Source organism: Rutidosis leptorrhynchoides, chromosome 10, assembly GCF_046630445.1.
Source record: "Rutidosis leptorrhynchoides isolate AG116_Rl617_1_P2 chromosome 10, CSIRO_AGI_Rlap_v1, whole genome shotgun sequence".
Lineage (NCBI taxonomy): Eukaryota > Viridiplantae > Streptophyta > Magnoliopsida > Asterales > Asteraceae > Rutidosis > Rutidosis leptorrhynchoides.
The window spans coordinates 14664802-14736890 of NC_092342.1; the positions used below are offsets into that span (position 1 = coordinate 14664802).

Genomic DNA, 72089 nt, shown 5'->3' on the forward strand with positions numbered 1-72089 from the left:
ACACAGAGGTTACAAACTATAGATATTAATATGAATAGCAATATAAAGACACGGTAGGATTAAGAATAGTACCACCCCAAGGTACTAGTAGAAGTAAACAGATTTTTCTGGTGGAAGATTGAAAAGAAGGATGACAGAAATGATAATTAGAAAAATATCAAGGATTAGAACGGGATTAAGCGTTTTCACAATCTTTTGGATGTACGAACTAAGAAAGAAAGTATAGGAATTGTGAGAATAATAAAATGGAAGAGTTTAATTTATAATGGAAATATCAAACAGAGTAATCAAGACAGATCACCGCATTTAATTATAGAGATCTTAATTTCCTTATTCGCCGAAGAAGCAAATCTTTTAGATTTCGAGGATTTTCATTAAATCCCTTGAATTCCGGAATTCAACCTTGATCGTGTCAAAAGCTAAGACGAATCTCTATTTCTTCATTCCAATCTTTTGTGATAGCTTCACTCGTACTCTTCGAATAATCGAATCATTTTATCCATATTACTCAATGATGATAAAACTCTATTTATCAACTCAATTTTCGTCATGAAAACATTTTTATTGTTAACCATGACCACCTCACTCAAATTTCGGGACGAAATTTCTTTAACGGGTAGGTACTGTGATGACCCGGGAATTTTCGACCAAATTTAAACTTTAATCTTTATATGTTTTCGACACGATAAGTAAAATCTGTAATATTGAGTCTCGAAAGTTTTGAAATTTATAATCATGTAATCAATTACCCTTTGACTATGCTCAACGATTCACGAACCTTTAATTGTAAACAGAAATATATGTATAAATAATCATATATGTACACAATTATATATAATAATACTAAACATATTAATGTACTAGTATGTGATTTAGTTATTATGAACGATAAATTAAAATGACTAAAACTTATTATTTTGAATAAAGAGAGTAGATTGAATATACATAATTTATCAATATCAACAAAGTAATTAAATGTTATACTCAGATATTATTTGTTTCAATATATATAATTAATATAATTATCTACCTAATACTTAAAAACCTAATTGTATATATAGTAGTATACATATAAATGAATTTTGTTCATAATTGGTAATTGTATGAATATAATAATATATTAAAATGTATAAATAATAAATACTCAAAATATGTTATTTCAAGTTTAAAGTATAGTTGTACTAGTAATATTATTATTACATTAAATAATAATATCAATATTAGTATTAGTAATAAATATATATCATATACATATGAAATTAGTATATAAATTGTTATATTATTATTATTGTATTATTGCTATACATTTATGGTTGATATCATTAGTAATATTATAATTCCTATTATATCATTATAAATTTGTATTATTATTATCATTATTAAGAGTATTATTATTATAGATATATTTATTATTAATAATAGTAATTATAATCTATAAAAGAAAAATAAATAATAATAATAATAAATAAAAATATAAATATAATAGATATACATATATATAGATATATATATATATATATATATATATATATATATATATATATATATATATATATATATATATCATACATGTACGCAGCTATACAGATATAATTATAAGAAATCAGTAATAATTTTATTTAGATTATTATTATTAATTTAATTATAATTACTAATTATTAATAATTATATAAAAATTCATACGTACGATTTTTGGAATCCAATTCAGTTTCATATCGCAATCATACTATTTTAATTCTTGTTTCTTGTTTACAAAACGAATCTCAATAACTAATAACATCCAAAATTTGTTAGCGGTCCCAATCTCCTTTTTAATTGTTTTTATTATTTTCGGTACCTGCTAAAATTTCTATCGAACCATAAGACTCGATTACATTCAGTGATATGTAATTGAGTCGGCCTTATTTTATCTAATATCAAGTACAATTAACCTTATCAACCTCTAAATAAACGAATTGAAATAGAAAAGAATGAAGAACAGGCACACTACCCTGTTCTTGTACCAATTTCCAAAAACTTTGAATTTTTGTTTTATTTTAAAATCTATAAATGCAAAGATGTTTGAAACCTTTCACTTGAACTTTCTGTAAAGTTTCAAACGCTAATTTTTCATATCATAAATGAATTTTGAGGTCAAAGTTATATTTTCAGAAAGTCAACCCTGTGTTCATCACAAAATTCGAGTTCGTTTTGAAATTTCAAATCAAATTGATTGTTCAGAAAGTTTCTAGGAGATAAATGCAACCTTTTTCATTTTGTGATCGTAGTCTAAAACACCTTAGAATTTGAATTTGGATGTTGAGTTCATACGTGTTCATCAGGATCTGATTCAATTCTTTTTCTTTAATTTTTTTTGTTTTAATTAATTTATTCACTTACTAGTCAAATTCTGTATAAATTATAAATCCTAAATTAACGTTTTGATTAACTATTAAACTGGATTCGATCCTTAGTTGATTTAGAGGGTGAAGTAGAAGGGAAAAAGGGAAATAAATCAAAACGGGTTAAATAAATATTGTTGTTGTAATAATTCGAGAAATGGGCAACAGCCCAGCTGGTTCGAGGTTGTGTCGGGTGTTCAAGAGGTCTTGGGTTCGAGTCCCATATGGTGCAATTCTTTTTAGAGAAGGGTATATACTCTTTTATCTTTCTTATTTATTTCTATCATTATTATTATTACTATTATTATTATTATTGTTATAATTATTATCAATTGTATTATCATAAAATTTGATCATTATTATTATTAGAAGTATCATATTTATTAATATCATTAATTAACACTTATTATTATCAGTATGATTATTACTACTAAATATAATTATATTTGTCACCAGCACTGTTAATATTAGATATTATTATTATTACAAGTAATATAATTACTATTAGTAATGATAAAATAAGTAGTTAGTATCATTCAATATTATTATTATAAGTATTATTAGTATTATTATTATTATTATTATTATTATTATTATTATTATTCAAACAAGCATTGTCTTAACAATATCATTATTATTATTATTATTATTATTATTAGTATTATGATAAAATTTAATGTAAGGATTATATATATATATATATATATATATATATATATATATATATATATATATATATATATATATATATATATATGAATACAAATATGAAAATGAGTAAAACTATAAGTAAGTTATAATCTAAATAAGATATTATTACTATTATTATTATTAGAAGCATTATTATTAGTAAATCATTAATAACTATCATAAACAGTAAAATTAATATTTTTACAAGTATTATTATCAGTATCATTGTTATTATCACTAATAAGGTTATTATTAACATATGTATATTATTAATGTTATTATCATTATTTTTACTAATATTAACTTAGTGTAATAGAACTACTGTTTTGATAAACAAATGAAATACAAACATAAATATATATATATTTTTTACTAATATTAACTTAGTGTAATATTTTTATATACAAAATGAACATATAAAACATATATATATTATTAACATAATAATGATATAATTAATACAGTTATATATATATATATATGTGTTCAATTATAACCATGAATATTAATAAATATACAAATGATATAGGTTCGTGAATCCGAGGCCAACTCTACATTGTTCAGTTGTTCAATGACGTCATATGTATTTTTACTACAAAATACAATATAGTGAGTTTCATTACTCCCTTTTTAAATGCTTTTGCAATATATATTTTTGGGACTGAGAATACATGCGCTGTTTTTATAACTGTTTTACGAAATAGACACAAGTAATTGAAACTACATTATATGGTTGAATGATCGAAGCCGAATATGCCCCTTTTGCTTGGTAACCTAAGAATTAGTAAACCGATCTACTAATTGACGCGAATCCTAAAGATAGATCTATGGGCCCGACGAGCCCCATCCAAAGTACCGGATGCTTTAGTACTTCGATGTTGTTTTATATCATGTCCGAAGGATTTCCCGTAATGATAGGGGATATTCTTATATGCATCTTGTTAATGTCGTTTACTAGGTGTTCAATCCATATGAATGATTATTTTTGTCTCTATGCATGGGACGTATATTTATAAGAAATGAAAATCTTGTGGTCTATTAAAATGATAGAAATAATTATTTATGTTAAACTAATGAACTCACCAACCTTTTGGTTGACACTTTAAAGCATGTTTATTCTCAGGTATGAAAGAAATCTTCCGCTGTGCATTTGCTCATTTTAGAGACATTACTTGGAATCATTCATGGCATATTTTAAAAGACGTTGCATTCGAGTCGTCGAGTTCATCAAGATTTTTATCAAGTCGTTTATAGTTTAAATATATTATGAAATGATATGCATGCCTGTCAACTGTCGATGTAATGAAAGTTTGTCTTTTAAAAATGAATGCAATGTTTGTAAAATGTATCATATAGAGGTCAAGTACCTCATGATGTAATCAATTATTGTGAATCGTTTATAATGTATATGAACGGGTCCTTTCAGATAAGGGGTACCCTAAGAAGTATGACTATACCGTCGAGCCCTTATTCTTTTTTGTTTACAAACCTTAGACTCCGGCCAGGGTCGTCCTAATAATTTAGAAGGTCATGTTAAATATATAATAAGTGGATCCTTGTAAACGTTAATTTATTCCGTACATATAAACCCATGATTTATAAACGAATGAATTACAATTTGAAACCTTTGTCTCAATGATATTGAACCAAAATATATATTTGTATAAATTGGTCTTTCAATGGTTAGAAAAAACTGTTGACAATTAATTAATTAAATTTTTAAAAAATAGTTGGTTTAAAATAACACGGTAAACCGTTGTTAGTTAAGCATTTAAAAAGTAAAGGAATGAAAGAAGAATGTGGGAAAAAAAAGTAGGAAACTTTTCCGATGTTGCCCATATACTCACATTCTTCTTTTAACAAATTTTTCTTAGATCGGAACAAAAACGAAAAGTATATAGTCTACATCGTAACACAACTGAAAGTATATGACCTATTATTAGCCATATAAAATGAAAAATAAGTTAAATAATTAACTTTACTGGTTCAGCATGTAACCGGCAACGAAATGTTGACATTGCTACACTTTTTCAAAGTATATAGCTGACATGAGACGAAAATAAGTATATGAACGACATCGGGACATTTGAGATAGTATATAGTCTATTTATATCTTTAACTCATTCTTTTTTGTCAAATTACCCTCAAAGTTTGAAGGTAATTATTATAATGCCATAATGAACGGTATTCAAAACTCACCCCTTTAGTATATATACATATATATATATATATATATATATTTTATTTTTTTTTGAACGGGAAGCTTGCATCAGTCTGGACCGAAGCCTAGTCATCATTTGCACACACACACACGCGTTCGGGCAGGAAACCCGAACCACACTCAGGGGATCCGACCCTTAAACCATCCCATACGGGGCAGGCGGGCCGGACCTTAGTCCCGGAGCGGGTCGGTAAAACCTTTAGTATATATTGATAATTGATAATGATAATGATAATGATAATGATAATGATAACGATAATGTGTTGTTAACTACTCGTAATAGATTTGGAAAATTTTCCGTGGGATACGTACCTTATTGCAGTTTTTTTGCCCCCATCATTAAAATTCCGGGATCTGGACTGGTATTACCCGTTTAGACAACTTTAAGCAGAACCCTATATAATATTATACATTTTACACTTTCCCAATGACAAAACACATTAGCTAAAAAACGTTACCCATAATTTGTTTTCTTAGCATATGTAAACTAGAAAATGATTTTATCTTTTTAGAATCACTTTGCACCTTTTGCATGCAATGAAACTAGCAGCATTAGTTCCCCAACGAATCAATACCCTATGTCCCATATATTTTTCCTATTTAATCTCCCATTCCTGAAATAATACAATAGTTTCAACTGTACAAACAATTAAACAATAATGGCTACAACGACCAAACCGGTGATCATCATTGGAGTCGACGAGAGTGAGCTGAGTTTTTACGCACTCGAATGGACACTTGATCACTTCATAGCGCCATATGTACCAAACTCTCCTTTCGATGTATTCATCATTCACTCAAAGCCTACTCCTGTTTCTACTATCGGGTTCACAGCTCCGGCTAGTAAGTAAAGCTAATTTTTATGACCTCTTTTTGTTTTTTTTCATTTATATTAGATTTGTTGTTTAACTTGACAAAATTTTCAGGTGTTGACAGTCTGTCACATGTGGATGTGGATTTGAAGAACATAGCTAATCGTGTTGTGGAAAGAGCAAAGGAGCTTTGCATTTCAAAATCGGTTCGTAATTCCAACTTCTAAGATATTAGGGGTGTTATTATGGAGTATGCTTACTGTTTATTAAGATAGACGGATATAAGCAGGCTGTATAACCATCACAAGATGACCTAGTGGTAGGCCCTGATATTCCTCACAAAAGGTCTCAGGTTCAGACCTCGCTGTCATCATATGTTGTGGTGACCAGCAGAAACGGTTATGGGATAACATGGTTAGACCGTGTACATCAGAATAAAAATACTCTCCTACCAAACAATCATCCGTTTTAGATAAGCAAATACCAATTATCATCAAAGCTGGTTCTAAAATGTATCAAAATGCAAAATGGATTCGATAATGATTTTGAATGATGTTTGTTTTAATCTAATGGTATTGAGGTTTATATATTGATATATGCAGGTGAAGGATGCAACAATAGAGGTTGTGGAAGGTGATGCTAGAAATGCTTTATGTGAAGCAGTGGAGAGGCACCATGCTGCCATACTTGCTGTTGGTAGCCATGGCCATGGAGCTATTAAAAGGTAGTAATACAACTTTGTCTAAAATAAGTAGATATCAACCTGGTGTCTGGAATTGTTTAATTTAAAGTACTTGGCTGCTAAAATGGTATACATCAATCACAAATACATGGGTCTAATACTAAGCAACTAAAGGGCAATATATTTGCTCGAATGTACCCATTCCATCCAGACATCCCGTGATCATTTCGAACCAATTTCCCTACCACCTTAGGATAACCTCTAATAAGGTATGAACTCGAGACCTAGACCTTGAGGCATTTTAGGACCCCCTAACTTATTTCCATTAAAGTTCTTTATGGCTCGCCCTCCTGAAGTACCAAAGGTGCTCTCAGCCCAGTGACTAAGAAATGGGCATGTGTTGAACTTCAAACCAATCAATTAAACATGGATTAATATGCTCGCCGAATCTGAAAGGACCCCAACCCCGTAAGCTATCTTTGGATGGTTAGGTTAAGCGAGTAGAAAGTTTCTTGTAAATCGACCATCACATGATAAGTTATTGGTTGGGGTCATGATAACCTCAAAAGAGGGTTCGGGTTCAAACATTACTAATAGCATCACAGCTTGTGGGATAACCCAATTATGCCATGTAAATTTGAGTAAAAAAGTTAGGCCGCATATATGTGAGTGAAAAAACATGCCCTACCAAGGTAATTTTATTTTTTAGAACGACAACTCACACACCCAATACAAATTAATCCACGAATTAAGCCTACTATGAGGCTCGAACCCCCAACCACTTGGTTAAAGGGCTCCCACCGCTAGGCTATAAGCCCTTTGGTCCAAGGTAATCTAAATAGGGAAAATCTTATCCGTATAAAGTTTCTTCTAAATTATTTTATTGATCATTAATAGGTTGCACGAATTCATGTATTTTTGGCGTTTACGATATTCCTAGTGGACACATCTAAGCATGGTATAAATGTTTTTGTAGGGCCGTTCTGGGAAGTGTAAGCGACTATGTTACCCATCATGCTCACTGTACTGTGATGATAGTGAAGAAGCCAAAGCCGAAACACGAAGGTGCTCATCATTAGTTTTCACCAAAGATCATTACAGTTGTTTGCAGAATCAAGACTATTGTATGCTTGTTTAATTTCTTCTGTTTGTAACTTCAGAAACTGGTTTTTCATTCTTGCAAATTGTAATGTGTGTGTTTCATTATATTAATAAACTCAACTATAATACTACAATAGTATGTATTTGCCTTCACATTTAACCATTTGTTGAACGCCACAAACTCCAAAAAAACTATGTAATTTGTAACAATGAATAAAGATCATGATTTAATTTTATTCTAGTCTTGGGACCTTCATACACAAAGATTTTTTACATTCGAAACTCAAGATTCACGATAGTTAGCAACGGACAAGTGGTGAAGTTGATTCGGATAGAGGCAGGAATCGGTAGGACCAGCTTTATACAAGAACATGATGCTAAAGACACCCTTGAATATGACACATGAACCTACATTCCATAATGACATCAAGATGATAAAGTAGAATAATAAAATGGTATACTTGATGCACAAGTTGTACCTAGTTAAAAGAACCCAACATTCTGGGCAGGCTTATTCGTGTAATTTTAGCATGATTGAAGTATCGAATAATAAGTATAGTTGGCGAAAGTAAAATCTTTACCGGATTTGGGAAAGGACGATTGTGTTATCTTTCTAGTTTGCTTAGAAACGCTTCCATTGGTGGTAGCTCCCTCACAATTTGGTCCCAACCAGGCAAGCCCTGTTGTAACAGAAGAATTTTCATCAACCTTTTGCAAAATGATATAAATAAAGATAATGAATTTTCTAATAACTATTATTAGGGTTGTCATTAAAAAATTCAGACATGCATCATATATTTGTAGATTGAAAAAAACCACCCACACTCTGAAAATAACTACCCTCCACCTACTAAATATATTTTTAATGATGGGTTGTCATTAGAAAAATCTTAAAGATAAATAAAGTCAAGAATTTGACCTCAAAAGTTTCGGCGAATAAAAATCAAGAAGCAGTTAACAATTTCACTATTTAATTTATTTTAACTATTAAAGATGAGCCGGATGGGTCGATCTACTAAATTAACACATTTTAATTAGAAGTTGACATTCTTCTTTCATTTGTGCATGGATAATGGTATGTTGGTAACGAAAAACAAAACTGTATGGTTATAAAGTTCATCCACATAAATCAGAATAATGATATGAAAAAGATATGAGAACTGACCCTTCCCGATCTCCGAACGCGACCATCTAGACGTAGTATAATATATACATCCTCACCAGGAGCAACTCCTTCCGATTTTTGTTGCTCCTTTATCCACCTTCACGGTTAAAACAAGAAAATTAGTAAAATTATATTTACAAATAGTAAGTCAACCTGTCTAACTTATTTCTTTTATAGCATAACGAAGCTTTACCTATAGACCCGCTCTTAATAAAGTATATCCTCAATTGACACATTTTTAATTAATGGGTTGAAAGTGTCATATCTAAGCATTTTAAAATATCGGTTCAAGTTTATGGCTAAAAAGCATTTAAAATGATCAAGAATATTACTAACCTTTCCCACTCCCCAGGTGCTACAACATCGGCCTTGAATCTAATCTCGGACTTCAATTTTGTTTTTGCGGTTATAGACTGAGCCCGTGTCTCGAAATCTTCCTATGGTGATGGCATCCACATAATAAAGAAAAAGTAAAACATAGAATAATCAATTGCAGTTCAAAAGTCACTATGTATTTAATCATATCTATACATCGGTATCATTTACTTAAAATATATTATATCTTATTTAAACAATACAGTTTTGTAATCATTCTCAAGACATTAAATGTTTATTGATTTTGAAAAAAAAGACTAAAACGTGGTGACCGGTCAACCCAACCTGACCCTTCTTGACCTGCATCTAAAAGTCACACACTTTGACCTGTTACTAGAGGTGGCAAATATGAACTGTTTATTTATGAATAGATCAATTTGGGTTATGTTTTACCGCTAATGGGTCAAAACAGTAACAAAAGAAAAGAGGTTAAAAGGTCATCTGACGAAATTCACTCACAATGTACTCTTAAATCATTTTATTCGAAAATAATTGATGCTATTGAAATAACACAGCTTTGAAATCATATACACAATTACAAGAACAAAAGAGTATTATGAAGTTTCGAGACAAATAGTGTTTTGTGTCAAGTGTAACCCAACCGCCCCACCCGTTTTGACACCTTTTAACAAGATGCAATATGGTGTTGTACATACCCCGACAGAGGGAAGAGATGCAGCTGCTTTTTTGGGACTACCAAACCCTCTTTTCTCAACTTGTGATTCTTTATCACCCCAAATGACCGGAACTAATATAACTCCTCGGTTAAGTAGATCCGTCCGAAACCTCTCGGCTTTTTGTACGGCCAAAGAGACCGTTTCTTTCTTCCCAGCCAATATAACCTTCACTCAAATAGTAGAAAGAATGTCGCACACCAAAAATATATTTGTGAGAAAATATTAAAAACGAAAATCTGAAAACTCGTGTTTTTATTCTCAATTTCTCATTGTCATAATCAAATCTAAAATGATTTGCTCCGTAGTAATCATGGTTAAGATACTTACGGGTCTTGCAGTGTCCCTTAGTTGCACAAGTTCAACGACTCGATTTGTTGAGAGGCGTAGAGGCAATCTTGATAGCGTTTCGTTTCTAGAAATTTGAGCAAGTTGTTCTTCCTCTTTCTTGTCATCCCAAATATACAATGCCACGAAAACTACAATACCTGCAAATAGGCCGATCGAAATGCTTGATTATGCTGAGAAAAAAGTTACAGGTAAAGGTAGAAAATCTAATAAAACCGCGTCCATTTGGGTCGAGTTTTATCTCAAAAGATCAAAAGAAAATATTTAACTAAAACTCAAATTGATTAAACAGGTCAAACGCATAGAAAGTAACCCATAACCTATTTTTAATGCACACAAGTGGCATAACCTCGGAATCCCTATCTTGTTCAAACATTTGTATTCTCATCCTAAAATGTATATTCCGCTTTGGTGATCATCTTAAAAATATTCATTCCATCTATTATTAAAATTAGAAGGAAAAGATTGAGCATTTTACCTGCAATATTAATGGCAGCATTTTGAGTAGTTGCGAAAACATCGGGAGCACCCTCACCACCTTTAATAGCAAAGAAAAGCCTTGGCAGTGTAAAGAACAATGAGATTCCGGCAGCTGCCGTAAATGCTACGTAGAAGAATTTTCTAACCCCGCGAAATGGAGCTTGAACTTCACTTATGAGTTTCAGATCTCGTCTGAAACCATAGCCTACATCTTCACCACCTAATCTGGCCTGTAAATAATTAACACATCGTTAATATACTTTAATACTTGGATAATCTTGAAAGACCCACCAAGAATTAAGATAAAAATCCCAACTTTACTGTAAATAACTAACACATCGTTAAATTACTTTAATACTTAGATAATCTTGAAAGACCCGCCAAGAATTCAAATAAAAATCCTAATTTTATGTAATGGGTGTTCGGATATGCATCTAAATCTTGATAAATTAAATCCCACTCATTGTTCAAATAAAAACTGAAACTTTTTGCACATTTGAACAACCCTTAACAATTGTTACATACGAAAAATGAATGTGAATGACCTCTTCTTGTAATTCTTTAAATTCGGGCAAAACTCTGAAGGAGGCCAAATCTGGATCGTTAAGAATTGTTCCGAATTTTAGATCATATTGTTTAAGAGCTGTGCGGAGACAATCTGCAGCTTTCTTTCCCTCCCCTCTTCCTCAAAGAGATAAAAATGAAATTTAATAAGATTGTTTCAGTACATTCATATGATAATAGATTTACAGGATACAAAACTCGTAAAAGTAGTAAGAAAGATAATAATATGTTTCACCTATAAGCATGACAACACGCTTTGTTATAAAGTGCAGCTTGAGCCTCTTCAGGGTTTGGATTCAAGGTAAGCGCTGTTTCGAACTGGACCAAAGCATCTTTCACCTGGAAAATTTATATGCATCAAATTTGTTCACTTTTCATATAAGTAGTCTATTAATTGTTTTTCATCAGTTGTAATAAAAATACAAAAGTGATTGAAAATTTGTTATAATGCTAAATAACCTTACTATAATGATATATAACTAAATTTGTGACCTTTAACCACTAAATAATTCTACTATCATGTCACCGTTAGGATTATCATATAGCGAAATTTTCAAGTTCAAGGTAAGAAATGATGCAAACTTCCCACCTTAATTCATTTCATTTCCCTATGCATATTATAAGCTTATTGATTTTTATTTTATTCTCCAATTCGATAAGCCGATAAGGTGTGCTAAATAAAATCATCATTTCAACAGCTTAATGATAGTCCATAATTCCTTTCAAATAGGCCGAAACATAGTATTACCAAAACATTTCAAAGTGTTCATTGCATTTAGTAAATTATAATTAAGCATGTTAAACATATACAATCAGATGAAATCACATACCCCAAACAATGATAATTTTTTGTAGTTGTGAAACACAATTAAAAGATAGAAGGTTTACGGAAAGTACCCGTCCTTTAGAGAAAAGGGAAAGTCCCAAGTTGACACAAGATTCCGGTGTCTGTGAACCAAATTCCGGCGACGGCGACGGTGGTGACGGTGAGGTTGAAGAAAAGCAATAAATTGGTGAAAAATGTGATCTTTTTATGGAATTGAAAGTGGGTTTTCTGTGAAGTTGTATAATTAGTGAGGATATTGAGTAATTTTGGGTGGTGGAGTAACGGCGGTTGGGATGATGATGATGGTGCCGGAAAACAGGATTGATGACATCCATATCAACCGTTGGTTCGTTTATCCACTCATTTGTTTTTGTATAACAAGTAGTACTAATAACCAAAACTCCCTTTTGCGCCTTAAAAGTAAATACGGAGTAAACCACCCAACTTTGGGTGGTTGAGTAGTACGTGAGATTCAATTTGAGAGACTACTAACCCAGGTTCGATTACTACCCCAAGCAGCGAGCTTCTAACTTTCAATAGTACTTCGATATCAACAGAGGCGAAGCCAGGATCCGGGGATAGGGGATGCTAAGCTTACACAGTATAAAAACAAACTCAACATAATCGCTCAATCAATAACATACATTCACTGTACGTAATCAACGATAACAAATCCATCCAGTTATAATGTATCATTACGAACGAATGATGAAGAGAAACATTTCTAAATAGAAGAACAAGTTTTTTCAAAAGAAATCATCAAAAAATAGATTGATATCTATCACACGTTGATCCGTTGTCTCACTGAGTAACATGTAAAATAGTTTCAACTCGAGAGAATTCATCCATAATATAATCTTCACCAACATGTGATGTGAATTTTTAACATCTTCCATAACATTACCTACTTCTTGTTGTGATCGGTGATCATCAACATTTATTTGTTTAAAAAAATCAAACACTTTTTTTTCTAGCTATGTCCGAGGTGTAGCCAAAAATTACTATTGAGCGGGCATAAATTTAATATGCTATATAAACACAAATCTCATACTTAAACAATATAAAAACCTTTTATAACGTAAAAGACAAACAAAAATTGAATATTTATTTTGAATATATCCAAAACATACACATGAAACTAATCATATCGATTAAAATCAATTTTAAAGTACTATGTAGATAAAAAGTAAATACCTTCTAATATATGTTAATCTGTTATAATTCAGTAGGCTTATAACTACCTTTAATGGTTATAAGAACAAAGAGAGAAAAAGAGAGAAGAAGGAGAGAAGAAATATTGATATTTGTTATAAAATATCTAGATTGTGTTATAAAATATCTAGATTGGATGTTAATTTTATTATTATTATATTTCTTGCATAGTAATATTTTATACTATAAATAGACATGTATGGTAACCATTTAAGGTGTACCATTTCTCTTGAAATATCAATATCAATATTTCTTCTCTCCTTCTTCTCTCTTTCTCTCTCTTTGTTCTTATAACCATTAAAGGTAGTTATAAGCCTACTGAATTATAACACGTTATCAGCACGAAAAGCTTAGTGTAATTAAAAGATATCTCAAACGATCACGAGTCACTGATCAAGGTATGAAATTATTAATAATTTTCAGACTCGAATATATCAAATTTTGGACTACTAACATTTATATTTATGTTATTTAAGTTATATATGGTCGGTTATACCACCTGAATTATATTTCTATAATCTAACTTTTACTAACTTCACTAACATTTATATTTATGTTATTTAAGTTATATATGGTCAGTTATACCACCTGAATTATATTTTATGTAATCTAACTCTTATTAACTTCACTAACATTTATATTTATGTTAATAAGACCTCATGATTGTACGCAACACGTCATTTGACAACACGGTACTTTATGTACGCAACACGTCATTTGACAACACGGTACCATGGGTCGAGATTAATTCCGATCAATACGAATACGATGGGGTCTTTATATGTTATCTAACATTTATGATTACTTATGCAATTAATCATTATTTATTTCATGCATACTAATGTTTATTTTTAAATTTATAATAATCTTAAAAGTTAAAATAAAAAAAAAAGGAATGGTAAAATGGAGTAGCTTTTTGTCAAAAATGAGGTATTGAAAATGAAGTGGTCTCCTTCTATAATTAAAAAAATATATATATACTTTCATCAAATGAATTTTTTTTTTGTGGCCGACAATTCCAAACACGAGTCAGTGTTTAGTTTATCAAGAATATCTCTTGCTTTGGTGAAAGGTCACGATCACGATATCGGGTGTTGTGAAAGAATTAAAAATTGGTCAAGTTTTTTTTATATATTTATAATTTACGGGTAACGTAAAAAAAAGGAAGTTTTTTTAAAAAAAAAACAAAGAAAGTGTTTAAATGAGTTTTACAGAAAGGGGGAAAGCAAAGTAAAAAAACTTTTTTTCAAACTTGTCAAATGTTTTGTTAAAAACGTGACCGTTGAAAAAAGGAGGTTGAATAATAAAACTTAAAAAACAAATTATTTTAAGAGTGTGCATCAAAATGGCCCGTTTAATAATGGGGAGTAAAAATATAGTCAAATTGTTTCAACGAACAAGGGTTCAATTGGATGTCTCTTAAAAAAAAATCCGCGGGTACGGGTGATGGATCCAATGGATCCGCATCCACGACCCGCGGGTGCTATCCCTAATTGTGACAAGTACAAATCAACTAAAAGTCTAAAAAATAAATGCTCTTATAGGGACCAAATGTTCACAATAATTGCCTAAGCTAGATATGAAACAAATAGTTCATAAAAAAAAAAGGTCGTTGTGCGTTTTCGGGATGATAGCCGAAATACACTTACAAAAGTAGGTCAGCCGTCAATTCTTTATGGCCATATCAACGTAGATCAATAAAATCATTTATTGTTTTGATAAAAGATTAATTAAAAATTAATTGTTTTTTGATCTTGAATTCTCGGTAACAAAAGCAAAGGTTGTTTTTGGTTGCCACAACAAACAAGACAGAGGTTGTTGACTTTTGTTGTTAAACATGGCACAAGTGAACAATAACAATAGATTATTGTTTTTGAAAAGAATAATGATGCGTTAATTTTATTGTTAAAGAAAATGGTTTTCATTGATGACTATGAACAAACGCAAACAAAGTGTTTGTGGTATTTGGTGATTAAAAAAAAAGTGCATCTAAAGCTTCTACTGAAAATAATATGCATCTGTAACATCCCGCCTTTTTCCGTTTACTTTTCCGTTTAACTATTTATGTTCCGTTATATGTTTATAACACGTCTCGTTGATACGCGTTTCAAATTATCTTGTTTAGGTAACTTAACGCACCCGATTAAAACATGAGGGACTAAACTTGTCAAAGTGTCAAAGAAACCACTAGGTCAAAGTGGTGGTCAACACCCTTTCTATCCACTCATTCACATTTTCATTTCATTTTCCTTTATTTCTCCTACTTTCACATTTTCCTTAAATTTGCTCCATCAAAGAATCATCATCTTAAATCGAGCTAGTGATTATCTTGCCAAACAAATTACGTATTTGAACTCCTCGTGATCTCCTCTTCGATTCCATACCAACCTCATTACATTTGGGTAACTTTCTAAAATCACTAATTTTATGTGTTCTTGAGATTTTTGAGTTAAAAGGTTGTTAATTAGTGTCTATGGCTCAAGTCTAGTTTGTTTATGTGATTTGTATGCTTGTTCTTGCCATTTTGGTGTAACTAGTTCATATGGAAAGTTAACATGCTTAATCTTGAGTTTTAAGTGTTCATATGTTGTTAGATGCTAAGACTTCATGTTTTAATCTTGTTCTTAGTGTTACTAGCTCCATTATGATGTAAAGATTGATCAAGAAACCCCTTAAACTTGATTATGAAATTTGGTGACTTTTGGTTAGGGTTTCACGAACTAGGAATGGATTTTTGATGCATTAAATGACATGAGATGTTAATTGTAAGTGTTAGGTTGTGTTGTATGCTTAATTACCTTCGAAACGGCATATTGTACATGTAATTTGGTTGCCAAATCATTAAATTGCAATATTGACTTGAATGCATTGATTATGGAACATTAAATGCGGTTTTGTTTATCATAAGTGCAAGCTTGATTGATGATATGTGTTTAGTTGCATTCCTTGTCAAAATACCCTTCCAACGATGTATGATAGGCGTTATAAGCGTTTGCGGGTCAAGAATTGTGTTAGAATTGGTTTTGGTTCGTGCACATTTAAAAAGCAGAAAAATAGCTGAAGCAGCAGGGTGGCGCGGCGCGCCATACCCCCCGCGCGGCGCGCCGATTGGGTCTGTCCAATTTGGTCAATTTTCGAATAATGTTTGCTATGCTACGCACCTCCGATTCACATGTAACTTGTCCTAGCATGCTCACACATGATTAAAAACCTCAGAAAAATAGTTCGGGACACGACCCGAGCGTGTTGACTTTTTCGTTGACTTTGACCGACCAAAGTTTGACTTTTTGTCAAACTTAACCAAATGATTTTTGCAACCTTCCTAACTTGTTTATATACTTGTATCTTGCATGAAACTTGACAATTTGATTTCACATGCTAAATAATCGAGTCGTAACGAGCCATAGGACTAATTGAACATCTTTGACCTATCGTGGTTACCGTTATTAATACAACCTATTTGTTTAGGTCAAGACTAGCATTGTTCTTTGCACACGTTACTTGTCGAAGTACTTTTTGGTTCGTGCATACAAGGTGAGATCATAGTCCCACTTTTACTCTTTTAAACTTACTTTTGGGATGAGAAAACATAAACGATTCTTTTGAACTAAGTGAACACAAGAACGGGAAAACAAACATTCTACATACGAGTTTAGAACGAAAATCCTCAATCCGATTATCATTAGTTACATCAGATGGTGTAAGCGAGAACTTATGTTATATGGCCATATGGGTTTGACAAACCCTCATTCAAACGGTTCGCTACCGTTTACGAATGAAATATATTTTCGGGAACAGTGTTGTTCTAGCACTAATTGATGGGGTATTCAACGGACGGAACGTTAAGCTTTGATAATTGGGTGCTCGTGAATATTAACTTTTAGAATGTACTATGGCTTTATCGATGTTGCAAATCTTGTGGTTCAACTTACTATTACTCATTTACTTATTTAAACCTATGATTTCACCAACGTTTTCGTTGACAGATTCTCTATGTTTTTCTCAGGTCCTTGAACATTAGGTGATACATGCTTCCGCACATACTATTTGATACTTGCATTGGATGTCGAGTATACTTGCTTACGTGGAACGTCTTTTTGACTACTTTTAATCGTGTCGCACGTGTTTCATACAAACTTTAAACATTGTTATGTACTTGTTATGGAAACTACTTTTGTAAACTTTGAAACACCCTTATGTATGAAATGAATGCGACATACCTTTCGGTCAAACTTTGTTATAAAGACTTACGACCATGTAATGGGACCATACGTAGATGACGCCGTCATTTGACGATTTGTCGGGGTCGCTACAAGTGGTATCAGAGCCTTGGTTGTAGGGATTTAGAGTTCATTGGTGTCAACCCCGAGTCTTAGGGTACATTGGTGAGTCTAGACTACAACCGGCATATAGACTTGACGTAGGAATTACTTGACTATTTGTGCATTTATACTCGAACTCTCTTACTCATATCTACTCTTATCCTATCTAAATCTTGCGTTGTATAATTTAATTGACACGCCACCTTGACTATATGATGTAATGTCGAATGCACATATGAATTAGGGTAATATAATTCCCGGAAATTATATTACGGTGACTCATATGAACATACCGACATTATGACATAAAGAATTTAAGGCGGGTCAAGGATAATTTTCTCTCTATCTTTATCCCATATCACGGTTAGTATTATTTAGAATACTAACCAACGGTATTCTTTTGTTTTGAAGGAACAATGGCTCCTCGTCGTGTACGCCGCAATGAAACTCCCGAACAAGCTCTCGAACGGATGATAGCTACCGCCGTAGATGCGGCCATGGCCGGTCACTCTTCCAACAACAATAACAATAACAACAACCACAACAACAACAACAACAACAATGGGGCCGGTAACTCAAACGAGGGATGCTCCTACAAAGCTTTCATGGGGTGCAAACCTCACACTTATGATGGAACCGGTGGACCGGTTGTGCTTACTCGTTGGTTTGAACAAACCGAGGCCGTCTTTAGCATAAGCGGTTGTCGTGATCAAGACAAGGTCAAATACTCCACCCACACGTTCTCTGGTGTTGCTCTCACTTGGTGGAACACCTATGTTCAATCGGTGGGTACCGATGAAGCTCATGCCCTCTCTTGGACCGATTTGAAGGAAAGGATGATTGTCGAATATTTTCCGCGCGAAGAAACCCGAAAGCTTGAAGAAGAACTAAGAGCTTTGAAAGCGGTCGGAAACGATCTTAAAGCTTATAATCAACGCTTCGCCGAACTATCCTTGATGTGTCCTAATCTTGTTAACCCCGAATCTCAAAGGATTGAGCTCTACATGCTCGGTCTTCCAAAAAGCATCAAACAAGGGGTGATGTCATCCAAACCCATTACTCATCAAGCCGCTATGAACATGGCTCGCCAACTAATTGAAACGGTTGACGAAATCGTAGTGCCGGCTCCTAAGGCCGAGGACAAGTCGGGTGGCAACAAAAGGAAATGGGAAGCCACTCCATCAACCAACTACAACAACAACACCTTCACCAAAAAGCCCTTCAACAACGACGGCAAGAAGGGTTATGTCGGAAACTTACCTTTGTGCAACAAGTGCCACAAACATCATTACGGCGAATGTAACAAGCTAATTTGTCACCGTTGCCAAGGAGTTGGTCATAGGGCCAACAATTGCACAAGCACCGCCCCCGTCGCTCGAAAGGGGCCCAATCCTCCAAGGACGGTCACTTGTTATGAATGTGGCCAAACGGGCCATTATAAGAACGAATGCCCGAAAAAGAAAGCCAACCCCAACAACCGAGGCCGAGCCTTTAACATCAACACCGAGGAAGCCCGAGATGACAATGAACTAGTCACGGGTACGTTTCTTCTCAACAACTCTTATGTTACTTGCTTATTCGATTCGGGTGCCGATAAATGTTTTGTGTCCAAGACTTTAGCTCCTACCCTTTGCACTCCACCACACCCTTTAGATACTACTTATTCCATCGAAGTGGCCGACGGAAAACTCTTGAGTGCCGACACATATTACCGGGGGTGTACTTTGAACATTTTGGGTAAGAAATTTGAAATTGACTTGATACCCATGGAACTAGGAAGCTTTGATGTAATAATCGGTATGAATTGGTTAGTCAAAACGAAATCTCACATTCTTTGTGATCTTAACGCAATCCGAATTCCTATCGAGAATGGTGAACCTTTGATCGTCTATGGCGATAAGAGTTGCACCGGACTCAACCTCGTTTCGAGTATTAAAGTTAGAAAACTACTCCGTAAGGGTTGTTTTGCGATCCTTGCTCACGTTAAGAAAGTCGAGTCCGATGAGAAGCACATCGATGATGTGCCAATTGTTAGTGACTATTCCGATGTATTTCCCGACGAATTACCAGGTCTTCCACCTCATCGACCGGTTGAATTTCAAATCGATCTTATTCCAGGAGCCGCACCCGTAGCGCGTGCACCATATAGACTCGCTCCATCTGAAATGCAAGAATTGCAAAGTCAAATCCAAGAACTACTTGATCGTGGTTTTATCCAACCTAGCCATTCACCTTGGGGCGCTCCGATTTTGTTTGTTAAAAAGAAAGACGGATCCCTACGAATGTGCATTGATTATCGTGAACTAAATAAATTGACGGTTAAGAACCGATATCCTCTTCCTCGCATCGATGACCTCTTTGATCAACTACAAGGGTCTTGTGTATATTCGAAAATCGATCTCCGCTCGGGTTATCATCAATTGAGGGTTAAGGGGGAGGATGTCTCCAAAACCGCTTTCCGAACTCGTTATGGTAGTTATGAATTCCTTGTCATGCCATTTGGTCTCACTAACGCACCGGCGGTGTTCATGGATCTTATGAACCGCGTGTGCAAACCGTATCTCGATAAATTCGTTATTGTGTTCATTGATGACATATTGATCTATTCTAAAAATGAAGAAGAGCACGAACAACATCTCTGACTTGTGCTTGAACTTTTAAGACAAGAACAACTCTATGCCAAATTCTCCAAGTGTGAATTTTGGTTAAAGGAAGTTCAATTTCTTGGTCATGTTGTAAGTGACCAAGGTATTAAAGTCGATCCAACGAAAATCGAAGCCATTAGCAAATGGGAGACTCCTACTACTCCTACTCACATTCGTCAATTTTTGGGTCTCGCCGGGTACTATCGTAGATTCATCGAAAATTTCTCTTTGGTTGCACGTCCTCTAACCGCATTGACTCACAAGGGAAAGAAATTCATTTGGGCGACCGAACATGAATCCGCATTCCAAATCTTGAAAACGAAGCTAACCACCGCTCCTATCTTGTCACTTCCCGAAGGCAATGATGACTTTGTTGTATATTGCGATGCCTCAAAACATGGTTTTGGGTGTGTATTGATGCAACGAACGAAAGTCATTGCTTATGCTTCTCGACAACTCAAAATTCATGAACGAAACTATACGACACATGATCTCGAACTCGGAGCCGTTGTCTTTGCACTTAAAATGTGGAGACACTATCTTTATGGAACCAAGAGTACTATCTTCACCGATCACAAAAGCCTTCAACACATTTTCGATCAAAAACAACTAAACATGAGACAACGAAGGTGGATTGAAACCTTAAACGATTACGATTGCGAGCTTCGTTACCATCCCGGGAAGGCAAATGTAGTAGCCGATGCCTTAAGTCGAAAAGAAAGAGCGGTGCCTCTCCGTGTCCGAGCTTTAAACATCACCATTCACACCAACCTAAATAGCCAAATTCGGGTAGCCCAAGATGAGGCTCTCAAGGATGAAAACATCTCTCTCGAACACTTGAACGTCCTCACCTCTCGATTCGAAGTTAAAGAAAACGGACTCCGATATTTCGCCGGAAGAATTTGGGTGCCTAGTTATGGGGATCTACGAAGCCTTATTTTAGATGAAGCCCATAAGTCACGATACTCGATTCACCCCGGTGCCAATAAGATGTACCACGACCTTAAACAACTATATTGGTGGCCGAACATCAAAAGGGACGTAGCCACTTATGTTTCCAAGTGTTTGACATGTTCCAAAGTCAAAGCCGAACACCAAAGACCGTCCGGACTACTTCAACAACCCGAGATCCCGCAATGGAAGTGGGAAAGGATAACGATGGATTTTATCACCAAGCTACCAAAAACGACGGGCGGTTATGATACCATTTGGGTTATTGTTGACCGTCTCACCAAATCCGCACACTTCCTTGCCATGAAAGAAACGGACAAAATGGAGAAACTTGCACAACTTTACATTAAGGAGATCGTAGCCCGACACGGTGTACCTTTATCGATTATCTCCGACCGAGATGGCCGTTTCGTTTCTAGATTTTGGCATACATTGCAAGAAGCGTTGGGAACGCGTTTAGACATGAGCACCGCATATCATCCTCAAACCGATGGACAAAGCGAACGTACAATTCAAACCTTAGAGGACATGTTACGAGCTTGCGTGGTTGATTTCGGAAAAGCTTGGGACAAGCACTTACCTCTCGCCGAGTTCTCTTACAACAATAGTTATCACGCGAGTATTAAAGCCGCACCTTTTGAAGCGCTATATGGCCGCAAATGTCGTTCACCTCTTTGTTGGGCCGAGGTAGGCGACGTGCAAATCACCGGACCCGAACTCATTCACGAAACCACCGAGAAAATCGTTCAAATCCGAGATAGGCTTAGGACGGCCCGAAGTCGTCAAAAGAGCTATACCGACAAACGACGCAACGATCTTGAATTTCAAGTCGGTGACCGAGTAATGTTGAAAGTCGCACCTTGGAAGGGTGTAATCCGTTTTGGGAAACGCGGGAAGCTAAATCCGCGGTATATTGGTCCTTTCGAAATCTTGGAGCGTATTGGAACCGTTGCTTATCGTTTAGATCTTCCGCCTCAATTGAACTCCGTTCATCCTACCTTCCATGTATCTAACTTGAAAAAGTGTCTTGCCGAACCCGATATCGTCATCCCTCTCGAAGAACTTACTATCGATGACAAACTTCATTTTGTGGAGGAACCGGTTGAAATTGTAGACACCTCCGTCAAGACATTGAAACAAAGCCGAATTCCGATTGTCAAGGTTCGTTGGAATGCCAAAAGAGGACCCGAGTTTACTTGGGAAAGACAAGATCAAATGCAAAGGAAGTATCCTCACCTATTCGTGAATTCGGAAACGCAAGACCGCGAGGAAGAAACAACGACTACTACGCCTACTTAAATTTCGGGACGAAATTTCTTTTAAGGTGTAGATAATGTAACATCCCGCCTTTTTCCGTTTACTTTTCCGTTTAACTATTTATGTTCCGTTATATGTTTATAACACGTCTCGTTGATACGCGTTTCAAATTATCTTGTTTAGGTAACTTAACGCACCCGATTAAAACATGAGGGACTAAACTTGTCAAAGTGTCAAAGAAACCACTAGGTCAAAGTGGTGGTCAACACCCTTTCTATCCACTCATTCACATTTTCATTTCATTTTCCTTTATTTCTCCTACTTTCACATTTTCCTTAAATTTGCTCCATCAAAGAATCATCATCTTAAATCGAGCTAGTGATTATCTTGCCAAACAAATTACGTATTTGAACTCCTCGTGATCTCCTCTTCGATTCCATACCAACCTCATTACATTTGGGTAACTTTCTAAAATCACTAATTTTATGTGTTCTTGAGATTTTTGAGTTAAAAGGTTGTTAATTAGTGTCTATGGCTCAAGTCTAGTTTGTTTATGTGATTTGTATGCTTGTTCTTGCCATTTTGGTGTAACTAGTTCATATGGAAAGTTAACATGCTTAATCTTGAGTTTTAAGTGTTCATATGTTGTTAGATGCTAAGACTTCATGTTTTAATCTTGTTCTTAGTGTTACTAGCTCCATTATGATGTAAAGATTGATCAAGAAACCCCTTAAACTTGATTATGAAATTTGGTGACTTTTGGTTAGGGTTTCACGAACTAGGAATGGATTTTTGATGCATTAAATGACATGAGATGTTAATTGTAAGTGTTAGGTTGTGTTGTATGCTTAATTACCTTCGAAACGGCATATTGTACATGTAATTTGGTTGCCAAATCATTAAATTGCAATATTGACTTGAATGCATTGATTATGGAACATTAAATGCGGTTTTGTTTATCATAAGTGCAAGCTTGATTGATGATATGTGTTTAGTTGCATTCCTTGTCAAAATACCCTTCCAACGATGTATGATAGGCGTTATAAGCGTTTGCGGGTCAAGAATTGTGTTAGAATTGGTTTTGGTTCGTGCACATTTAAAAAGCAGAAAAATAGCTGAAGCAGCAGGGTGGCGCGGCGCGCCATACCCCCCGCGCGGCGCGCCGATTGGGTCTGTCCAATTTGGTCAATTTTCGAATAATGTTTGCTATGCTACGCACCTCCGATTCACATGTAACTTGTCCTAGCATGCTCACACATGATTAAAAACCTCAGAAAAATAGTTCGGGACACGACCCGAGCGTGTTGACTTTTTCGTTGACTTTGACCGACCAAAGTTTGACTTTTTGTCAAACTTAACCAAATGATTTTTGCAACCTTCCTAACTTGTTTATATACTTGTATCTTGCATGAAACTTGACAATTTGATTTCACATGCTAAATAATCGAGTCGTAACGAGCCATAGGACTAATTGAACATCTTTGACCTATCGTGGTTACCGTTATTAATACAACCTATTTGTTTAGGTCAAGACTAGCATTGTTCTTTGCACACGTTACTTGTCGAAGTACTTTTTGGTTCGTGCATACAAGGTGAGATCATAGTCCCACTTTTACTCTTTTAAACTTACTTTTGGGATGAGAAAACATAAACGATTCTTTTGAACTAAGTGAACACAAGAACGGGAAAACAAACATTCTACATACGAGTTTAGAACGAAAATCCTCAATCCGATTATCATTAGTTACATCAGATGGTGTAAGCGAGAACTTATGTTATATGGCCATATGGGTTTGACAAACCATCATTCAAACGGTTCGCTACCGTTTACGAATGAAATATATTTTCGGGAACAGTGTTGTTCTAGCACTAATTGATGGGGTATTCAACGGACGGAACGTTAAGCTTTGATAATTGGGTGCTCGTGAATATTAACTTTTAGAATGTACTATGGCTTTATCGATGTTGCAAATCTTGTGGTTCAACTTACTATTACTCATTTACTTATTTAAACCTATGATTTCACCAACGTTTTCGTTGACAGATTCTCTATGTTTTTCTCAGGTCCTTGAACATTAGGTGATACATGCTTCCGCACATACTATTTGATACTTGCATTGGATGTCGAGTATACTTGCTTACGTGGAACGTCTTTTTGACTACTTTTAATCGTGTCGCACGTGTTTCATACAAACTTTAAACATTGTTATGTACTTGTTATGGAAACTACTTTTGTAAACTTTGAAACACCCTTATGTATGAAATGAATGCGACATACCTTTCGGTCAAACTTTGTTATAAAGACTTACGACCATGTAATGGGACCATACGTAGATGACGCCGTCATTTGACGATTTGTCGGGGTCGCTACAGCATCTAAAGCTTCTACTGAAAATTAATGTGCAAGGTACAACGTATAACTATATGGTCAAATTCATTTGAGCCTTCGGAGTCACAAGTATATGATGTATATATATATTACTCAATTAACAAAATAGTAAATTTAATTTATTCATATGAATAGTAAAACGAAATTAATTAATTTACTATTCACATAAAAAGCGCATATGATAAAAAGTGCATCGCATATGATAAGCACATATGATAAAAAGCGAATATGATGAAAAGCACAACGCATATGATGAAAATCGCATATGATTAAAAGCGTATATGGTGAAAAGGATATATGATAAAAAAAAAAAAAAACACATATGGTGATTTATAAAAATAAAAAAAAAAAACACATATGGTGATTAATGGAAAGCACATATGGTGATTAATGAAAAGTATATTGTGAAAAAGAATCACAAATGTTTCTTGAAAGAATTCAAGGTAAGATATATGAACCAATTCATCCATCATGTGAACCATTTTGATATTTCATGGTTCTAATAAACGCATCTAGCGGATGGTCTCATATTTGTATGTTATCAAGCCGTAATATGGCATTTGCAAAGTTTCTTGCACAAATTATTAAATTGAGAACACATTATTCTGATTACACCATTAAAAGGATGAGACTTGATAATACTGGTGAGTTAACATCTCAAGCATTTAATGATCATTATATATCTACAGGGATTGTTGTTGAACATCCAGTTGCTCATGTGCATACACAAAATTGGTTTAGCTGAATCAATAGATAAACGCTTACAGCTAATAACTAGACAATTGATAATGAGTACAAATCTCTCAATATTTATATGTGGACATGTAAATTTACATGCTGCGACATTAATTCGCATTATACCATGTGAAAGTCGTAAATATTTTCACTTAATACTTGATTTTGGCCAAGAGCCAAATATTTTCTACCTTAAAACATTGGTTGTGCAGTGTATGTTCCAATTGTATCACCACAACACAATAAAATGGTTCTTCAAAGAAAGATGATAATATATTTTGGATATAAAACATCTTCAATCATAAGATATATTGAACCCATGATGGGTGATGTTTTTACAGCACGTTTTACTGATTGTCATTTTAATAAAACATTGTTCCCTTGATTAGGGGGAGAAATAAAAATAAAAAATAAAATGATGCTTCATGATGTGAACATCAATTAAGGTATATTGAACTCGCACAAAAGAATGTGAAATGAAAGTTCAAAAATAATGCATATGCAAGAACTTGCAAATTAATTACTTTATGCATTTACAGATATAAAAAAGTGACTAAATCATATATACCAGCGATAAATGCTCCAGCTCGAACTGAAATTCCAAAAGCTGGCAATAATGTCACTGTTGAGTCTTTGCCACGCATCAAACGTGGAAGATCAATTGGTTCCGAAGATAAAAATCCTCGAAAAAGAAAATCAGCTGATAATGAGGTAAGAGAAAGTGTTCAAGAAGAACCACAAATCAATATTCCTTCTGCAGAGGATATTGATAAATGTAAATACTAAAATTGCGATAAATTATGCAATATTATGGAACCGAAATGAAACTAAAATCTCTATGAGATATTTTCATATAATGTTACAATGACATCATGAATAAAGATGATGATCTGGAACTAAAATCTGTCATTGAATATACAAAATGGACATGATTGAGCTCAATGGAAAGGAGCAATAAGAGCTGAATTAGAATCGCTCGATAAAAGAAAAGTTTTCGGATCAATCGTTATCACTTTTAAAGATGTGAAACGTATGGGATACAAATGAATTTTTATCCGAAAAAAATGTGCAAATGAAGTTACAAGGCAAAACTAGACTTGTAACTCAATATTTCCCACAAAGACCAGAAATGAATTAGGAGGAAAAATTATCCTCCTGTAATGGATACAATTACTTATTAGATACTTAATCAACCTGGTAGTTATTTAAATGCATCTCATGAATGTTGTTACTACTTATCTGTATGGATCACTTAATAGTGATATATATGAATATACCTAAAGGGTTAAGGTATCATAAGCATCTAATGTAAAACCCAAGGGAATATATTCCATTAAATCACAAAGATTTCTAAGTGGGTTTATACAAACGGGACGTATGTGGTATAACCGATTAAATGACTACTTGATAAAAAAAAGGGTATACTTATAAACTTATTTTGCACGTATGTTTTATAAAAAACAATGTTTCGGATATCTAATCGTAGTTGTTTATGTCAATGTTCTTAACATCATATGAACAGATAAAGAAATCTATGAAATTATTCAACTTCTAAAGAATTATTTTGAAATAAAAAAAAATCTTGAAAAAACCAAGTATTACCTTGGATTGCAAATTGAGCATATGCCTAATGGTCTAGTTGTACATCAAAAAACTTATACTGAAAAGATTTTAAAACATTTTTTAAAGATAAAACCAATTGGTTGTTAGATCACTCAATATTGACAATGATCCATTTCATCCCCGTGAAGATCATGAAGATATTAAAGGATCAGAACTTCCATATATTAGTGCAATTGGGGCTGTTATGTATCTTACAAATTGTACAAGACCTGACATTTCTTTTGCAGTTAATTTGTTGACAAGGTTCAACTCAGCCCTTACAAAAAGACATTGGAATGGGACAAACACATATTTTGATACCCCTGAGAAACTGCTGATTTAAAATTATTTTATTCTAACGTTTCAAAACAAGATTTGGTTGATTATGTATATGCAGGTCATTCATCAAATCCTCATAAAGATAAATCTCAAACTCGATATGTATTCCTAAATGGAGGTACCACAAAATCATGCGTTCTTAAAACAAACACTTGTTGCAACATCATCAAATCATGACGAAGTGATTGCATTATATGAAACTACTCGAAAATGTGTTTGGTTGAGATCAATGACACAAATCATTAATGATTCTTGTGGACTAGAATGCTATAAAAGACCAACAACTATCTTCACCAATAACTATATATGAAGATAATGCAGCTTGCATAATACAAATGAAAGAATAGTATCAAAAGTGACTGAACAAAATATAAATACTGACGAGGCGCCAAAGCCATAGACGGTCTTAACGGTCATAAGTTTGATGGAAAAGAATGGTATGTTGGTAAGGTTCAGAAAAGACTACAAGGGAATAGGAATTGAAACAAAGGTTTGAGCAAACCATGAAGGAGACTGTAGACAAATCACGAGGGCCAAACTTGTACATAAAAGATTTAGATGATACAGTTTCAGATGAAAACCTCAGATTTTTCTCATATACTCAAGATATCGTAAAAGACAACCAGATTAAAATGAGATACGTTCAATCAACAACTCTGCTGATCTTTATACCAAAGCACTGCTAACTGCTATTTTCAGAACACACGTTCATAATATTGGCATGAGGCATGTTCAGAAGATGTAACAACTCAGGCGTTGCCTACTTGAGGGGGAGTCAACTTTATGCTGCACTCTTTTTCCCTTAGCTAAAGTTTTATCCCAATGAGTTTTCTTTAGCAAGGTTTTTAACGAGGCAGTACTAGTTATTCTCTAATAAAATTGTCATCCAAGGGGGAGTGTTATAAAATATCTAGATTGTGTTATAAAATATCTAGATTGGATGTTAATTTTATTATTATTATATTTCTTGCATAGTAATATTTTATACTATAAATAGACATGTATGGTAACCATTTAAGGTGTACCATTTCTCTTGAAATATCAATATCAATATTTCTTCTCTCCTTCTTCTCTCTTTTTCTCTCTTTGTTCTTATAACCATTAAAGGTAGTTATAAGCCTACTGAATTATAACAATATTGATATTTTAAGAGAAATGGTGCACCTTAAATGGTTACCATACATGTCTATTTATAGTATAAAATATTACTATGCAAGAAATATAATAATAATAAAATTAACATCCAATCTAGATATTTTATAACACAATCTAGATATTTTATAACACTCCCCCTTGGATGACAATTTTATTAGAGAATAACTAGTACTGCCTCGTTAAAAACCTTGCTAAAGAAAACTCATTGGGATAAAACTTTAGCTAAGGGAAAAAGAGTGCAGCATAAAGTTGACTCCCCCTCAAGTAGGCAACGCCTGAGTTGTTACATCTTCTGAACATGCCTCATGCCAATATTATGAACGTGTGTTCTGAAAATAGCAGTTAGCAGTGCTTTGGTATAAAGATCAGCAGAGTTGTTGATTGAACGTATCTCATTTTAATCTGGTTGTCTTTTACGATATCTTGAGTATATGAGAAAAATCTGAGGTTTTCATCTGAAACTGTATCATCTAAATCTTTTATGTACAAGTTTGGCCCTCGTGATTTGTCTACAGTCTCCTTCATGGTTTGTTCAAACCGTTGTTTCAGTTCCTATTCCCTTTCAGTCTTTTTCTGAGCCTTACCAATATACCATTCTTTTCCATCAAACTTATGACCATTAAGACCGTTTATAGCTTTAGCGCCTCGTCAGCATTTATGTTTTGTTCTGTCATTTTTGATACTCTTCTTTCATTTGTATTATGTAAGCTGTATTATCTTCATAGATAGTTGTTACGCTTTTATAGCGTTCTAGTCCACAAGAATCAATAATGATTTGTATCATTGATCTTAACTAAAATCATTCCCGAGTAGCTTCATGTAATGCAATCACTTCGGCATGATTTGATGATGTTGCAACAAGTGTTTGTTTTGAGAACGTCATGATATTGCGGTGCCTCCATTTAGGAATACATATCCAGTTTGAGATTTAGCTTTATGTAGATCGGATAAATAATCTGCATCTGTATAACCAAACAAATCTTGTTTCGAGTTGTTAGAATAAAATAATTATAAATCAGTAGTTCCCCGAAGGTATCAAACTATTTGTTTGATCCCATTCCAATGTCTTTTGGTAGGGGCTGAGCTGAACCTTGTCAACAAATTAACTGCAAAAGAAATGTCAGATCTTGTATAATCTATAAGATACATAAGAACCTCAATTGCACTAAAATATAGAACTTCCGATCTGTTAAAATTTTCATGATCTTCGCAGGGATGAAATAGATCAGTGTCAATATTGAGTGATCTAACAACAATGAGTTTGTCTTTAAAAAAAAATGTTTTAAAATCTTTTCGGTATAAGTTGTTTGATGTACAAGTAAACCATTAGGCATATGCTCAATTTGCAATCCAAGGTAATACTTGATTTTTTCAAGATCTTTCATTTCAAAATAATTCTTTAGAAGTTGAATGATTTCATAGATCTCTTTATTTGTTCATATGATGTTAAGAACATTGACATAAACAACTACGATCTCATATCCGAACATTGTTTTTATAAAACATACGTGCAAAATAAGTTTATATTTATACCCTTTTTTTTATCAAGTAGTCATTTAATCGGTTATACCACATACGTCTCGTTTGTATAAACCCACTTAGAAATCTTTGTGATTTAATGGAATATATTCCCTTGGGTTTTACATTAGATGCTTATGATACCTTAACTCTTTAGGTATATTCATATATATCACTATTAAGTGATCCATACAGATAAGTAGTAACAACATTCATGAGATGCATTTAAATAACTACCAGGTTGATTAAGTATCTAATAAGTAATTGTATCCATTACAGGAGGATAATTTTTTCTCCTAATTCATTTCTGGTCTTTGTGGGAAATATTGAGTTACAAGTCTAGTTTTGCCTTGTAACTTCATTTGCACATTTCTTTTCGGATAAAAATTCATTTGTATCCCATACGTTTCACATCTTTAAAAGTGATAACGATTGATCCGAAAACTTTTCTTTTATCGAGCGATTCTAATTCAGCTCTTATTGCTCCTTTCCATTGAGCTCAATCATGTCCATTTTGTATATTCAATGACAGATTTTAGTTCCAGATCATCATCTTTATTCATGATGTCATTGTAACATTATATGAAAATATCTCATAGAGATTTTAGTTTCATTTCGGTTCCATAATATTGCATAATTTATCGCAATTTTAGTATTTACATTTATCAATATCCTCTGCAGAAGGAATATTGATTTGTGGTTCTTCTTGAACACTTTCTCTTACCTCATTATCAACTGATTTTCTTTTTCGAGGATTTTTATCTTCGGAACCAATTGATCTTCCACGTTTGATGCGTGGCAAAGACTCAACAGTGACATTATTGCCAGCTTTTGGAATTTCAGTTCGAGCTGGAGCATTTATCGCTGGTATATATGATTTAGTCACTTTTTTATATCTGTAAATGCATAAAGTAATTAATTTGCAAGTTCTTGCATATGCATTATTTTTGAACTTTCATTTCACATTCTTTTGTGCGAGTTCAATATACCTTAATTGATGTTCACATCATGAAGCATCATTTTATTTTTTATTTTTATTTCTCCCCCTAATCTAGGGAACAATGTTTTATTAAAATGACAATCAGCAAAACGTGCTGTAAAAACATCACCCATCATGGGTTCAATATATCTTATGATTGAAGATGTTTTATATCCAAAATATATTATCATCTTTCTTTGAAGAACCATTTTATTGTGTTGTGGTGATACAATTAGAACATACACTGCACAACCAATGTTTTAAGGTAGAAAATATTTGGCTCTTGGCCAAAATCAAGTATTAAGTGAAAATATTTACGACTTCCACATGGTATAATGCGAATTAATGTCGCAGCATGTAAATTTACATGTCCACATATAAATATTGAGAGATTTGTACTCATTATCAATTGTCTAGTTATTAGCTGTAAGCGTTTATCTATTGATTCAGCTAAACCAATTTTGTGTATGCACATGAGCAACTGGATGTTCAACAACAATCCCTGTAGATATATAATGATCATTAAATGCTTGAGATGTTAACTCACCAGCATTATCAAGTCTCATCCTTTTAATGGTGTAATCAGAATAATGTGTTCTCAATTTAATAATTTGTGCAAGAAACTTTGCAAATGCCATATTACGGCTTGATAACATACAAATATGAGACCATCCGCTAGATGCGTCTATTAGAACCATGAAATATCAAAATGGTTCACATGATGGATGAATTGGTTCATATATCTTACCTTGAATTCTTTCAAGAAACATTTGTGATTCTTTTTCACAATATACTTTTCATTAATCACCATATGTGCTTTCCATTAATCACCATATGTGTTTTTTTTTTTTTATAAATCACCATATGTGTTTTTTTTTTATCATATATCCTTTTCACCATATACGCTTTTAATCATATGCGCTGTGTTTTTCACCATATGCGCTTTTAATCATATGCGATTTTCATCATATGCGTTGTGCTTTTCATCATATTCGCTTTTTATCATATGCGCTTATCATATGCGATGCGCTTTTTATCATATGCGTTTTTTTATGTGAATAGTAAATTAATTAATTTCGTTTTACTATTCATATGAATTAATTTAGATTTACTATTTTGTTAATTGAGTAATATATATATATACATCATATACTTGTGACTCCGAAGGCTCAAATGAATTTGACCATATAGTTATACGTTGTACCTTGCACATTAATTTTCAGTAGAAGCTTTAGATGCATATTATTTTCAGTAGAAGCTTTAGATGCACTTTTTTTTTAATCACCAAATACCACAAACACTTTGTTTGCGTTTGTTCATAGTCATCAATGAAAACCATTTTCTTTAATTTTATTTTATACAATAAAATTAACGCATCATTATTCTTTTCAAAAACAATAATCTATTGTTATTGTTCACTTGTGCCATGTTTAACAATAAAAGTCAACAACCTCTGTCTTGTTTGTTGTGGCAACCAAAAACAACCTTTGCTTTTGTTACCGAGAATCCAAGACCAAAAAAACAATTAATTTTTAATTAATCTTTTATCAAAACCATAAATGATTTTATTGATCTACGTTGATATGGCCATAAAGAATTGACGGCTGACCTACTTTTGTAAGTGTATTTCGGCTATCATCCCGAAAACGCACAACGACCTTTTTTTTTTTTTTATGAACTATTTGTTTCATATCTAGCTTAGGCAATTATTGTGAACATTTGGTCCCTATAAGAGCATTTATTTTTTAGACTTTTAGTTGATTTGTACTTGTCACAATTAGGGATAGCACCCGCGGGTCGTGGATGCGGATCCATTGGATCCATCACCCGTACCCGCGGATTTTTTTTTAAGAGACATCCAATTGAACCCTTGTTCGTTGAAACAATTTGACTATATTTTTACTCCCCATTATTAAACGGGCCATTTTGATGCACACTCTTAAAAAAATAATTTGTTTTTTAAGTTTTATTATTCAACCTCCTTTTTTCAACGGTCACGTTTTTAACAAAACATTTGACAAGTTTGGAAAAAAGTTTTTTATTGATTATCATCAAAAGTTTTCTATTGTCACTCTACTGGATGGAATTATGGCATACAACCAAAATTGCAACCCAACACTACATACGAACAAAAAGGTTGTTTTTAATTAACATATGTATATGTGTTAAACTCGGAATAATAATAACTTATTTTAGAAAATTAACATAAGACATGTTGAAACATTTTTGTCACATTTAGCTCATCAAGTCTAATACTTATCATTGATAGATTTTATCACGTCTAGGAGATGTTTACTTTTTTCTTGTATTAAGTCCTACTTTCATTTACCTTTGTTTGGAAAAAAGTTTTTTTTTTACTTTGCTTTCCCCCTTTTCTGTAAAACTCATTTAAACACTTTCTTTGTTTTTTTTTTTAAAAAAAAAACTTCCTTTTTTTTTTTTACGTTACCCGTAAATTATAAATATATAAAAAAAACTTTTTGTTTAAATTTTTTTTCTAGTTTTTAAAAGGCCACTTGACCAATTTTTTAATTCTTTCACAACACCTGATATCGTGATCGTGACCTTTCACCAAAGCAAGAGATATTCTTGATAAACTAAACACGGACTCGTGTTTGAAATTGTCGGTCACAAAAAAATTCATTTGATAAAAGTATATATTATTTTTTTTAGTTATAGAAGGAGACCACTTCATTTTCAATACTTCATTTTTGACAAAAAACTATTCCATTTTACCATCTCCTTTTTTTTCTTACTTTAACTTTTAAGATATACTTTTAATAAAAATACAAACTACTTTTTCTTATTTTAACTTTTAAGATTTACTTTTAATAAAAATACAAACTACTTTTTGTATTTTAACTTTTAAGATTTACTTTTAATAAAAGTACAAACTACTTTTTCTTATTTTAACTTTTAAGATTTACTTTTAATAAAAATACAAACTATTTTTTTATTTTAACTTTTAAAATTATAAATTTAAGAATAAACATTAGTATGCATGAAATAAATAATGATTAATTGCATAAGTAATCATAAATGTTAGATAACATATAAAGACCCCGTCGTATTCGTATTGATCGGAATTAATCTCGACCCATGGTACCGTGTTGTCAAATGACGTGTTGCGTACATAAAGTACCGTGTTGTCAAATGACGTGTTGCGTACAATCATGAGGTCTTATTAACATAAATATAAATGTTAGTGAAGTTAATAAGAGTTAGATTACAGAAAATATAATTCAGGTGGTATAACCGACCATATATAACTTAAATAACATAAATATAAATGTTAGTGAAGTTAGTAAAAGTTAGATTACAGAAATATAATTCAGGTGGTATAACCGACCATATATAACTTAAATAACATAAATATAAATGTTAGTGAAGTTAGTAAAAGTTAGATTACAGAAATATAATTCAGGTGGTATAACCGACCATATATAACTTAAATAACATAAATATAAATGTTAGTGAAGTTAGTAAAAGTTAGATTACATAAAATATAATTCAGGTGGTATAACCGACCATATATAACTTAAATAACATAAATATAAATGTTAGTAGTCCAAAATTTGATATATTCGAGTCTGAAAATTATTAATAATTTCATACCTTGATTAGTGATTCGTGATCGTTTGAGATATCTTTTAATTACACTAAGCTTTTCGTGCTGATAACGTGTTATAATTCAGTAGGCTTATAACTACCTTTAATGGTTATAAGAACAAAGAGAGAAAAAGAGAGAAGAAGGAGAGAAGAAATATTGATATTTCAAGAGAAATGGTGCACCTTAAATGGTTACCATACATGTCTATTTATAGTATAAAATATTACTATGCAAGAAATATAATAATAATAAAATTAACATCCAATCTAGATATTTTATAACACAATCTAGATATTTTATAACATAATCATTATTCTTATTTTACTTTAATTGTATCTTGTACTGCTCTGAATTTTTTATTAATAAAATACAAAAAAACCATCATGCGACTTTTTAAATTATCGTTTAGTTTAATTTTGTTATTTGTAAGAAAATATTTACGAAATATGTGATAAAGTTTTTCATAAATTTCATATATATAATGTATAGTTGTTAATTGTTAATTTGTGGGACCAAAATGAAGTGTATATTACAAGTTCAAGGACTATAAATGAAAATTGACCAAAAATTCATCGTCTTCCCCAAATTTTAGGTCTCGACTCTGCTCTTCAAACCTAAAATTAATAGCTCCAATTTTTCTTCACTTATAATCTATTAATTTCCAAATACACCAGCTCTTCTACTGCAACAAGTCTCCAACTCTAATTTTATAGATCTACAACTCCAATTTTCTTGATCAGAGCAAGATAATATACCATATACACTACCATTATTAGGGGATGCTAGACACCCCCAAACATCCCTACTAGCTCCGCCATTGGATATCAATATCGCCGTTCAAAAATAATACGGAATAATATACATCTTGTTATGGCAAAAACTCAAGTCTGGAGTCATCCTAAAACGGATTTTTAACGACATACCCTTAGCGTTAAAAAAACCTTTGAAAACTGTAAAATCTATTTTTTTAAACGCAATAATGGTCAACGTAATAATGGATTTGTGTACATATAATCTAATGGTGTAAAAGATTACCTCATTTCTAGAACTATTACATTTCTTCACTGGTAACATGTCTTAGTAAATATTATTTAATTTTTTATTACTATAATAAAGTTACTTATATTATATATTATATAAGTATAATATTAAGATGATATCAAACTAGTTCAGCATGAAACGGATTGAAACTTCACAATGAATTGTAATGAAAACCCATAGATGAAAACGATCCAATATTTTTTATAAACTTAGAGAGTCAAAATGAAATGAGTTTATAAGCTCAATAAAACTACAACATGATATGTAGATTTCTGATGCAATACCATTCCTTGTAATGAAATTTGGAATGTGTTGAGAAGATTGTTTACTGCCCAATCACACGTTTGGCACCATCCAAAGTGTTTTTAAGCAGCATAGCTACCGTCATGGGTCCCACACCTCCTGGAACAGGTGTAATGAATCCAGCCACTTTGCATGCTTCCTGAAAATCGACATCGCCTACAAGCCTGTATCCTGATTTTCTACTAGGATCGTCAACTGCATTTGTTCCCACATCGATAACTGCAGCACCAGGTTTAAGCCAACTACCCTTTATCTGCAAATATTAAGCAAATAGAATCAAATTTGAACATAAAGCGAATAGTTCAGTGGGTGGAGCACATAAACAGGTTGAAAGTTTAACCAACATGTGTAGGTTTAATGCATAAAACATGGTAAACTATTTTAATTAAAAACATACATTCTTACTGAGGTAGGAGTATTTAATTTTTTTTTGTGACATAATAGTGATATAAGACAAAACTCTTTAAATGTGGGACCGAAAGCATTTTGGGTCAACCTGACCCGCTTCAGCCCAAACCAATTTACCAGTTTCGACATTAAACTATTTGACATGTTAGGCTTGTAGGACCGATTTAACTGATTAAATCAAACTTTTAACACAATATTTGAGTGCGGAATCCTCAATATTAAGCAAGGGGGCAAGACCAAAAATTTGTAAAATTAAACCCTTTAATCTTCATATAGGTGGGGGTGGGGGACAATGAAAAAAGTATTAGGACCCTGAATGTGCATGAAAATTGTGTGAATATGGATGAACATGTAGAGAGTATAATATGGCTCTATTAATCGAGTTATCAGCAAGCGTCAATTTATTGGCGACTTGACTGTCGCTTAGAGCCTAAATTGAACTTTAGACGGGTTTGAAACCCATTAAAATTTGATTCTACCATTTTCATGGCGTCTCACACTTATTTTTTGTTTTTTACCTACTTATTGGTCGGAGGTCCATTCGGAAGCAATCTCTCTATCCATAAAACATTGAGAGGGAGGACTTCCTCTACTCTTGAAGTGTTTCGCTCTGGGTGGAGAAATGACTTCTCTTTATTCTAGGATAGGAGAAGGATTGTCTGCATCTTACCTCCCCATACCCCACATTTGTGGGATTGAGTTTTGTTGTTGTATGTAGAGAGTATAAGTCAATCAATCAACATTTCATTCAACAGCTCTATGGAACAACATTACATATCAGTGCTTAGAAGCATTGAGCTAGGAAGCCTTGGGGTCCTATATATAGCCCGCATATATAGGATCCTCCCTATAAGGCTTGGAACACAATCAGCTCATTCCAAGGACTCAAAAATCTCCCTCATGAGTTGATTGTGTTTAAAAAGTGGCTTCCTATAACATACATACAAAATTACATAAAAGGAATCGCGAAGAGCTAACTCCCCCATGAATCAAGTACGTGTCGTTGAAGTAGATCTCCAATCTCAGTATTCTTGAATCTTCAACGATATTTGATGAGATCGCATCACTAACATTGTCTTGATCAATCATTACGCTTCAACCTCCCCCTAGATCCTCAAATTGTAATTTCATTAAATATGCTCGTCTTGAGAACAACATTTGGAATCTTAGAAGCTCCCCCCTCAAAATATAGTGGGCATTAGCTCCTTCATAAGCACTTGATCTTAACATTCCCGGTGAAAGAAAGATCTTCTTTGAATTCTTTGAATTCACTTAGCTCCCCCCGAATAAACAATTTTTCAGCTATAGCATCACTTGACTTGATTAGCAAGTTTCGAAAGAACTCTAGAATCTCCCCCGTCAAAGTAGAGTAGGCTCTTCGTGAAAGGTTTGATCATAGGCTCTCAGAGAGCTGTTGATGATCTTCAAACTCTCCAACGATGAAGGATTTTCTTGGTTTCTCCCTTGCTTCCCTTTCAATTTTTTTTTTTTTTTTTTTTTTGGGTAAGCGAGGAAACCCTCCTATGAACGAGCACATTGGCTCCCCCATAGAAGGTAAAACCTCAGGTAATCAAGCCCTCCGAGCGCGAGACCTGGTACCGGGTGAATTGCGCATTATGCACACCCTCTAGTCACACTTCCTATTTGAACAATTTAGTATAGCCAGAAATTGAACCCGGGTGGTGCGCTTTATTGGACAACTCAGTGACCACTCAGGCAAGCCTGCGTAGTTTTCCCTTTCAAATGAAGTAACACTATTTTTCTTGAAATGCGAGTTCTGTACTGTCATTTATACAGAAGTCATTATCTAAAGTCCGAGTCATGCATTGTCATTTGCACAGAAGTCATAGTCACAACATCACTTATCTTGATTAGAAAGTTCGAAATACCTTGAGAAACTTCACCCTCAAAGTACAGTGGGTCTACGAGGCTTTAGAATTATGAGAAGTCCCGTGATTCTTACATCGACAAGCACACGATTACCAACCCCAGTGAAGAAGGATTTTCGATTCGTTTTCCTTGCTTTCGACTTCAAACAAGCAATACTCACAAGTGAACATCAACTCTATTACATTTCTCCACCAAAATGATGAATTTATAGAATAAAGGCATTATTTTATAATTTGGTTGATGTAATCAGCAATCCCCAAAATTTTTGAATTTTCACCGGAATTGAAATCTCCGAAAGAATTCAGTAACAGGTTAGACTCGGTAGCAGTAATAGATCCGGTAACAATTCACTAAATCTAAAATTTTGCACAGTTAGTCCGTCACCTGATATCAGTTAAGATCCACCATCGAATCCTGTTTGATCAAAGTTATTGGGCCTTAGTAGAGCACCCCACCGAATTTGATATATCATAAATGAATAAGCTATTAGATGGGTCACCGAATCTGTTGGTCCTAGTAAACACTAACCCACCGAATCCAGTAAATGAATTAGTCCACTGAATCTAGAATCAGGAATGGAGTTGGGCCAGAAACTGAGGGTCTCAGGATTCAAGTTGGACCTTAATAACACTTCACCGGATCCTTGTGGGCCACAGATAAAATCACTGAATCCTTGAACATGTACCCTGAGTACATTGTATACATCATCGAATCCTTTTCCTGTTATCATAACCAGATCCTGTAAACATCTTCACCATCTCCGATTCGGTAGCTACAGAGATTCTTAACCAAATTATTATTTGGTAATTAACTAGAATTAGGTAAAAAAAATTCAGGATCCAGTAATGGTTGAGATTCGGTAACAAATTTTGTAACCAAATGTGGTAATAAATCATCACTACACTTACCGAATCCAATTATCCTAAGTACAGAGTCAGTACCGAATATGCTCATATTGAGCATTAGAACACCGGATCCTGAGTTTTTCTAAAACATCACAACCGAATGAGAACGAGTTCAAACTCGGAATCGATTGCTATGTGTTCCTTCTGCTTCGTTTAACAATATGTGTGAAGATTCCACTCCAAAAACATCAATAAAAATTAGAATCGATGAAGAATATATAACGACACCTTCATATGATACTTCTTACTGATTTCAACTTGTAAGATCTCTTTCATTTTGTCTTTCTTTCAGATTTCAAATCGTATTTCATATCTAATGATCATCTTCTTATTACGATTTCAGTTGTAGGCACATTATACGATGGACCTTGTTAAATACGTTTAAGGTGCTATAAAAAACTCTTCATTAGCACATAATTGTATAATGCATCAAGGTTATTCTAATAAAGGTTATAGGGTTGGTGATCAACTAATTTGGACTAAAAGTCTCCAAACCCCACGCTTTTGGTGAATTCTCTTTCGCTATAGTACCATCTAATTTGCCTATGGAAGACCATAGTCGATGGATGTCGCAACATTTGTGGTATATATGACGGGCATGGTAGGGATGCCGCATCACTTTATCTTCTTCAGGGCCATCTCCTTGGTAAGTTTTCTTATTCTTGCTTTCCTCATTTGCTTCATCAAGAACTTTTGTGAAAAATGGTAAAAGATATTTCTTTTTGTTAACATAAAGATATTTCTTTTCCTTGTTTTCCACATTTTTCTTGATCGAGAATTGTTGTGGAAAAATGGTAAAAAAAAACTGTTCTTTATGTTTAAGTTGGCTTTCAAAACTGTAAATGACTGTACCTTTGGGTTGGGTCTTAATGGCTTTACATTATGTAAATGACCATTCATTTTCATCCGAAAAGACTGTTTCTTTTTATTTAAATTGGTTGTGGCCAAAATGATTAAAGACTGTTATACAGTTTGGTTTAAAAAAGTGAAAGTCGTGTTATTTGGGATTTAAACTTTTATATAGTTTGTTTTAAGAGTATTGAAACTTTTAGACAGATTGGTTTTAAAAAGTAAAAAACAGGTTCTTTGGGTTGGTTTGGGACGGTCGGATCGGGTTGGATTCACTTTCTATTGGTTTTGTTGAGTCATGTTTTATACCAACAACATTTAATCACACTTCATTCTCTTACAGATCATATCCGACAACAAAAGACATTTTCACAGCAAAAGCTTGATTATGCAATCTGAAACACTAAAACATGATGGTTTAACCTAGTAATAGTTGAATATGTTAGATCAACCTAATTTGATGAAAGCAAGTTTCATCATGTCTTATAGGGTTGGTAAGAGGAAGGATGATGTATGTCTGGTCTCACATCCTCTCTGTCAAAGTAGAATACAACTACAGAGATGTAGAGATGTTTCAGTGTTGCGGATTACATATTCAACCCTTATCAACCCTATAAGACATGAAGAACTTGCTTCCATCAAATTAGGTGATCTAACATATTCAGCTTTTACTAGGTTAAACCATCCTATTCAGTGTTTCGGATTTCACATTCAAGCTCCTGCTGTGAAACTATCCTTTGTTACGATTATGATCTGTAAGAGAGTAAAGTGTGATTAAATGTTAGTGTTAAACATATGACTTAACGAAACCAATAGGGAAGTGAATCCAACCCGATCCGACCCGTCCCAAACCAACCCTAAGAACCTGTTTTTACTTTTTAAAACCAAAGTGTGTAAAAGTTTCAATACTTTTTTAAAACAACCTGTGTAAAAGTTTAAATCCAAAAGAACCTGACTTTCACTGTTTTAAACCAAAAAGTATATCAGACTTTAACCATTTTGACCACAACCAAGTTAAATAAAAAGGAACGGTCTTTTCGAATCAAAATGAATAGTCTTTTACATAAAGTCAAGCCATTAAGACCCAATCCAAAGGTACAGTGTTTTACAATTTTGACCTAACCAACTTAAACATAAAGAACAGTTTTTTACCATTTTTCCACAACAATTCTTGATCAAGAAAAATGTGGAAAACAAAGAAAAGAAAACTTACCCTTTTAACCAGAACTAACTTAAACAAAAAGAAACAGTCTTTTGGGGTCAAAAGGATCAGTCTTTTACAAAAACTCAACCCATTACGACCGAAACTAACCCAACCCAAATGAACACCCTATACAATTTTGACCCAACCAACTTAACAAAAAGAAACATTCAACTTAGACAAAAAGAAATATCTTTTATTTTTTCACAAAAGTTTTTGATCAAGAAAATGAGGAAATTTTGACCCAACCAACTTAACAAAAAGAAACATTCAACTTAGACAAAAAGAAATATCTTTTATTTTTTCACAAAAGTTTTTGATCAAGAAAATGAGGAAAGGAAGAATAAGAAAACTTACCAAGAAGCTGGTGTATAAGAGATTCGTGAAGATAAAGTGATGTGGCGTCCCCACCACGGCCGTCATATATACCCACAAATGATACAAATTGACATACATCAACTTGAATATGGTCTTCCATAGGCAAATTAGATGGTACTACATCGAAAGAGAATTCACCAAAAGCGTGGGGTTGGAGACTTTTAGTCCAAATTAGTTAATTACCCGCCCTATGACCTTTATCAGAATAACCTTGATGCATTCTCCATTTATGTGCTAATGAAGAGTTCCTTACAGCCCCTTTAACGTACTTAACAAGATCAATAGTATAACGTGCCTACAACTGAAATTGTAATAAGAAGATGATCATTAGATATGAAATACAACTTGAAATCAGTAGAATCAAAGACATAATGAAAGAAATCTTACAAATTTACAAGTTGAAATCAGTAAGAAACTGTATTGAATTTTAATGACGAACTGATAACAACAAATGTACATTTACATTAATAAACAAGATAAACAATAATGAACTAGGGACTTATACATAAAATGCACCAACAAGCCTAGCCGCCATTTTCCCACACCTCTATATATAATCTTTGCTTTCCATATAGTATAATGAAGATGTTTGACTATTTATCAAGTATATATAAACTAACACAATAAAAGACTATATTGGCATATATAAATTATTACCATCAAGTAACCTTTAAGTAAAATAAACCCCGGTAGCGATAACCTTTACACTTCCTTTGTATTTGTTGTACTTGTTATAAAAGTTACATCTTTGTAGTGACTATAATGAGCTAATACTTTTGACGTCCATACTTGAAACTGACCGACGTCTTTTCTCGAATTAAAAATAATTTTTAAATCGATTTTCGGACATTTAACTTCATTACACGTAACTTGAAATTATACATGAAACAATATATGCTTACCATCGTAGCTTGTCCTGCAGCAGCAATAACAATGTCTGCCTCGCAAATGATACTTTGTGGATCGGGTGTGTTCGAATGAACGATAGTAACTGTCGCATCTTCTTTAAGCAGCAGCAACGAAACTGGTAAGCCAACAATGTTACTTCGACCAACAACCACTGCCCGCTTTCCTTTTATGGTAACACCACTGCGTTTAAGAAGTTCAATACATCCCTGTTGAAAGGAAAAAACAAATCATTCAGATCTTTTTATCGAGTATATAATCATGCTTTAATTTCTTATCATGCCATATAGATGAGACTAGAGGTAGCAATTGCAACCCATTTCCTTTAAAGATGAGTAAATTTGGGTTACCTTTGGAGTGCAAGGAAGGTAGAGTGGGTCTCTTCCTTTCATAGCAAGTTTACCAATGTTAAGAGGATGAAATCCATCTACGTCTTTTTCGATGCTGATTTCAGTTAAGACTTTTTCCTTGTTTATGTGTTTCGGCAAAGGAAGCTGAACCAATATGCCTGCATTTAATAAACTCACATCTATAAACAATTATGTATATTAGACGATCCGTATCCAACTAAATTAGCGTTTGGATGTGCGTTTTTAACCTTGATCATGGTGAAATCAAGAAATGGAAATAAATGTCCAGGTGCTTAAAGTAAAAAAGGTATAGTTTACCAACTAACGCACAATTTCATATATACCAATAATTTACTAACCATGTACATCGGAATCTGCATTTAATTCGTGGACCTTAGCGATCAATTCAGCTTCGGGTACTTGTTCTGGAAGATCAATGTCAATCGACTTAATTCCAACCTCAGCACAAGCTTTTCTCTTCATATTAACATAACTTTGAGAATCTTTTCGATGTCCAACAATTACTACAGCAAGTCCTGGAGCCTGTTATAAAATTTCCTATAAATATACAGTTATAATTTTGACCTTGTGAATGCAGAATCATGTATAGTCTTCCTAACTTTTTGTCTTGATAACATGAATAACGCAACTAACTCAAAATTTTTGGAGCTGAAAATAAACCAAGGCACACACTTTTTCTCTCAGACAGTTACTTAAAGAAAAACCTAAGCGACATTACGAGTTAAGTCAACCTTAAAAATGAAATGATCGGCTACTCATAACTTGCATCATTATTTGAAGTTTAAATTGATTTGGGGGTTACTTGACAAATATACGAGCTCGGTCTAGGGTCAACCATAAAGAAAGAAATGTTATATTCAAAGAGTGAACTGCTTATCAGCATAAAAATATGTTGTACATCAAAAATCAACAACCAATAATTCAATGTAATAGCAGAATCAAAACAGGGGGAGAAATCGATTGACCTTGCCATATTTTTCAATCAAATCCTTGCATTCAGACGCAATTTCAGAACGAATTGTCTGTGCAATCGCTTTTCCATCAATAATTTGGGCTTTATGATCTACAGGCAATGCCATATTGATAACAACTGAGATATCAAGGATTCAACCGATCCTGAAACGATAATTTTCAATATACAAACTCAAATCAGCAAAATAATAATCAATAAACTTATACATTGAATTGCAAAAAATATAAAATAAAATAAACAGGAGCAAATTGGTAAATTAAAAGTTATAAAAACTCTCTAATGGAACCAACTTTACACGAAACGCTATAGTATGTATCCAACTTTAACTATTGATTCGAATCAATCAAACTTTCAATTTACAACTTATATGCTGAAAAAATTGCAATAACAATGAATTGAATTGATAGTTTGATACTTACGATACATGACAAATAACCTATTACAACCAAATAATGCTCAGATCATGATTTGATAATTGAAATTGGAAACATATCATTAATATGGACAAGTAAATTTAACTAATTCGTATATGTAACTATGTAAATATATAAAATTAAAATATAATTTATAAATCAAACAGATTGAAGGAGCTTACTTAGCGTGAGTAGTAGGTAGAGAATCAGATCGCGGTATAAGATTTTTGAGGATTATTTTGATCAAATATTTATATATATTTAGTTTATTTCACAAAGTTTATAGGCTTCTGCAGAATTCACTTTTTCGTTATCTTCCCGACAATCAGCCTTATGGAAATCACAGCAGAGTGATCACACCTCTGCTTGGCTAAGGGCAGTCCCTATTTTGGGGTTGGGTCAGACGATGAATGCAAAGACTTACCGATGTGTGTTGTGCTACCGGTTAGGTGTTCCATTGTTCTCTATCTCGACGGCATGCTCTGCCTGTTCAAGGGTTTTTACTGGGGATATTTTCGGGGATCACGCGGTGTCTTGTGCTGGTATGGTAGGTATTAAGCATCGACATAATATTGTCCGGGATTCCCTTGTTGATGTTTGTTATCGATCTGGGATTTCAGCGAGAAAGGAGGTTGACATTGGGTTGTCTGGAGGGAACGACAGGGCCCTCAGACCTGCAGATGTGTTACTTTATTCCTGGGATTGTGGTCGCGATGTTTGTGTTGACTTGACAGGGTCTTCTCCTTTGACACAGTCTGGACTTTCTGACTTTGTCCCTGGACGTGCTGTGATTAATGCGGCTCGTCGGAAGCGGGTCAAGTACGAATCTAGTTGTCTGGCGATTGGTTATGGTTTCATTCCTTTCTCATTTTCTTCCCTTGGGAAATTAGAGAAGGAGGCTGTTTCTTTGCTAAAGCGGGTTCAGAAGAGTTCGATGGCGCAAGATATTGGTGCCGGTGCTGCTGCTCATATTTTTACTAGGATAGGTTTTGCTATTGCTAGAGGTGTGGGGGCCCAGATTGTCTCTAGGCTTCCCACTAATTTTTTGTAAGTTTTAAAACTTTTAAGTTTATTATTATAATAATAATAATAATAATAATAATAATAATAATAATAATAATAATAATAATAATAATAATAATAATAATAATAATAAAATTTAATTTATTTATGTGTAAAGAAGAAAGATAAGGGGGACACGCTATTTGGGGTTGATCGGCGGCGTGGGCGGGCGTCGTCGGGATGAAGTAGACTTAAAAAAAAACCGATGTTTTAATGAAAATAGATCGCAACGATCTCAAGAGTACCTAGAGTACCTAATCAGTTTAATAGAATAACCTTCTAAAACAAATCTACTAATACCATAATACATAACATCGTAATAGTGAGAGCCAACAAACATTGATAGGGAGACTTGCTACATTCCGATAACCACCCAAACAAACCAAACAATCATTGAATTGAGGTTTTTTTTAGTTTTTTTATCACTGTATACGGTAATATTATTGTTTTTACTGTGTAAATGTAAATGAGTCGACTTTTCAAACCGTTACGTAAGATATATTGAAAAATACATAAAATAATAACAAAACAGATAATATTTAATAGAAAAATATGTAATAACGAGTCATATACAAGTGGAGTCGACTCGAACTTGAACATGAGTACACTTATTTACATCTCTCAATGTATTTGATTCAAGGTGACATTTGCATCGAGAATATTTGTGATATGTAAACTCACGGGCGAAGTCATGATTCTTAATTACTAGTTTCAGGTTTCGTGAAATCATGGGTTTGTTGAATGACCTATCATATAACCACCAATTGTTTAAGTACAACAATTTTATATGTAAGTTTTATAGAGTAACCTTTCCACGATTAGTTGTAGAGTTCACTAAATGTTACTCCGTATTATAATAAGACAAGTATAAATTAGTTTTATGACATGTAAGAATACGGGTGTTTTTCAAAAAGTCACCAACCATTTTTACAAATATACTCCATATATGTCCATTAAAAATTTGAACATAACATTATGGCTCATAAATCATAATTAAACAACAAATCAAAATATAGATTTACTGATTGAAATGAAGATTGTGCTATCAATACAATTTGAGCCTAAAGCTTAAACAGATACAAATTGTGCACCTTAACAACAATAGAAGATTCTAATACAAAAGAAAGTAGAAACTCAAAATGGTAGAACTATTATAATATTAATTTTACCAATACTAACAACTTAGAATTCTACAAAGTCAACAAACCTACAGAAAAAAGATTTCACATTCTTATGTTATTTTTAGATAAAACCATCATCAATATATTCAATCTGAAAGGATGAATATACATTACTCTGTACTTAATAGCATAATAATTGTTTATGTGAATACCAAATATGTTAATATTATCTAATGCCCGTTAGGTTTATAGGACTCAAACAATATGAGTAATTCAGAAATAAAAAATTACTCAACCCATAAATATAAACGGAGATAATAACGAGAAAATAAAGAACATAATATTTCACGTGGTTATATGTAATCAAGAGTTAATTACTTTAATCCACGAACCAAATTAAAGAGATTATATTAATAAATTTCGTGCATAAAATTTATGGGTTACATATGATATATTTATAAGGAGAAAAGATTCACCAATTCATGTACATGAGATGAGAACTATCAACTACAAATTTATATACATGAGATGAGAACTATCAACCACCAATTCATGTACATGAGATGAGAACTATCTCACTTTTCGTGTGATAAGAGTTCACGTATGAAACATGAAATTATACTCCATAATTATTTGTTTCACGCCATGAAGTCACGTAAATTCTTGTAGTCCTACTTTTTGTTTAATTCTCGTTCACATCCAACAATCTCCCACTTTAAAGAGTATTTAAACAAACCCAATATTCGTCAAATAATAATTCAACAATCTAATCAAGGATGTTAAACCACCATTTACCGCCAAACTCAAATTTGAGACACGCACACTCAACACATACTTCATATGAGTAGACTTTCGATACAGCGTCTTTTACACTTCTTGTTAGCATTGAAGCCATCAACTCTCTATCTCTCTAGTCGGTCTTCTCTCATTAATTCATGATAAGACCGGTTGAGGCAATGCAAAACCTCAACTTGTCTATCGTCACCACCTTAGTAAGCATATACGCGGGATTCTTCGAACCAAAGACTTTCATCAATATTAAAGTACCATCTTTTATATGTTGTCGAATAAAATGATATCTTAACTTGATGTGTTTCGTACGACTATGAAACACTGAATTATTCTCAAGGTGAACCGCACTTTAATTATCACCATACAGAACACAATAGTCTTGTTGAAATGACTCGTCCATATTACTATAAACGTGGTACGTTATTCATTGGTCCCATAGCGAGGTATTTGACCTCTATATGATACGTTTTAGAAAATATTGCATTCGTTTCATAAAAAGCACACTATTATTATACATAATGCATGTTTTAAATAAGTGGGCGATTATTTAAGAAATAATCCCCATAATACATCGGTTTCCAAATACTACACACGTAACATAATAGTCGAATATAATACATGACAAAGGTTTTATTGAATGCAACACTTCATTTAAACAAAAACATGAGACTCCATGCACAGTTTGCTCAGATAATGCAACAGCGGAAGACTTTCTTAAGGACCTGAGAATAAACATGCTTAAACAGTCAACACAAAGGTTGGTGAGATATATAGGTTTAAAGCTAGCATCGATATAAATATAGACCACAAGATTTCATAGTTATAAATATTTCAATAATGATATTCTATAAGTTGTTGAGCGCTTCGGTAACCATATTTAACCATAAATGTAGCATATTCCCTTTATTATGAAATCTCCCTACACTGTACCAAGTGTAGTAAAAACGAAGTACTATGCAACCGTTTACGATACTAGAGCGACTAGCCCGGTTGGGGTTGTCAAGCCCGATAGATCTATCAATAGGATTCGCGCTTACATGTTCTTACAACATGTAAATATTATTTACCAAGCTATTAGGGAAGATATGCAATGTGGTACAACTCAACGTAGAATATATTTTAAGTACTTGTGTCCATGGCGTAAACATAAAATGCATGTATTCTCATCCCAAAATATTTTTAGAGTTTAAAAATGGGACTATATGCTCACTCTCACAGATTTTCACTTCGTCGAAAAATAAGACTTGGCCACGGGTCGATTCACGAACCTATAACAAATATATACATATATATATCAAAGTATGATCGAAATATATTCACAACATTTTTATTACGTGTTGACGTTTTAAGTTGTTAAGTTAGCAGTCCAACGTTAGTAGTCCACAATTAGTAGTCCACAGTTAGTAGTACATAAATAAATCAATATATTATCTCGAATCAATCCACGACCCAGTGTATACAAGTCTCAGACTCGATCACAACTCAAGGTATATATATTATTTTAGAATCAACCTCAACCCTGTATAGCTAACTCGAGCATTACCGCATATAGAGTGTGTATGGTTATTCCAAATAATATATATAGATGACGTCGATATGATATGTCAAAACATTGTATACGTGTCTATGGTCTATCAAGATTACATAATATATGTTAGAATACATGTATAATACAATATAAGTTAGTTAAGTTATGGTTAGTATAGATTTGTTATAAAATTTACGTAGCTAAAACTAGTAATTTTTACCAATTTTGTTTTACCCATCATTTCTTCGTTTTAAATACGTTTTGAGTGAATCAAATTGCTATGGTTTTGTATCGAACTTAAGTTTATGAAACTAAATAGAAAAAGTGATGGTTTATTGATGTTAAAGCGGAGGGGTATGAAATACTATAATAGTTTATAATTACTACAAAATACTATTAAATACGATACAATTTTACACAAGTTATTTATTTATTTATAGAATGAGATATACCTAAACCTCGCTACAACACTTATAGGCAGTGTACCTAATAGTAGAGTAGTGTAGTTTTTAGTAAGTCTGGTTCGTTCCACAGGGATACAACTGAGTTTAAAGCTATAATTTTTCACAACTATATTTGTATAAATGTAAATATATAAGTAGTATTATTATTATTATAAAAAGGGGGTTTTACCGTTTAATGACCGGTTTGTCGATTTAAAAACTTAATTCGCAATTAAAACCTAATGCAAAATATTAAAATATAAATAGAACTTAATTTAAAGCGTAAAGTAAATGACTATAAATAAAGTGCGATAAATAAAATGACGGTAAATAAAAGTACGATGAGATATAAATTAAGAGAATTATGCTTATTTAAACTTCCGTAATCATGATGTTTGATGTGTTGATTTTAATTTATTACCATGGGTTAATTGTCCTTTGTCCTGGTTTATTTGATACGTCCATCTGGTTTTTATCCATAACAGTCCATCGGTCATAAATATAAAGTGCGAGTGTCCTCGTCAAATTACCCTTATACCCGAAGTCAAATATTCCAACTAATTGGGGACTTAAACTGTAATATGGTCTTAATACTTTGTTAATGATTACACCAGGTTATCGACTGAGTGTAATCCAAGGTTTTAATACTTTATTAACAATTACACCAATTTTCCTTGTATGTAATTCACCCATGTTTTAATGAGTCCATTGACTATTAATCCATCCCCGTGTCCAGTCAAATGAACGATTATTAGTATTTATAAATATCCCGCCCATCGTATCCGATCGAGTGTATGTGGTTATTTATAAATACGTCAAATTGTAAATCTCTATATTAAATTAACGAACTATCATTCAGTTAAACAAATATAAAGCCCATTAATAGCCCATAGTCCAATTTCCACAAGTGGCGGTCTTTTGTCCAAACCTCAATTATGGTCCAAAGCCCAATAACCCAGTCTTAATATTTAGTCCAACATCACGATTACTTCGGATTAAATAAACATAATAATAATTTAGCTACGAGACATTAATTTAAAAAGGTTGAACATAACTTACAATGAGTATTAATCGTGTAGTGTTACACGGACAGAATTTCAACTTACAAACTTAAAACATTCGCTACTATAACCTTATTATTATTAACTTAATATTAAACTTATAATTCTAAAATATAAATATAAATATATATTGAGAGATCAGAGAGGAGATTGAATAAGGTGTACTCCTCTCGTCCGAAAATTGCTGAATTTATAGATGTGGCCAGGCTTTTGGGGCCATGCGATCGCATGGGATATATGCCTTCTGGTCATGCGATTGCATGAAGGGTTGGGACAGCTCACATACTTGCCAAAAACGTGGGCGGCTCTTGATTTATTTATTATATAATATAATATATATAATTTTATATAATTATATATATTATATTATATTCTTGTGCATAGTTGACTTGTAATTTTAGGCCCGTTGCATCGCGCGTTGATAGTTGGCTCAGGTCCCGGTTCCGGATTTTCGAACGTCCTTTCGTACGATTTAATATCGTGTACTTTGCGTTTTACGTCTTGTACTTTTGTAATTTTTAGACGTTTCTTATCAATAAATTGAACCACTTGGATTGTATCTTGTACATTTGAGCTTTTTGGTCATTTGCGTCTTCAAATCGTCGAATCTGTCTTTTGTCTTCACTTTTTAATATTTAAACGAATATCACTTGTAAATAGAACAATTGTAACTAAAAGCTTGTCTTTCTTGAAGGATAATGCTATGAAATATATGTTCGTTTTTAGCATTATCAAATATTCCCACACTTGAGCGTTGCTTGTCCTCAAGCAATATAGAATTTGAATATAACTTTACTAGAATCACTTCTTTATTCTTCACACTTTGTACATCAGTGATTTAATACGGCGGTATGAACAATGATAGTAACGTTGTGGTTTACAGTCCCACATGATTATAAAAATTTAGATCCTTTAGGAAATTGGATCTTTATGAAAATATTTGATTATTTTAAAATTCAATCTAGCTTTTGAAGGTATTTCGTATGCCCGAGAGACATATTAAATCAATGTAGCTAATATGTTATGATCCAAGTCGAGTCATACCCAATAACAAGCTTACTGACACTTTATATGTATTTAATCTTAACGATTGGATGGTTAAATAAATACGCGACACTTGGATTTTAGAAAATCGGTTTTCTAAAATATTATCACTTGAGATAAATTATTTGGATAATTTAAATGATAAGGATTTAATTATTTATAGGTTTTAAATAAATAAGTTGTGTTATATTTTATAAAATGGTTTATAAAATGAAAGTAACTTATCAAATATAAAATGGGTTTTATTACAAGTTTATAATATCAAGTTTTATAAATATTACTACATATTATTAAACACCACATGGGTGGAGGTTTTGGGACTCCAAGGAGACAACTCATGCTCACTTTTGTTACTTTCAACATACACACTTCCTTAAGTGCAAGACCAAACTCTTCAACCAAGTAACTTTGACTCATACATGCAACTACACTTTCAAAATTGCAAAGAAAACTCTCAAAAACAGCAGCTACAGGCCGTGGCCTGTTTAGAGGTAAAAGGAGGGTCTTAATTTGGTTTTTCAAGCTTATTTCAAGTGTCGCATAAATCCTAACCAAAAGCAAGGGTGTTGGGTTAATAGCTTGGGGTATTTCTCCTTGAGGTTTCATCATTTTGAAGCTCCATTCTTCATCTTCATCATCATCATCTTGATCATTTGAAAACAACCCTCAACTAGCTTGAGGAGGTATGAATCTTCTCTTCTTGTTCTTATATGTAAGCATATATTCATGACTTGATATCTTCATGGGATTCAAATAAAATGGTTTAACATATACACTTGGTTTCTTAATATTATGCTTCCACTTGCTTTAATATTCATAAAATTGGTTTTATGATTATGTAAACTTAAAGAGCATGTTGTTATGTTGAATTCCATCAATGGTATCTAGAGCGGAAGTCTATGAAATATGCTTCTAATATATGGCCTTTAAACCCACTAACTTTGCATTCTATTAACATGCATGAAAATAGAATGCGAAAATTAATGGATTTGGGTGGGCATGAGGGTTTGGCCGAATTGTTTAGGACCCAAAATGGGTTTCGGGTTCTTCCATTTTGGTCATTTTGTTGATATATTAATGTTCACAATCAATGCCTTGACCTTATGTTTGAATGCATGCTTGTTTGGTTGATTTGTTGATCATTCAATATGGTTGTATTATTCATTCATTTGGTTTGTAATATATTTATTCATTTGGTTTGTAATTATGTTCATTTAGTCATGTAATTTATTTTATATTTGGTATGTAAAATAGATTAGGTTGTATTTCATTTTCTAGACAAAATGTATTAGGATATATTTGTAAAAGAATGAAGATGATGACGACTTGGAAGAACACAAGAAGAAGCATTTGGATGCAAGATTTAGTGGGAGATGTAAAATCTCCTACTTTGTGATTTAACCCATTAACCGGTGACATTTGTTTTCGGCTAAACAAATGTCTACCAAATTGGCTTGATTGTGAACATATTTTGCATGCATGGTTGTTTATTATTTGATTGTGGATTGTATATTTATTGCTACAAGTTAATCACACAAGTTAACAACAAGCAAAATGACAATTTAAATGGTTAAAATTGAAATGGCAAAAGGACATTAATAAATGGTTATTAAGAACAAGAAAAGGATTACACGTATAAAATGGTTTATATCAAAGTAATGAAATTGGCTTTATTACATGACATGAAAAATGGATTTTTCACATGAACCACACACTAAATGCATGTTAGTGTATGGTATAAATGTTTTCTTGAACTAGAATAAAGAAACCTTAAAACCCTTTTACACACTAGGTTAACAAGTTTAACGCCATCCATTTATGTAAACATGTTAGGGAACTATTAATGGGATAAAGGTCACCTAATCATTATAAGCAAACTAATATGATTAAGGTGAATTTCACATACTCGTGGGATAAAGGTCACATAACCACTTGTATGTTAAATTTACACGTTTACACAAGTTGGACGACTTAATTTGGGAATCATGAACTTAGGGTCACCGAAGCATGAGAAACAAAGATGCGTTGATGGGATAAATATGTCATGCAAAAGGATTGCATGACCCCATACCTTAGAAGTTGCAAAGGGATTGCAATTGTCATAAAATGACTACCTAGCTAAATCAAATAACGGGATAAAGGTCACCTAACCGAAATTTGGTTTACCGTTGGATTCTAAAATTTAATATATCAATTGAATTTAAAAGGGTATTGATTGTTAAATTAATAATGATACTTAAACGAACTTTGTTAAATTTTGTAGATGGCCGCCAATAACAACAACATTCTAAATGCACCAATCAACTTTAATAACCTATCTTTAAGGTCCTTACTCAAAAAGGAAAAACTCAACCATACGAATTTCATGGATTGGTATCGCAATCTAAGAATTGTCCTCAAGCTTGAGGATAGAGCGTATGTGTTGGAAGACCCCATTCCCGACCAACCCGAGGAGGATGATGCCGAAGGTATGGCATGTTGGGAGAAATATTGCGCCGATTCGGTGCAAGTTTCTTGCCTTATGCTTGGGACCATGATCCCCGAACTCCAAAAGGACTTCGAGCATCATAGTGCATATGACATGATCACACAATTGAAGGAGATGTTCCTTCAACAAACTCGTGTCGAGCGCTTTGAAACGGTTCGAGCACTTCATGCATGTCGAATGGATGACTCCTAATCCGTTTCATCTTATGTCCTTAAGATGAAAAGCCTAATTGATCAATTGCACCGTCTGAACTGTAACGTGTCTAATGAATTAGCCACGGACCTTATTCTCAACTCTTGTCAAAAAGGTTTGACACCTTCGTGATGAATTACAACATGAATGGTTGGAATAAGAGCATTGGCGAGTTGGATGCCATGCTTAGGACGGCTGAATCAAGCATGGGTAAAAGGGATTCACCCGTGCTTATGATCAATCAAGGTGGGTCCAACAGTGATTCCACTTCTAAGCCAAAGGTGGCTAAGAAGAAAGGAATCGCCTACCATGGCAAGGGCAAGGGAAAGGGGAAGATGGTTACCCCAACCAACAAAAACAGGAAGCAAAAGTGTGATGACCCAGAAATTTCTGACCAAATTTAAACTTAATCTTTGTATGATTAACATTTCCGATACGATAAGCAAAGTCTGTAAAACTGAATCTCAAAAATTTTGAACTATTCAAATACCTTTCGGTTGTTCTCGACGATTCGCGAACAATTATATGTATATAGATACATATATATATACTATAACTAGAAAACGTAACAATGTATTAATTGTTTAATACCATACATTAAACTTATTGGTTTAAATATTTATTTGAATATATATGATAAGTTGGAATATTAATTGTATGAATAACTTGCGACGTATATTTAAAACGTGTTTATGAATGTTGAAAATATATATTAACTTGGTCATAAAATGATTTGTTATTATATATATATCAACAAATAGCGAGACAATGATTTATAGAAGTAAATGACCAAAACACTCGAAAGTTTAAGATACACTTTGAATGATATAGTTTATTGATAATTTAAGACTATATAGTTTAAGATACGTCTCGTTTTGTTGAACAATTGTCAAAATTGACTTTTTGAAATGAATTTTGATAACTTTTGTATGTCGATCTCGAGCATTAGGATTGTGATACACTATAACCCAACCTAGTTTATTAGACATGTATTGACCAACATATGTTCTCTAGGTTGAGATCTACGGTTAATCTTGCATTTCGAGTTATGGTCACTTTTTGATGAATGACCTTATGTGCTGCTAAGGTAAGTTTATAGATCCCTTTTTAAATACTTTAAATATTTTTGGGCTGAGAATACATGCAATTTATTTTAAACGCAATAAGACACAAGTATATACTAAATTCTACACTGAGTTAAACCGAAAATCCCTTAGCTTTGGTAACTAGTAGCTGCCAGTACATAGGATATGGACTGGTGGGCGCGAATAATTGTATATGGATCCATAGGGCTTGATATCCCCGTCCGAGCTAGAGCACTAGCCTTTTAACGGACGTATGCTATTTGAGAGGCGTACACGTTGGTTTGCTTGTATTATTAAGATGATTATACAAAGGGTATTAATTATATATACGTTAAGTTTAGTTATCAGGGTGCTCAATTTCGTAGAATATTTTGATAAACATTTTTGGATGAAACAACAGAAAACTTGTGATTCACCTTTATATACAGATTATGCGCAACATTAAAACTATGAACTCACCAACCTTTGTGTTGACAATTTTTTGTATGTTTATTCTCAGGTTCCTAGAAGTCTTCCGCTATTTGCTTATACGTTATACAAGCTATGTGCATGGAGTCATACATGCTTTATTCAAGAAAACTTTGCATTCACAAAATCATCACTGTGTATCTTATTTTGACTGCTTTGTCAACGGATGTAGTATTGTAAACTATTATATACGGTAATTGTCTATACGTAGAAATTATCAGACGTTGAAAACCTTGGATTTATATATTCATTTATGGTGTGCCTTTTTAAAAGAATGCAATATTTACAAAACGTATCATATAGAGGTCAAAACCTCACTATGAAATCAATGAATGATGTATTCGTCCAAAGGGATTTGGACGGGTCGTCACAGTTGGTATCAGAGCTTGAGGTCATAGGGAACCAGAATTTGCATTAGTGTGTTTAACTGGTAATTGTTAGGATGCATTAGTGAGTCTGGACTATGACCGTATCTGTTTTTACCGAGTCTTGCTTATCATTTCTTGTCAGAAATTACATGCTTATCTAGACACGTTTTCCTGCATTTACTGCACAGATAGTGTGTCGACAAAATTCATATCTTAGCGTATCTGTTACTGTAAACTTTACTTGACATCTTCCAAAAATTCCTCCGTGATTTATGGAATTTTGGTATTATATATACATATGTAAATTATGTATTGAAGAGTACAAATCTAAATTCTATAATCTATTTCATATCAAAAATCATCTCTCTAATTATACAAGATGGATCCCGTATCTAGTTCAAATTCCTTAAACTCCGACAGCTATTCCGATATGGATATTCACCTGAACTCCGAAGATAGTGTAACCGGAATGGATCAACCAATCAGCCATCACCTATTCTGGATGAATTGGGGATGAGTTCGTTGCTTACTTAGTCATTGGAGATAAGAAGAAGGCGATCCCTTCCATCCACCACATTGCTCTCTTGGCGAAGAACCTGAAGCACTTACCGGCGAACCTGTTCGTAATACCATTTTTTCTCTCATTTCCAGAGTATCTAGTCATGATTATATACTATCTCACATTCTAAATCTTATTTGTCCGCTCGTCCGAACCGACAATCATCCCGGTGTAGTAGAAGAAGTCAACGAGCTTCGGGCTCGAGTGGTGACTTTAGAGAATATGGTACAAAGGTTACAAGCACCAACAGCATCACCAGCATCAACAGTACCACCATCATCAATGCCAACAGTATCATTACCACCACCAACAACAACATCCGCATCCCACACCTCAACATCACAATCTGTACCTCGAACATCAATGTCATACGCACCATAGATACCAAGGAATACCAACAACAACAAACGATGAAGTATTGATTCATAACTTCATCGAAGAAATATTCTGCAGAGAATATGTAGTTTCTAAAAGTGTTAGAGATTATATATTCTAGTCCTAGTCGAAAACCATATGACATTAATATTATGTTAACTCATTAAATCCATGATTACATCTAAGGAAACTATATATATAGGTATATTTTCATAAAGATTGTAATTAAGAAAATTATTTTGTACAAACTGTTAATGGTGAGAATATTTTAACGGGTAGGTAATACCCGAGGGATATATAAATTTACAATTAATATGTTACATTCTTCGATTCTGATTCAACAAATCATCAACTATACTCACTACTTTCACACAATATATATTCTTTTATAAAAATCAAAACAACCATCCTCATCCAAATTTGATTACATATTCTGATTTAAAAAAAAAATCAGACTCCAAGCCAAGATTTAACAAAAGACATCATTCTTAGATTCCTAAATCTTTCAAAGCTATACTTTGACTTCAAAACTGTGCTAGAACATTACATGTATATTAATAATTACAATCTGTGTTCAAACCCTTCGAAATTCTTGAAGACACTTCAAATAATGAATCATCGAGATGATGATCCAACCACATGTTAACCGCAGTCTTATACCTAAAAAACCCTCGAAACTAAAGTCATAGTTTAACACGTATCCGTGTCAGACCCTTTGGCATTTATTAGCTAAAATAACTTTTCAATCCCTTTTCAAATTAGACAGTTTTGTCACTACTCCAGCAAATCACCTTCAATTGTTCATTTGAATAAGCCTTATTATAACGATTACCCCTTCATCATTGTTATTGGAGAACCTTTCATATTCCACCATATTAGCAGTAAACTTATCAGCAACCATAATGATCTAGGATTTTATGAAAAATTGTTATATTTATCAGAACCCTATCATTTACTCATCCGCATCTTGTAACGAGAATTGCCATACGACTCATCGGAAATTAACAATCAGTATTTTGAATCTCGTAGCAATTTTATGCCAACAGTTATATATATACATATAAAGTCTACCTCCAAGACTTTCAGACTTTGAATGTGAAGTTTCAGAAAAACACCTTAAACCGCGAACTAGTTCTCAAAATTTTGAAAAGTACTGATGAAGCAGCAAAAACTGTAAATGACCTTAACAGTAAAAAGTTTGATGATAAAGAATAGTATGTTGGCAAAGCTCAGAAAAAAAAAGGTTTGGAACTGGAAAACGGATTGAACAAAGTATGAAAGAGGCTGTGGATAAATCACAAGGACGAAACCTGCCTTCCAAGAATCCAAAAGATTCAGTATTTGCTGAAGCTATTAACGAATACCTTGCTTCCGAATCTAAACCCTTGCAGATAATATTCTTCATCATCCTCTGATATTAGAAATTCTAAGATATCATCGTATCTTTCATTATAAATATCCTCCATATTTCTGGAGATAATTCCATAATCATTCTTATCGAAAATCAATTTTCTCCTTATGATATCTGTGTTACATCATAAAAGAAACTATTTTAGTTTCTAAATTCCGAAACCTTCGAATTCAAAATATGAATATTTTTGAAGTGGTGTTGGGAGCTGAAGCATGAGTTAGTATAATATAATGACACTTGATCAACGTGATTATATTACAGTAAGTCATGCTGAGTTTCTAAATGGAACGTGATGATTCACAGATCATAACGTCATCATGTGCTATGTCATACGACTCTTGTATTCTTGTTAATCACTAAAATATCAAGAAAATATTTCTTGATGATTCTGTCTTTTCCAGGGTATTCTGGTAATTTAACAAATCAAGATCGTGCCATTACCATTTTCTTCTTAGAACATTAACAATATTCATTCCGAAATTCATATCTACGAATTCTGGACCATTACAAGCAATGCTTAGTCACAAGAAGAAGAAACGAAGGGACAAAACTTCGAAATAGAAATGGGGGTATAAATCGCAGCAAATAAAAGAAAGCATTAACTGGGGATGACAATAATTATAGAAGACAGAAGCAGGAACTTTGAAATATAAGAGAGAATATAAAGCCCGATAACAACACATAAATTACAAACCGTGTGTCATGACCCAAAAATTTTGATCAAATTAAAACTCTGATAATTCTGACAAGATAAGCTATTTATTGTGTTGCATTAAAAAATGTGTTTTCATACATTTAAATAACCATTAGACTTTACCCTACGATTCACGAACAAATTGTATTATAGAAACTTGAAACTCGATAATAAAATATTATATGACTTAGCTTTCAAAATATGAAAACGTTTTGTGATATAATAAGTTCTATTATTAAAACATTTTTAATAAATATATAAGGTAATTTGAATATATTTAGTTTTGAAAACCTTATTATGAATATACTAAGTTTTCAAATATATATATTTATGATATAATAAAATAAAAATCTATTATTTAAACGTAAGAATATATATTATTTTGAATATAGGGTATGGTTTATACACGCTAATTAAAATACAAAATGTAGGATGTAATTACATCCTTCGATTGATCAAACAACTACTTTGAGATTTGATGGTCATTTTGTAGATATATATGACAATTTGAATAGCATGAAGTAATGTTTTGATCATTGAGTGCATTGAACTGTATGCCACTTTTTCTTTTAGACTCAAATTTTCAATCTATTTTCTTATTATTATTATTATATTGAAAATAAAAATGGATATTGATTTGATTGATTTGTGTTTGCTAATTTAAACTACTATAAATGCTTATGTATCATTTTTGTTTATGAAACTGAGATAGAACATTGGAACTTATTGACTATTATGACAAATATTATCGATGCACTATGAATCTATATATTGTTATATATCCATTGATGTAATGAAGAACGATTTAATCTTTATATCTCCTTTCTCAAACGTTCTGATAAAAATAAATATTTTAACTTTATCCTAAATTATGAAATTTTTATATGATTTTTTTTTTACATTTATTGTTAATGGTACATCAGATAACGGATCGTGATTTAATATATTTTTAAATTAAATTTTGTGTCGACAATTACAAACCAAATTGATGACTAAGATTTCAATTACACTCATCACTTTCACGTGAACTTATTTATTTATTTATTATATTATTATATTATTATAATTAAATTATTATATTATTATAATTAAATTATTATATTATTATTATATTATATCTAAATTCTATATATAGATGGAGAACATAACATACACAGGAGACATGCATAATTTTTTTTCTTTCCTTTCACATAGTTACTTCGTATATTAATATTATTATTTATATTATTATTATTATTAATATTGTTTCCATTATTAGTATTAAGGTTATTAATATTATTATTAACCTTATTAGTAGTATTATTGTTACAAAACAATACATAAAATACTACGACGGGGTTAGGTTCGGGTGATTTGCAAACGGATTTTCAAACAAGTTAAAGCTAAGGAATTTATTGGTATTATCTAAGAAGGTTATGGGTATTGTTCGGGTGTATTGTTCGTGAATCAAAGGCTAACCTTTCATTTTTCATCTCCGTTGCGTCTGCATACTTTTTCTACGATATTTAACCACAATATTGATATGTGAGTTTCATTTGCTCCCTTTTTAATTGCTTTTGCAATATATATTTTTGGACTGAGAATACATGCGCTGCTTTTATATTTGACGAAATAGACACAAGTACTTAAAATATATTCTACGTTGAGTTGTACCACCTTGCATATCTTCCCTATTAGCTTGGTAACTAATATTTACATGTTGGATGAACATGTAAGCGCGAATCCTATTGATAGATCTATCGGGTTTGACAACCCCAACCGGGCTAGTCGCTCTAGTATCGTAAACGGTTGCATAGTACTTCGTTTTTACTACACTTGGTACAGTGTAGGGAGATTTCATAATAAAGGGAATATGCCACATTAATTGTTAAGTATGGTTACCGAAGCGCTCAACAACTTATAGAATACTTTTATACACTTGCGAGTGTACATATATTTATGAAACTGAAATCTTGTGGTCTATCAAAATTACTGAATTTTATGATTGCATATGATAAACCTATGAACTCACCAACCTTTTGGTTGATACTTTTAAGCATGTTTATTCTCAGGTATGAAAGAAATCTTTCGCTGTGCATTTGCTCATATTACATGTAGTCGTTCATGGCATATTTAAGTCAGTACCTCGCGATGGGACCAAATGTTGAAGACTTCGTCCAGATGGATTAGGACGGGTCGTCACAGGTGGTATCAGAGCGTTGGTCTTAGGGAACCAGAATTTGCATTAGTGTGTCTAACCGGTAGTTGTTAGGATGCATTAGTGAGTCTGGACTTTGACCGTACCTGTTTATTTTGAGTTTTGCTTATCATTTTTTTTTTGCCGAAAAATATATGCTTATCATTTTTAGTCTAGACGTGTGTTACTGCAATTATTGCATGGATGGTATATAGATAAATCATATCTTATCATATTTATTACAGTAGAATTTTTCTGGTATCTTTTTAGGGAGTATAATTTTATATCATAAATATATGGTCCATATGAAAACCCATTAATGAAATATTATTGATAAGAGTACTACATATTTGTGACATTATCGGTAAGTAAGTGTAGACATTTTCTTTGTCAATTGTCAAACATTAATCAAGCTTTATAGGTTCAATGTGTTTTTTTATGCTAAAATGTGTTTAATGGTTTTAATTTCATGTTAGGTTAGTTTTTTTTAGGATTTTGGCATGATGAAGTGATCAGTTTATCAATTTTTAGTCATTAAGTTTTAAATTGGTTTAATGAAGAATCGATCTAGATAAACCGAATTATATTTGATTGAATTTTTTTTGGTTTTAACAAAATTGATTTGGTTATTGGTGCTAATTTTTTTAGAAAAACCCGATTTAACCAAACCGACTAAGCAACGAACACCTCTAGCTGAAATATAACTACTAAACTCAGATTTTATCATATGATGTCATTGGCACTATAGCAAGTAGTAACATATTAATTGTACAAGTAGTAGACATCCTTATCATAATACAAGGGAGTTTCTTTTATCTTCTTGATTTAAAAGATTACAAGTGTCACGAGTCTTTAAAAATAATAATAACAATAAAAATAATAATAATAATAATATATAATATAATAACAATAATAAAACAACTAAGAAAAAAAAAATTAAAGATTCGTTAATAATACATGTAAATCTCCTTAGTCAAAAGTAGGATAACTTAATTTTAACTTTTTTAGCAAGTGGTGTGACTTACACGCCATCAACAATAATGATTCATTTATTCTTAAAGATTTTTTTTTTCTAAATTAATAGTAGCAACATCACTGTCATTAAATGTCTCGTGTTTTTAAATTATCTAATCTTGAAAATAGTAGTGTTGGTGAGCATACCCCATCCTACACCCTCACATCACAAATGACCGACATACATTGATATTCTTTTCATTTAGCTTTTTATTCAAAGGTTCAACTTTGTTTATTCTTTGTTTTTCTATTAAAAAAAATTAACTTTAATTAGTACTCTTTTCATCTCTTATTTAATATTGACTATTTCTATTTTTTTACCTGTCATAACTCAGTTATCCACAATAATAATGTAATTTCTTTTATATTATTACTTCATACATGTAAAAAAAGAAGAAGGTAAAACTGAAAAGTTAACAAAAGATCAACGTAACGGTCATTCTTTTTAAAACTTTGTGATTTTTGTCATGGAAAAATAAATATGTGACAGAGTATTATTAAACAATAAATATTAATAACAAATACGGAGTAAGTTATAACTAGTGGAAGTCCCTCGCGTTGCATCGGTTTTTTGGCCTAGGCGTGATTGATGTAACAACAAAAAGAATAATAATGGAAAACTAATTAAGTGAATGTAAGATTTATGCCGCAACGAAAACTGAAGGTTCCATACTTTGATATCCAAATTACTGTATGGTCATTAATGTGGAAAATACTAATCTATTTATCATGTAGTATGTGACTACATGACTTCACACTATTAAAACAATTAATTAATGCTGCAAATAAAAGGTACATGGATTAAGTTTGCAAACATCCATGAAGAGCAACAATGACAAAGAACAATATTCAACCAATTAGGTATAGAATTACCTGAATTGACCCATTTACAAATATGTTAATCTAGATAAAGATGTCGTACCTTAGCTCATTACATGTATGTAAAAAAAAAATAAAAAAAAATAAAAAATTAGTCATATCGTGTTGAACTGCAGCAGCTTTAATGAACCTGGTGAGAAAAACATAAGGCGTCAGGACAGTTAAATTCCATTCGAGTCATCCCAAGATTCATTATCACTAAAACGTGTCGGTGGTCGTAAGCTCGACTAGGGATTTGAACTAAATCATTAACTTTAGGAGCCCAAATTTGTTCATATTTTGAGGCAATAAGCATTGCACTCATGCCAACACATTGTAAGTTCTTCCATTCAAAACAACTTCAATATTATTTAGTATTAGTATATGACAATTTAAAATAAATATCAACTAACTATTAAAATGAACCACCAAAAGTTAAGTTAATGATCTTCCCAAAAAAAAAAAAAAGATTCATAATCATCAATCTATATGAATTCGTACATCAACTTCCATTCGAGTTGCCAATTTATGCCTCGAACCCTGTTAAAAATAATTCTTGTGTGAAACTACCTAACTGCAATTTTTCAAAAAGTTAACCTAAATCATAGTACCCAACCAATTCAATACATATGTACCTAAGTAAATCGGTTTCTAGTTTCTTCACTATATCAGAATAACCGCGCTTGAAGTACACAAAATTATCATTTATAATAGATTGAATACAATAAAGCATACCTCATAATCAGTACGTTCATCACCATATACTTTTACGATTTCAAAATCCTACAAATTGAGTAGCATATCCTTTTGAGGGTGGTATTCTTCATTTTTCTCTTTTAGATCCAACAAATTAGGGGTGGATTTTAGGGAGAAATGGAAAACAAGAGAGAAGAAAAGATGGAGAAATTTTGGGTAGATGAAGATGAGTTTAGATAAAAAGAAGGGGATTTAAAAAAAAATTAATAAAACAAAGGCGTCAATTATAATATGATTAGTACACGTTCAAAAAAAAATTTTTTTTATTAGAATGAAACAAATGCGTCAATACATATATTTTCATGTCCCACATCGCCACATAGGTTGAAAGATCAAATAACGCAAGAGGAGGTTGACTATAAAACAAAATGGCTCGCTCAATTCAAGGTAACAATAGTATGACTACCTGAAAACTGGGCCTCTTAAAAACTTGAGCCCTGCTCAAATGTTAACATTGTGCTATCTTTGGGCCAAGACTATTATTAATAGTAATTGTGGAGTTTAAGGAGTAATTTATAAACTAATACTCCGTAGTTGTTGTATACAATTTTAGAATATGATAAAAACAAGTTACTGGGCCAGCCCGCTACGCTAGGCCCAGTTGGTAGCCTCCATCAGGAAAAAAAAATAATAATAATAAAAAAAACCTCAGTTTGTCAACCAGTGCTTTGGGTTCGCTATTTTGAGAATGATGATGAAACAGCAAAAACCGTAGACGATCTTAATGGCCAAAAGTTTGAAAATAAAGAATCGTACATTGAAAAAGCTCAGGGAAATGGTTAAAGGGAAATTCGGAACTTAAAAATAAAATGGATTGAGCAAACTATGAAGGAGGCTATTGAAAAATTTCAAGGACTAAACCTGTGCATAAAAAAAATTTAGATTATTCAGTTTCTGATGAAATCCTTAGAAAATATTTTGCTCCTTTTCCGAGAGAAATTCTTTTTTCATCCTTCATTATAAATATCTTCAATATTTCCAAAAAATAATTTTATATTTTTCTTCATTATAAATATCCTCAATATTCTGAAATATCTTTATATCATTCTTGCCTATAATTAATTCCACCTTTGCACCATCCTTAGAACAACGTGTAGGAAATTGTTTTGATTTCTGAATTCCGGTGAACGACATTGAGTGGTAAATTCATTGATATTTTGGAGTAAGGTTGGAATGAAAGCATGAGTTAGTGCAATATAGTGATACTTGATCAACGTGATTATATTACAGTAAGTCATGCGGAAGTTCTAATGGAACTCGATTCATTCAGGGTATTCAAAATATTCCATATTATCATTTTCTTTGATAACGATTATACGAACAATCGAATTCATTTTAAGAATTCAAAATATAGTATATTCTCTTGATACGAAAATATTCTTGTTTTTGTTATCAACTATCCTTAGCCAAATTTCGGGACGAAATTTCTTTTAACGGGTAGGTACTGTCATGACCCAAAATTTTTGATCAAATTAAAACTCTGATAATTCTGACAAGATAAGCAATTTATTGTGTTGCATTAAAAAAACGTGTTTTCATACATTTAAATAACCATTAGACTTTACCCTACGATTCACGAACAAATTGTATTATAGAAACTTGAAACTCGATAATAAAATATTATATAACTTAGCTTTCAAAATATGAAAACGTTTTGTGATATAATAAGTTCTATTATTAAAACATTTTTAATAAATATATAAGGTAATTTGAATATATTTAGTTTTGAAAACCTTATTATGAATATATTAAGTTTTCAAATATATATATTTATGATATAATAAAATAAAAATCTATTATTAAATGTAAGAATATATATTATTTTGAATATAGGGTATGGTTTATACAAGCTAATTAAAATACAAAATGTAGGATGTAATTACATCCTTCGATTGATCAAACAACTACTTTGAGATTTGATGGTCATTTTGTAGATATATATGACAATTTGAATAGCATGAAGTAATGTTTTGATCATTGAGTGCATTGAACTGTATGCCACGTTTTCTTTTAGACTCAAATTTTCAATCTATTTTCTTATTATTATTATATTGAAAATAAAAATGGATATTGATTTGATTGATTTGTGTTTGCTAATTTAAACTACTATAAATGCTTATGTATCATTTTTGTTTATGAAACTGAGATAGAACATTGGAACTTATTGACTATTATGACAAATATTATCGATGCACTATGAATCTATATATTGTTATATATCCATTGATGTAATGAAGAACGATTTAATCTTTATATCTCCTTTCTCAAACGTTCTGATAAAAATAAATATTTTAACTTTATCCTAAATTATGAAATTTTTATATGATTTTTTTTGACATTTATTGTTAATGGTACATCAGATAACGGATCGTGATTTAATATATTTTTAAATTAAATTTTATGTCGGCAATTACAAACCAAATTGATGACTAAGATTTCAATTACACTCATCACTTTCACGTGAACTTATTTATTTATTTATTATATTATTATAATTAAATTATTATATTATTATTATATTATATCTAAATTCTATATATAGATGGAGAACATAACATACACAGGAGACATGCATAATTTTTTTTCTTTCCTTTCACATAGTTACTTCGTATATTAATATTATTATTTATATTATTATTATTATTAATATTGTTTCCATTATTAGTATTAAGGTTATTAATATTATTATTAACCTTATTAGTAGTATTATTGTTACAAAACAATACATAAAATACTACGACGGGGTTAGGTTCGGGTGATTTGCAAACGGGTTTTCAAACAAGTTAAAGCTAAGGAATTTATTGGTATTATCTAAGAAGGTTATGGGTATTGTTCGGGTGTATTGTTCGTGAATCAAAGGCTAACCTTTCATTTTTCATCTCCGTTGCGTCTGCATACTTTTTCTACAATATTTAACCACAATATTGATATGTGAGTTTCATTTGCTCCCTTTTTAATTGCTTTTGCAATATATATTTTTGGACTGAGAATACATGCGCTGCTTTTATATTTGACGAAATAGACACAAGTACTTAAAATATATTCTACGTTGAGTTGTACCACCTTGCATATCTTCCCTATTAGCTTGGTAACTAATATTTACATGTTGGATGAACATGTAAGCGCGAATCCTATTGATAGATCGATCGGGTTTGACAACCCCAACCGGGCTAGTCGCTCTAGTATCATAAACGGTTGCATAGTACTTCGTTTTTACTACACTTGGTACAGTGTAGGGAGATTTCATAATAAAGGGAATATGCCACATTAATTGTTAAGTATGGTTACCGAAGCGCTCAACAACTTATAGAATACTTTTATACACTTGCGAGTGTACATATATTTATGAAACTGAAATCTTGTGGTCTATCAAAATTACTGAATTTTATGATTGTATATGATAAACCTATGAACTCACCAACCTTTTGGTTGACACTTTTAAGCATGTTTATTCTCAGGTATGAAATAAATCTTCCGCTGTGCATTTGCTCATATTACATGGAGTCGTTCATATCATATTTAAGTCAGTACCTCGCGATAGGACCAAATGTTGAAGACTTCGTCCAGATGGATTAGGACGGGTCGTCACACCGTGTATATCAATGTTTATCGCAACATAAAGACACGGGAGAATTAAAAGCACTATAACCCCAAGGGCAAAGTAGAAGTAAGCAGATTCCTCCGGTGGTAGATGAAAAAGAAGAATGACATATATGAAAGTTAGGAGTATATCAAGAATCAGAACATGATGAAGCATTTTTTACAATCTTTTGAAAATAGGAAATGAGGAAGAAGATGTAAGAGTGATGAAAATAATGAAACGGAAGAGGTCAATTTATGGCGAAATATCAAACATAGCAATCGAGGCAAATTACGCATTTAATCAAAAGAAATCTTAATTTCCTTAAATTTTGAAGAATCAAATCTTATTTAGATTATGAAGATTTTCTATTCCTTAAATTACGGAAATCAATCGTTAATACGTCAAGAGTTAAGACGAATCTCTATTCTTCATTTCACTCTTTTACGATAACTTCTCTCATACGCTTCGAATAATCGGATTGTTTTATCCATATTATTTAACGGTGATAAAACTCTATTTATCAACACATATACGGCATGAAAACATTTTTATTGTTAGTCATGATGACCTCACTCAAATTTTGGGACGAAATTTCTTTAACGGGTAGGTACTGTGATGACCTGGAAATTTCTGACCAAATTTAAACTTAATCTTTGTACGATTAACATTTCCGACACGATAAGCAAAGTCTGTAAAACTGAATCTCAAAATTTTTGAACTATTCAAATACCTTTCGATTGTTCTCGATGATTCGCGAACAATTATATGTATATAGATACATATATATATACTATAACTTGAAAACGTAACAATGTATTAATTGTTTAATACCGTACATTAAACTTATTGGTTTAAATATTTATTTGAATATATATGATAAGTTGGAATATTAATTGTATGAATAACTTGCGACGTATATTTAAAACGTGTTTATGAATGTTGAAAATATATATTAACTTGGTCATAAAACGATTTGTTATTATATATATATCAACAAATAGCGAGACAATGATTTAAAGAAGTAAATGACCAAAACACTCGAAATTTTAAGATACACTTTGAATGATATAGTTTATTTATAATTTAAGACTATATTTTGACAAAGGTACGAGTCACAAAATGTAAATTGCGAGTTTTCTAAGCGTACGAAAATGCGTTCGAGAAATCGGAACCGGGACATAAGTCGAGTGACAACGTATGAGTCATCGGAACGAAAATTACAAGTCAACTATGCACATGAATTTATTATAATATATAATTAATTATTTAAATTATATATATTATATTTAATTATGTCGACAAACAAGAAAACAAAAAATATGTGAGCTGGATCTGACGGCCATGCAATCGCATGAGAAATAGGCATAAAACCCATGCGAGTGCATGAGCTCATGAAAGTGCATGAGATTTGCACTAAAATCCCATGCACTCGCATGGGCATCAGAATCAGGAATTATGCCTATAAATACCAGGTTTCTGCTCGAGGTTTCTTACACATATATTACTCCGTAAGTATTTATTTATTATAATTATTATTATTATTATTATTATTATTATTATTATTATATTATTAAGATTATTATTATTATTAATCTTAATATTTTTAGTAATATTATACATAAAATATCACGACGAGGTCATGAGCGTGTCACTTTCAAAACAAGCTTTAAACGGGATAGAACTAAGGAAATTATGGGTTATAGCTATGGAGGTTATGGGTAATGTTCATGGGTATTGTTCGCAAGTCAAACCTAGTATTTATCATCTCTGTTGCGTCTACGTACTTTTCTGAAATATTGAATCTCAATATTGATACGTGAGCATTCATATCTTATCTTTTATATATTAATAGCGTATACATGTCTAGTGCTCGAGTATATATTTATACATGCTTGTATGCTAAATTTCGCCGTTAAACAGTTTATAATGAATCACGAATTAAATACATATATTACTGGTAAAAGGTATATGAATCGAGTTTATAATGAATCGAGTTTGTAGTCCATATTTAGATAAGTTTGTTATCGTTTTAATTTGATGATATTCTTATCTATTCCAAGAGTGAGCAAGAGCATGAGCAGCATTTAAGGTTGATATTAGAGTTGTTGAGAAAAGAACAGCTATATGCTAAATTTTCTAAATGTGCTTTCTGGTTGAAAGAAGTGCAATTTCTTGGCCACGTTGTTAGTAGCAAAGGAATTCAGGTTGATCCAGCAAAAATTGAATCCATTGAAAAATGGGAGACTCCTAAGACACCAACGCAGATACGTCAATTTTTTGGTTTAGCCGGTTATTATAGAAGGTTTATTCAAGATTTTTCCCGAATAGCTAAGCCGTTGACAGCGTTAACGCAAAAAGGGAAGAAATATGAATGGACTTCTGAGCAGGAGAGTGCATTTCAATTACTAAAGAAGAAGTTAACTACGGCGCCTATTTTATCGTTACCAGAAGGGAACGATGATTTTGAAATATATTGTGACGCTTCGCGACAAGGTTTTGGTTGCGTTCTTATGCAACGAAAGAAAGTTATTGCATACGCATCCCGACAATTGAAGATTCACGAGCGGAATTATACGACGCATGATCTAGAACTGGGAGCAGTCGTGTTTGCATTGAAGATATGGAGACACTACTTGTATGGGGTTAAATGCACTGTGTTTACTGATCATAAAAGCCTTCAACATATTTTTGATCAGAAACAGCTGAACATGAGACAACGTAGGTGGGTCGAGTTAATAAACGACTATGATTGTGAAATTCGTTATCATCCCGGGAAGGCGAACGTGGTGGCCGATGCTTTAAGCAGAAAGGAACGAGAACCAATTCGAGTACGAGCGATGAACATAAAAATTTGCATGAATCTCAACTCACAAATCAAAGAAGTTCAACGAGAAGCACTTACTAAAGAAAATATAGGAAATGAAATAATGAAGAAGTATGAGAAGCAACTCGTTATGCGGGAAGATGGAATTCGATATTTTGCAAATCGTATTTGGGTACCGAAGTTGGGTGGATTAAGGAAGTTGATATTAAATGAGGCACATAAGACAAGATACTCGATACATCCTGGAGTTGGAAAGATGTACCAAGATCTTAAGACACATTATTGGTGGCCTAATTTAAAGACAGACGTTGCAACATATGTTGGGGAATGTTTAACTTGTTCCAAAGTCAAAGCTGAACACCAGAAGCCGTCAGGGTTACTTCAACAACCAGAAATCCCAGAATGGAAATGGGATGGTATTACCATGGATTTCATCACGAAGTTACCAAAGACTGCCTGGGGATACGACACCATTTGGGTGATTGTTGATCGTCTCACCAAGTCTGCACACTTCTTGCCTATAAAGGAAACGGATAGAATGGAGAAACTATTACGATTGTATATAAAGGAAGTTGTTTCAAGGCATGGAATACCTATTTCCATTATATCCGATCGTGATAGTAGATTTACATCAAAGTTCTGGCAATCACTACAGGAGGCCCTAGGAACTTGTTTGGATATGAGTACCGCGTATCATCCGCAAACCGACGGGCAGAGTGAAAGAACGATTCAGACTCTTGAAGACATGCTCAGGGCATGTGTGATCGATTTTGGAAACGGATGGGATAAATATCTACCATTAGCAGAATTCTCGTATAATAATAGTTATCATGCGAGCATTAAAGCTGCGCCATTCGAAGCATTGTACGGAAGGAAGTGTAGATCTCCTATTTGTTGGAATGAAGTAGGAGATCGACAATTAACTGGTCCCGAGATCATACACGAAACGACTGAGAAGATAGTACAAATCAAGGAGAGATTGAGAACAGCCCGTAGTCGCCAAAAGAGCTACGCCGATGTTCGAAGGAAACCATTAGAGTTTCAGATCGGTGACATGGTTATGTTAAAGGTGTCACCTTGGAAAGGTGTAATACGTTTTGGAAAAAGGGGTAAACTAAACCCAAGGTATGTAGGCCCGTTCAAGATCATCGAACGCATTGGACCGGTAGCTTATCGACTCGAGTTACCGCAACAACTCGCCGGAGTACATAATACCTTTCACGTCTCAAAACTTAAGAAGTGTCTTGCAAAGGAAGACCTCACCATTCCTCTTGAAGAAATCCATGTCGACGAGAAACTACAATTCATCGAAGAACCAATCGAAATCATGGATCGTGAAGTTAAACGGCTCAAGCAGAGCAACATACCGATCGTTAAGGTTCGTTGGAATGCTCGAAGGGGTCCCGAGTTTACTTGGGAACGAGAGGATCAAATGAAACAAAAGTATCCACACTTGTTTCCCGATGACGCAAAATAGGTACAATTTTAAAATTTCGGGACGAAATTTATTTAACGG

General features: G+C 32.7%; 3 protein-coding genes across 4 annotated transcripts; 1 reads left to right on the top strand and 2 right to left on the bottom strand.

Moving 5' to 3' along the window:
- The first annotated feature begins 5913 nt into the window (after window positions 1-5913).
- LOC139871807 (universal stress protein PHOS34-like) lies at window positions 5914-8047 on the top strand. The gene is made up of 4 exons (XM_071859542.1): window positions 5914-6135; window positions 6219-6310; window positions 6707-6828; window positions 7763-8047. The coding sequence occupies exons 1-4, from the start codon at window positions 5952-5954 to the stop codon at window positions 7863-7865; spliced, it is 501 nt and encodes a 166-aa protein (XP_071715643.1). The 5' UTR covers window positions 5914-5951; the 3' UTR covers window positions 7866-8047.
- LOC139871806 (protein LOW PSII ACCUMULATION 1, chloroplastic-like) lies at window positions 7962-12654 on the bottom strand. Its single transcript, XM_071859540.1, has 10 exons — window positions 12391-12654; window positions 11729-11832; window positions 11475-11610; window positions 10928-11159; window positions 10432-10589; window positions 10084-10269; window positions 9389-9489; window positions 9053-9149; window positions 8469-8567; window positions 7962-8295 (listed from the first exon to the last, which is right to left on the bottom strand). Exons 1-9 carry the CDS (start codon window positions 12652-12654, stop codon window positions 8493-8495), a joined length of 1353 nt encoding a protein of 450 aa, XP_071715641.1. The 3' UTR covers window positions 7962-8295; window positions 8469-8492.
- Window positions 12655-36251: 23597 nt separating this feature from the next.
- Window positions 36252-44931, bottom strand: LOC139871584 (bifunctional protein FolD 2-like). Of its 2 annotated transcripts, none has more exons than XM_071859286.1 (6): window positions 44678-44761; window positions 44251-44401; window positions 43624-43807; window positions 43265-43422; window positions 42911-43123; window positions 36252-36630 (listed from the first exon to the last, which is right to left on the bottom strand). In XM_071859286.1, the coding sequence occupies exons 2-6, from the start codon at window positions 44362-44364 to the stop codon at window positions 36400-36402; spliced, it is 900 nt and encodes a 299-aa protein (XP_071715387.1). In that variant the 5' UTR covers window positions 44365-44401; window positions 44678-44761; the 3' UTR covers window positions 36252-36399. The 2 variants fall into 2 exon arrangements, with proteins under 2 accessions (XP_071715387.1, XP_071715386.1); XM_071859285.1 differs by lacking the exon at window positions 44678-44761 and adding an exon at window positions 44854-44931 and having other exon boundaries at window positions 36253-36630.
- Between the last annotated feature and the right edge of the window lie 27158 nt (window positions 44932-72089).

Bases quoted from the DNA above. Each gene is read 5' to 3' on its own strand.
- LOC139871807 (XM_071859542.1), top strand. From the start codon at position 5,952: ATGGCTACAACGACCAAACCGGTGATCATCATTGGAGTCGACGAGAGT. The intron at 6,136-6,218 runs GTAAGTAAAGCT...CAAAATTTTCAG, and splicing joins CGGGTTCACAGCTCCGGCTA to GTGTTGACAGTCTGTCACAT. The intron at 6,311-6,706 runs GTTCGTAATTCC...TGATATATGCAG, and splicing joins AGCTTTGCATTTCAAAATCG to GTGAAGGATGCAACAATAGA.
- LOC139871806 (XM_071859540.1), bottom strand. From the start codon at position 12,654: ATGGATGTCATCAATCCTGTTTTCCGGCACCATCATCATCATCCCAAC. The intron at 10,270-10,431 runs GTAAGTATCTTA...ATTTGAGTGAAG, and splicing joins TAAGGGACACTGCAAGACCC to GTTATATTGGCTGGGAAGAA. The intron at 8,568-9,052 runs GTCAGTTCTCAT...CTGTTACAACAG, and splicing joins GCGTTCGGAGATCGGGAAGG to GGCTTGCCTGGTTGGGACCA.
- LOC139871584 (XM_071859286.1), bottom strand. From the start codon at position 44,364: ATGGCATTGCCTGTAGATCATAAAGCCCAAATTATTGATGGAAAAGCG. The intron at 43,808-44,250 runs GTCAATCGATTT...ATTTTATAACAG, and splicing joins TGATTGAAAAATATGGCAAG to GCTCCAGGACTTGCTGTAGT. The intron at 43,124-43,264 runs GTAACCCAAATT...TCCTTTCAACAG, and splicing joins ACCTTCCTTGCACTCCAAAG to GGATGTATTGAACTTCTTAA.